The sequence below is a fragment of the Cryptomeria japonica genome, chromosome 5 (genome assembly GCF_030272615.1).
Source record: "Cryptomeria japonica chromosome 5, Sugi_1.0, whole genome shotgun sequence".
In the NCBI taxonomy this organism is placed as follows: domain Eukaryota; kingdom Viridiplantae; phylum Streptophyta; class Pinopsida; order Cupressales; family Cupressaceae; genus Cryptomeria; species Cryptomeria japonica.
In genome coordinates, this window is record NC_081409.1 from 677,565,826 (window position 1) to 677,637,914 (window position 72,089).

Here is a 72,089-nt window from a genome sequence, read left to right on the forward strand (position 1 = left end):
GAGTTTCCTTCTTCTTCTTGTATCTGCTCCTTCTCAACTCTTTCTCATCTACGATCCTCCATAGCTTCATTTCCCATTCACATATGTCATCCTCATTACTTCATGTCACATCCTTTCTAGTTTATTTTTTCAAACTCTTCTCTTCCACAAAATCATTCAAAGATTCAAACATAACAACATTGTTTAAGGACTAAAATATTACCTCTTTATCTTCTACATTTTTGACAACCCGTGTCTTAGCTGCAACCTTTTCCACCAAATCTGCATTGTCATTTACATTTTCACCTTTGTGATTTTTTCCATCCACAATACCTCCACAAGTTCTTGTAATTCCCCCAAACTCTACAACTGCTGCTATCTCACACTTTACTTCTTCATTTGTCCTTTCATTCCCTTTGTTAAACAAGTTCTTGTTGTGAATCCTTTCTCTTGTACACCCACAAACTCATTCTTCTCTTAACATCCTCTATTCATTTGAAGTGTTTTTCCACCATCATCTCCCGCAACACCACTGCCAACTATCACATGCTTGTCCACCCATACTTTGTTTTCCTTAGCTTTGGGCTGATGTCTTTCTATTTCTCCACTTGTTCTCCATAACCCATGGTTTAACTTCTACCTTGTAGCATCTTCTCTATGTTTTCTTTCTTCACAACTTCCCTTATGTTATCACTATCCCTTAAACTTAATCATTCCCTTCCTCTTATGGTTTTGGTTGCTGCCAAAAAATCCAACATAACCACCCATGTCTCTGCACTTCAATTGCTGCCTCTCACCAATTGGTTTCATTTTCCAATGTGGTATCCTATAACCATGATCCCAAATAAGATTTGTAAACTCCTTTCTTCTTTTCTCCGCATTATCTAGCATATATACACACTTTGTCCCATCTCTATGATCAAAATCAACACTTTCATTACTACTTACCTTTGCACTAGACTGTTGTCTTGAGTCTCTTTCATTCTCGTCTTCACTTCTTATGAATTTCTCCACTCTGAGGATTTCTTCTCCTTCATCTGTAACATCTTCTGAAGCATCATAAAACTTTAGGGCCTCTTTGAATCCATCATTATAATACTGAAAACTATCAACATCATCTTTATTTTTAGAGTCTTTACAATGACCCTTTGTTGCAAACTGTTGCTTTGTATCTTCCTGACATACTGCTGCAACTTGTCTTCTCTCTTTTTCACCTTCAATTCATTCTTCAGGTGCTACTCTTTCCCTATCTCTCATCATCTTCCAGGTCTCATTCTTGACCTTCTTTTTCAGGTTTCTCACACCTACAACCACATACTTAAACACAGCATTAGTAAAACAAGAGACCAACATGTTTCCCAAAGTGTCTCCTTCATGGACACCATCCTTTATTGGTTGCTTCCTCTTTTGAGTGCTTCTTCCTTCATTGTTTTCATTCTTTCTTACTTTCTTTGATGTTCTCCTCAATGAGAACTTCTTCCACTTCTTCCCTGACTTGATTCTTACTCAACAATTTTTTGGTGTCCAAACCTTTTCTATCTTCTCTCTTCATGGCAGCCATCTTATGCCTTCTTCTTTTCTTGACAATCTCCTTTATAGGCTAGTTTACCTTCTTTCGCATTGGCCAAACCTAGACATATTCTCAGCTTCTCCCCTCAAGCTGCTCCATATACTTCTCAATATCTCTTCTCAAATCTGCCATTTCCTTTTCAAACTCTGCATCTTTCTTTTTCACATTTTCTTTCTTCATGTCTCTCTTCTTGAGACCCTCTCTTGCAGAATATTGCTACATCTTACAATTTTCCTTCTTGTCTTTTCTTTTGAGACTTTCTTGCTTCATATGATGCTTCATATTTCTTCCTCTTTCTTGACTTTTAGATAGCTCACCTAGGGCTTCCCACATTTCCTCTTGCCTAGTCTTTTGGCAACCATGTTCTTGTTGGCATGGTTGGCATAATCGATGATGCAGATGGAGAATGTTGGTTGAATCGGTATAGGACTGTTGGTGATGATATAGTTGAGTTGTGATGAAGAGATTGAGATTGATTGGCTTGATGACTTTGATCAATTATTTATGTTGTCATTGATGCCAACTAATGTTTACTATGTTGTATTTTATCATCTTAGTCTTTTTGGTCTACTGAAAAGAGCTAACTAGTAAAGAAACAAGAAACTAGGAATTAGGACCTTAACTGGTAAATGATGAATGTTTTGATTAGATATGGCAATTGGTGATGAATGAAGTGTTGCAGTTTGGAATGTGAGTTTGTATCATTGTAATATGTATTTGACCTGAACCGCATCTGTTTTGGTTACAGGAAGTCATGTTTATGATTTATGTTATATTTTTGCTAGGGTTTAGGGACCAGTAAATAATTCACTTAACCGGTAATGATTTTTGGTTTGGCAGTGATCTACATCAAGTTCAAATGTTGGAGGTGACATGGCACAGCCTGTGTTGATGGATGAATTGATGTTTTGGCGCGTTTGAAGATGGAATTTCTTGGGAATCAGTGAAGCGCTTAGTAGAGTGTTCTAAGGGTTTGACTTTGTATCAGATCAAGTTGCTATGATGAGTTGTGCGATCACTCAACGGTTGATATTGTCTTCTAAAATATTGTAACATGATATGTGCAATGATTTGATATGATTTGTATTATAAATTCTTGATGTATCTAGGGTTTTGTAATTGACCTAGTTGTACTAGTTATTTATGTTGGTTTAGTTGATGTTTGTTGTGTCGGTGGTTTGAGAAGAGTGTGAAGCCAAACTAGAGTGTGAGAAATCTGTCAGAGTGTTGTAGAATTAGAGTAAAATTGGATCTGATCAAGCAAGGAGCTAAGTTCTATACGCAAATCATTCATTGTTGTTCCCTAATAGTTGCAATAGTCAAAATCCCTTAACCAGGTAGGTGCTAACAGGCCTTACATTGTAAATCCCCTAACAGGGTGGCTCAACATCTAAGTTTTAAATCCTCTTGCGAGGTTGATCCTAACAAGTCAAATCTCCTAGCAAGGCTCATCATATTAAATCCCTTAATCGGGTGACTCCTAATAGGTTTTGCTCCTAATAGGGCATCATTGTAAGCTTCTAACTGGGCTAAGCTCCTAATAGGGCACATTTCGAAAGAGTGCACAATTTTAGTGGGTACCAATTCCCACCATGGTTTTTCCCTATTTGGGTTTCCATGTGAAAAACATGGTGTTCATATGGTGAATGTTTTTATGTGCTATTATGTTTTATTTTCAGTTAATGCATGGTTAATGAACACTTAATGTGCAGACTTGATAAATTAGTTTAGAAAATGATTATCAGCAGATACTGGTACTGGTAAATGACTTTGTTGTTGGTTATTGTTTAATTTGGTGAAAGTTTTATAAGGTTGAGTTTTAGATTTGAATTTGTTGTTAATACTGATTCACCCCCCTGTCTCAGTATTAACCAGATCCTCTAAGATTAACAGTTCTTCCTCCTAACCTGACAATCTGTAATGCACAAGTCTACAAACCAAAATCTATGAACATCAAATTACAATTTACACAATCAATGAATATAATGAATTTTACCTGCCCAAATCTTTTGGGCTATGATACCAATAGATGGGGACACTGAGTTGATTTCCAAATACACATTCAACACTCAAGAAATAATGGTAGGAAGTTCAGGAAAATAACCAATATCTATAGGCTTCATGTTAGAAATGTGATAGGAACATAATAGAGAGTAACAAAATTCAATAACATAAATGTATAGGAAATAGGAACTATGAAAATGTAAACTAGTCAAATAACACTATGCTTGCATAAAGACCAGGAGACAACATTAACAATCAACAAAACATAGATTGAACACCAAAACCTTAACTTTATTACTGCTCAACATATTATGATGATTACATGCAATGATAGATGTCTACAAACAGACTTTTGGCCATACAACTATTTGGTCGGCTTCCTCTCTGCATCCTGCTATGCCTTTTTAACTCACCAACGATCCATAGTTCTTTTTTGTCTCTACATGCCTCCTCATCTACTCTTCATTCTTACAACTCTAATTCTTATGAGCTTGATTATTTTCTTTTATTCTCCTCAATAAATCCTTCTATGTTCTCCCTTCCTCCTTACCTACCGTGGGTCATGGTTGGTTTGTAATCACCCACCAATTTCCTTTCTTCTACATGGCCTCTTATCTTCTATTATGGGCTCGTGAACCATGCTTTCATTTCTTTTCTTCAACTCCTTCATATTTGACCCATCTTGGCCTCTTCCACTTCCATTTGAATCAACTTCCTTCTGATTAGCCTATCAGCCTCTTTCCCTTTCGGTGCCCACACTCACTAATCAATGAAATCCCTCTTCTTCCTTTGTTTGCCCAGTTTAACTCTCAGTTCAGTTTCTCCCAAACCGCTTGACTTCTCCTGGCTGTTTCATTACCCTTCGCAACTAATTCTTTTCACCACTCATTAATCAAGCAACTCCATTTTGCTAAAGGTAACTAATTTATTCTATTCAACTTCTTGGTGATGTGGCGACATGATTTGTGTATACAAAACTAAAGTTGGCTATAAGACTAAAATAGTTAATTAGAGAAAATAGCTTGATGCCCCTGCATCAATTAAACACCATGTTTATTGATTTTTATCAAAGGCAGGGTGTCATTTTTATTTGCCCCTCAATTGGGGTCCCATGCACCCTATTTTAGCTTCCATTTGGGTACCCAAATCTACTAAAATGACCACTCTCTTGGCTACTCAATTTTTTAAATGAATTATTCTTTAGGATTTATGTGTTTAATAGTAAACCTTCCTTTAGGAACCCATGCATTTTCATAAAGACCCTTTTACCTAGATGCTCATATCTGTAAGAATAATACCTCCCAAAAAATACCATAATCATAATTTTCTCCTCACTTTTGGATTCCACACCTATTACAAGCTTCTTTTCTCACATAGAACCAAATTCATTGAATTTTTCCCTTTATGTATACAAGATATGGACTAAATTATTCTTTTTCTCAAACCATGAAGGGATATTTTAAAGAGTTTTTGGTGTGTTCTTGGAGCTTGTCCAAGATGTTGGTGCTTCCAACTAATTGCACAAAAGTTCCTAATATTTAGCCATGATCTATCCATAGACTTTTGGATCAAAGGCCAACTAACAAGAATCAATCAAATTCTGACTAAATTCTTTTGCACTTAAAGCTTTGCTAGACCTAGATGTCTAAACCTTCGCAATATCAACACATTAGGACTCAACAATACAATATTGTGATATAGCACATATTTCTCAATCAAATGTAACCATGGATTGGATATTTAACTCAATATTGGTTGCATCCATAGTTGTTTTTCAGTATTTAGCTAGATTGAGAATGAGTTTTAATCTAATCCTACTCAAAACATACAATGGGAAATGATTGTTGATAAAGGATGGTTATTGAAATGAAACAAACTTTAGTAAATATCAATGCCTAAATCCTAGGGTAAAAAGAGTTAATTAATATAATACATGTATATGAAGCCAAACTCAGATCCCACCATATGATCTCAACATTTAGGCATGACATAAATATTTATCAGTAATACACCCAAAATCCTACCTACAAATCACTTATTTGCATTTTCATATCAAAGTAACATGATTAGAAAATTTAATTCTTTCCTTAAAAGACACCTAGAAACACATCACACATTCACATTTAGACTACAAAGACAAATTGAAACATTCTTAACATTCCAATTCTCATGACATAAAAACACAATTAAGGAGACAATTCAAGAGTATTTTTTCATCAAATGTCAAAATGGCTAGTACAATTTCATGAGTTCAAAATTTTGCAATAGACTTTCTATTACCTGAACCTTAGACACTTCTATTGTACCTACCCAATACAAAATTCATATTAGAACCCCCTATAAATGATCTTGAATTCCCTTTTATAGAATGTAAGGGAGTAAAAAAGCTTTAGATCATTAATACACTTGTCAAAATTTGATTCATTATAATAAGTATATACCCAAATGCATCCTTACTTGTGCATAAGACAAAACATATTTGCACCTTTGAGTGGGAAATACAAATATAACTGAATTATTTTTTGAGGAAGCCGACGTGAGTGATTCCCTTGATGTGGCTCATCCTGAACTACTCTGTTGATGTTGACATTGCTGAACTAGAACTTGAAAAGGAAGATTGAATTGATAAAACAAAGTGTCATACTAAGACACTACAATTTGATGATTTGTAGTTTTGGATTTCAATATACACTTAATTTATTTCAAACAATGTAAGGTACCCATGATCTACTGATGTGGCAAGGTCCTTATATAGATAAATGAAATGTAATTGATGATGTAGTGATTCCCTCCCTCCATGTTGCTTCTCCTCTAATTTTTGCATGTACAATACTCTTGGTAGTAGTTCACTATTGCAATCTCTAATGGCCACTAGAGCTGTTGTAGATGTTGTACCCTTGTAGGACACTCTCTAGGTTTTCCATCCAAAACTACCTTAGTATCATTTAAAATCTTTGTATACCTAGCATCAATAGTGATGATTCTATCCAAGGTTGAATGGCAAGATTTCCATTTGCAACTTGTTTCAATCATGAATTACTGTTAGAATATATGTCACACACATTTCAAACTCATTCCTTCAATCCTCAAAACAATTTCAACTCACCCTCTTCATTCAATTTTTTTGGATGTGGTCAGTGAGTTAGGGTGCAAAGGATTTCTATCTTCTCCTTTATTTCTTGCTCCTTCCTCTCTACAAATGTCATCTCTTCAACCAACATCCTAATCATATTATCCACTGGTTTGATTTGTGGGGGAGCACTTGGTAAAAATTGTGTGGCCAAAAATAGCCTTTCAAAAATGTGAGATTTAGGGTGCCATTGTTTAAACATTGTCATCAAAATGGGAAATACCTCTTTACACAACTTATTTTCTTGCAATATTGCTTGGTAGCCCTTATGTACTTCCTCAATCTTCTTCATTATTTTTTGAATAATATGCTTTAAAATGATTTGCATAACTTCAATAGCCTTATCTTCTACAATTTCCCTTGCTTGTACTAATAATTCCTCCATGGATTCAAGCTTACCTTCTCAGTCCTTCACCCTCTCTTCCAATCTTGCAATTTCTTGAGCTGAAGAGTCACCCTTTGAGGTAGAGGTAGGGGCTTGTCTGATAACCAACATTCCTCTTGGAGCAGAAGAGTGCTCATCTCGACCCAAGACTTTCTTTAGCCTTATGTTTTCCATGTATAAAATTGTTAAATGATTCATTCAAAGCAACATGTCTTTTCTTCAATTAATCCATAAATTATTTCTATTGTTCCTTAATTGTAGCCTTGACAAACATTGTTGAGTGCAAAGAGACTATGGGAGCTTATAAGGCAGTAGTATCTTTCAATGTTCTTGCCACAACATTGCCTATTATTTCTTAAACTTCATGTAGAAATTTTAGCTTATTTTTCCTTGGAGTTTTGATCCATTGGGATAGAGATTTGGCATTTGGATTTTACCTTGAGCCTCTTGCCCCTCAAAAAATTTCAAATTTAGCAGCAAACATTGGATCTTCTTGCCTTCTAAATTGATATAATATAAATATATCTTCAAGATTCCAATTTGGTATCAAGAGCATTCCACTCTCTTTCACCATTCTTTGGGCCTCATCAGGAGTTATGTCAATGCCATCTTTTTTGAGGTATGAAACCTCTTTCTCTAGTGCCTCCTTCATCTTCATCTGTAACTAGAAGCTCTTGAACTCTAGTATCTTGATGAGGTCATCATCAACAATAAACTAAGTTGCAGCACTTACTCTTTCATCATCCACTTGGTCAATAGGGATAATGTTAGGGATAATTTCTCTAACTTATTGTTTTTGTTCCTCTTGACCTCCAATGTCTTCCCTAGGTGGATATGTAAATGGTATATCTACTTCTTGCTAAAATATCATCTGTAACATTGCATTTACAACTTCCATTATTCCACCTCTTATTTCTTCTTCTTCTTCCTCAGTTTTTTCTTGTGGTGACTCCTCATGTGAGAGGTGAGGAGCAACTTGGGATGTCTAAACATCCAAATCACTAACTTGTTTTCCTTTACCCTTTGTTTTCTCCACCCTAGGTGGCACTTATCCTTGTATTCTGTGTACTATGGGTGGTGGAGCTACAAGTGATTGATCATATATTTACTCAGTTTTCAAGAGTAACAACCGTCCTCTATACATCATTCCAAATTTTTGAATAAAACCCTTGAAAACTAGGGTCCCAATTTCTTCTCCCAGTCTTAAGCCTCAACAAAATGACCCACTTCTTCTTGTTCTACAATACCTCTAAATCACTTGAGCAATTTCTTACTATATATTAATCATAAAAGGTTTCGTGTAAATAAGGTTTCATTTTCAACTTTGGAGACACACATGATTCATGTGTCCCTTGGGATCAAATCATCTTAACTTTCCACTTTATAAATTGTACATGTTTTTCAAATGATCTTGGATATTCTCCAATGTATCACATGTTGAGAACACAGTTATACTGAGAGGTGGGGGGGGGGGGGGGGGGGGTGGTGAAGCAGTATAACAAAATTTTACCTTTTTAACTTAGTATTATAAGCAAATAACTTTATCTAAAACCATATTCATTACATACTAACATTCACATGAGATCTAACTATTATGAACACAAATAGAACATAAGATATCTACATGGAAACCCTTATAGGAGAAAACCATGACAAAATAGCTTACTTATATACATTTAACTCTTTTACAAATTCATAGGTATCAACCCAGTAGAGGAACCTACCCCTCATTCTATTTGTGAGAACCTTTCCCACAAGAGGCACCAACCCCTTATTAAATTAGAGGCACCAACCCCTCATTCAAATTCCACCTTTTAATGGATAATTGATGATCCTATTCTTCACAAGTTCTCTGTGGCTCACTTCTTCAAATTGCCATAATATCCTTCTCAGTTTTTTTATAATTTTATCATAAATTTGCCTCAAAAATCTGATCACAAATTCCTTATTGATCTGCCATAAAAACTATTCACAATGCTTCTCTTGAATCCTCTTTCAAATTTGTATATGTTTCCTCTTTCAATTTTTCATCCAAGGTTGCTTGAATTTGAATAGCACATCCTTTTACATCACTCACATGTACCCTTCTCATTCCACAAACTTTAATTTATATCTTCATAATTCTACTTATATTATTCTTCATGATCATACATATACTCCCTTGTTCAAATCTGCCTACAACATATTTTTGTATTTGTTGTTACTCTTAAAAAATTGCTCTTTTTGTGGATTGATTTTTCTTTAACTGCATCTCTTTACCCACCTTCACTCCACACCCAACACACATTACACTCACTACCTTTTCTATTTTAATCTCTATTTATATTTGCATAATCTCTAAGGTCATATCCTTCATTTAAGAGACGTGTTCTTTTATTTATTAATTGTTGCTTTTAGTTATGATAGTACTTACATTCCTTCAAATAGTACCTCTTCTCTTTTTAATATTTTTTAACATTGATTTGTTATCATATTATCACTGTTGTATGGGATTTGATGTCTGATAGAGTCTTTAATTAAATCACTTGGAAGAATTTGTCCTTGCAAAACATAAGCACCCATTCATTAACAATCTCTTATTAGAATCACACCTTTTGGATTTTATTTTTCTTAGCAAAAATACTCAAGCCAAATGACACCTTTTAGATCCTTTAGTAATCACATCTTTTTATAAGGCATAAATATCTCTGTCTATGTCTACCTCTTTAAAGAAATGCTACCTTTTGTTAATTACTTCTTTTTAAAGAAATCACCATCTTAGCATATAATTGCTTCTTATAAACAAATTGATGCTTTTGGTAACATACTAATAAATGCCTTAATGATAATCGTTGCTTCTAATCCTCTTTTATTGTTGTCTTATGAAGTGCTCTTTATAATATAGAATCCCTACATTTTTTAGAATACAGATCACACATCTCCTTTATGAAAATTATTGTCTAATAAAGTAATCGAAGTGTTGCCATATATTAGTTGGCCTTTTAAAAAAAATCTTATTTTATTATTAAACTCAAATTTGGGTGCCCATTGTTTGTTTGGTACACTGAGTAATAATCACTACTTTTGTATAAGAATTATAGCCTTTACTTTGCTTGATAATAGTTGTTGCTTCTAAAGTCTATAATTTTTGTGTCTTCAATGTGATTGGCCTTTATAAATTTTTGTCTTATTAATATTGTTGTGTATTGTTGAGGAAGTTGACCAATATGTATGGTATATATTTCACTTTGATACATATTAACAAATAGTAAAATGACCAAATGGGAAGCCCAAGGTCCCTTATGGCACAAATTAAACTTTCATGGGGTGGTCCACAATACTTGGAAAGTTGGAGGTGGTGTTATAAGAGACCATCAAGAAAATATTATCGTTGCCTACACTGGAAGCTTGAGGAACCATATTGTCAACCAAGTTGAGGGAATGGTCCTTTTATGGGGAATGAAGTTCTCCATTGCTATAGGTATCAAACAAATTGACATTGAAGGTGATTCTAAACTAATTGTGGAGGTTGTCTGTGGAAGAAGTGTCACATGAAGGAAAGTGGAAGTGATATTGAGGGATGTTAGAATGCTCTTAGCTAACCTTGATTGTTTCACTCTTTGCCATATTTATAGAGATAGAAATGCGGTTGTTGACTCCATGGTTGCTTTCAGCATGCTGCAAGATGGCTTACGATGTTGGAGGAATGTTCATCCACTACCAATGGCTACCAAGGAAATCCTTGAGAGGGAATATTTAAGTGCTAATAATGTTTAATCTTCCTTTGTTTTATTTCTTATTCATTTGTAATCTGATGACGATTATAAATTTTCAAATTTTGAACTTGAATTCAGAGCTTGACAATTGCTGGGTGGACATCCCACGTGGCGGCATATGGGCTAGTCATTATTCCCAAAATAACCCAAGGTTGATGGATATTGATTTTATTTCCTTGTAGAGTGCCGATATCAGGTTAGGTAATATTTTTTGAATCATCTAGACGAATGACATTGGTGTTCATGAAGGCAACAACCTATCCCGCCTAATCAATACTGGGCAGATTGAAGGCTCACACGAGTGGAATAGATATCGGGCTTGGGGGGTTTTTTGAAACATGACTTGCAATAATTACGACAATTATTGCACTACCTTCTTATGGAGTTTGATGGGTCTGTTTCCGGACCCTTCTTTTTGTCTTGAGTGGCTCTACAATTCTAATTCCATGTTTCTTGCTGCTACTATTAAGCTGGAGGAAGCGGATATGGGGGGTGACAGACTGAGAATTGAGCCGGATAAGACAAATGAATTCAAAGCCAAGTCGACGCTATGGTTTGTGTGTACGAAAGGAGGGATAGATAAATTCATGGAGAATATGAAGGGCAACTATGAGAGATTGTCTAAATAGTTTGTGGCTTCTTGGGTTGATAGAAGGGTCATTGTGGGTGGCATTTCATTTGAAATGACTGAGGAGGTTATAGCACAGGCTACGGGTCTTTCTATGGAGGGCCAAAAATTAAAAATGAAAAGTTGTATCTCAAACATCACTAGCCTAAATCAATTCTTTTGTGATGGTGAGAATCCTGTGAAGCAGACCGGTGGGTTTAATCATGAGGAGCTTCTGCCATCGTGGGACGAGGTGTGCTACATCATCATGAGATATTTCACCCTCAAAGGGCGGTATGGGGTTTTCTACTACTACCATCTTCCATTTCTTAACCATCTTAGAAATAGGGATCTTATTTCTATTCCATTCTTTTTTATTGCATTCTATGACTGCTAATGTAAAAGATGTTGCTGAAGTGAAGAAAAAAGGTAAGGATGATTATACTATTCTCCATCAAGGTCTCATCCTTCATCTGTATAATTTCCACCTGGCTCTTTGCCCTCCCTGCACGATCTCTGTTCAAAATGTGCCTAAAAGTAAGTCCCTATCCTTGGCCACTGCTAATCTTGATAAAAACCCTACTCTTATGTTTGAACCTGGCCCCTCCAATGCCTACCCTCTGCAGGTCTCTACTATCAACAAGAAAAACAAAAAACTTTCGTGCCTCTCAGAGGACTCTAAACCCTTTGAGCCCAAGAAGGTGAAGATTCAACAAATTGACTTCGATGTGGAGATCACTAATGGAGCTAACACCCCCTGTCGCTCTGTGAGATTGGCATCCAAACCCCTTGAAAAAGATAAATCCCTAAAGGACCCCTTGTCATCCCATGACACAGGTGATTTTGAGAATGCTGGAGATGATATCAACCCCCCAACAAAGCGGCCCTGTCCCAATCCACCTCAAATCCCCCACCTGAAAGCTCTACCCATGTCTCTGAAAGCCCCAACAACTCTGTGAGCCCGACCATTGACTCCAATTCTCAGGCCAATTCTCCATCCCCTACCATTAGGATTAAGAAAATGGTTATTGTTGAGGAAGCGGACAACAAGTTGCTGGAAATGGAAAAGAAAGTGGACATCATGAATGAGAAAATGTAGGAAACTATTAGCAGAGTGGAGGTCACTAAAAAAAGGCTCTAGGAGGTCACCAAGTTTGCACTAAAGGTCATGCACATCTCTGTGACCACACTTTGTCTCTTGCAGGAGAACACCCATAAAGGAAAATGGAAGGAGGAAGATGACTACAAAGACCTCTTTAAATTTCTTACCAAAGAGTGGGCTGGGATGCTCCTATTGAAGCTCAATCATGGCAAAAAGAAATAAGGATGGTTTTTGCATGGTGGTTTTTTAATTTTTTTGATGGCCATTGTGGCCTTATTTTATTTTGTTATGATCATAGTTATACTCTCTGCTGGTTCATCTTTGATTTGTTTATCTTTAGCCCTGTGTGGCATATCTTACTATTTATTATGATTCTGATAAACTTTGTTAATATGGCTAGTATGTTTAAGGTTTTTGATAGAGGAAAATTTTAGGAGGTGTTTTTGCTATCTATGTTGTAACTCTACTAACAGTCATTTTTCTATTGTTACCGTGCTTGTAATTGGGCCAACCCCCTAGTTTTGGCTTCTTTTAATATAAAAAACAAATAGTTTTCTAAATACTAATCCTTGATCTCTACATATTAGTTGCTACAAATCCAAAACTCCTTCAATTTCTACATATTTGATCTCTATCTTGTATTACTACATTTAATCTTGAATGCTTGTTTATTAAATCTCTTATTCTTAGGTACTCCAAATATCCATCTAGAAAAGTAACATCTCCTTTGGTAAACTGCAACAATTGTGACAAGATTGTGGTCCCTTGTTCAACAATTGCATGTTGTATGAATGCAAATCTATAGTTGTAGGATTCCTTACCTTTGTGATTTCATCAAATAGTTTCTTCAAATTCAATATCTCTTTAGACATTAATGACAATATTAATAACATTATTTTGACAATATTGCTCATACACTTGACATCAATTACAATAATTCCAACAATCTCCCCCTTTGTCATTTATATCAACATAAATTTTCAAATTCTTCCCTAATCTATTTCTCTCCTTGTTTGAAATCAATGGCAATGGGATCTCCATCAATTTATTCATGAATGTATCATTAGAAACATCTAAATGGAAACTCACATTAAATGTATATGTATATACTTCTCCCCCTGTCAAGGATTATTTCATGCTCCCACTTTCTCTAATACTAGTCCTTCTCCATTTCTTGATTATTTGTTTCTTGATTTTCTTAGGTGACATATTTCCTCCATCTTCTTGAGTTTCACAATTTAGGAACTTCGTTATCCTATCACTTCCTTATGTATCTTCTTTATCCATTGCTAGTATATGAAGATCATATTTTGATATCTTTGTTAGAGTCTTCATATGTTAAAGGTTTTTTTATTTCCACGTCAAAATTAAATTGTCCTTTTTTCTCTTTGCTATTCTCTTGTACGGGAGTTTCTTCTTTTGTCACTTGCTCTCAAATGACAACTCCTTATCCTTGGTGCTTCAGATTATTCAATTTCTTTATTGCATGGTCAAGAGCATGCATTCTTTTATCATATAGGATCTTGCATATGCATGTACCAATTCATTACTTGCCTTGTTGATAATGTAATGTTGAAGTGGAATATTCCTTGCATTATTATTTTGACATTCATGCAACCATTCTACCTTTGTTTTAATCACCCTTAATGACATTTATGATGAAAGTATTCTCATTATATATCCATGTCTTCTAGGGTATCAATGCATTAATAGGAACTCCTTTAATGCGAAGTTGAACACAAGCACAATCATCCAACTTTCCACTATCAATTTCTTTTGCCCAATATAGATACCAATTCATTATTCTTCCTTGATAAAATAAGTAGATTCCTCTTTTCAATTTTTCTTGTTTATGTCTTCAAGACATCAACTTGTCTTAATCATCTCATTTTTCTCTCCATGGGGGTAAAAGATACTATCGTACTTAACTCCCCCTAAAATTATGTTTGTCCTAATGAACTAGGGGATATGACTTGTGCATGGAGTGCATAGTGCATAATCCTAGATTCATCCTCTTTACTCTTCTTATTATATTGGTTTGATTTATTTCTCCATACCAAATTAGGTCTTCCTTTTTGTTTGATCGTGTTGTTATTTATCTTAAACTCAATATATAATTTCACAAAACCATATCTACAATGTCTTGTTATGTGCTCATAGTTATTGCATCTATAGAATTCAACATTGTACAATAACGGAGTAAAGGAGTCATAATTCCTATCAACAATCCTGGTGATATTCCTATCCTCATTTCATGTAGAATTTATTAAGCAATTTATACAATTTAAAAATAGTAACCAAAGTAGTTACTCTTGTTCCTATTCATGTGAATATTTCTTGGATTGAATGCCTTTTTGACCCTATCCTTTGAGGGATTGCTTGAGCTTTGTGGAACTTGACTCTTCTCAGTTTCTTTATTCTTGATTTGGTTTATCATGACTTCAATGAACTTTCTACTTTCTTTTCTATTTTTTTAGATGATTCTCTCATTTTGCTACTTTCTCTTTATATGGGACATTTGAGTGCATAAACATAGATCTTTGACTTCTTTCCATAACCTAGCCCTATATTTGTTAGATGTTGATCTTTGGTTAATAATATCTTCCAAAATATTGGAGTTTTTCTCAAATTTATTCATTTTATGGCTATTTCCTCTAATTCATTTCTTAGAAAAGCTACTTCATATTCAAGTTGTTCACAAGTTTCCTCTTTTACCTTTAATTGAGATCTAATTTCTTCCTCAATTATTTTTCCCTCAATTTGATTTTTTAAATTGATCATTTCCTTTTTTATTTATTCAAGTGATTTGTTCTTCTTGATATAGGTATCCATACTTTGATTCCTTTTCTCAAAGCCTCTCAATTTCATCAATAATGCAATACAACTCTTCTTCAAAACTCTCCTCATCATCGTCTTCGTTACTCATGTCAATGTTCTCATGAAATTATTTTGACTCCTCTTCTTTACTCATAAGGTGGCATTCATCTTCTATTTCTTCAACAATTGTACAAGGTGCTTTGTTAACAATACCTTTCATGAATTTTTTTCCTTTCCTATAGTATTCTCTTGATCTACCTTCAAGTGGTTGAAATTATTCAAATGAACATGACTCTAATACCAATTGTTGAGAACACAATTATACTAAGATTCTTTTTTTTTTGGGGGGGGGGGGATGGTAATCAATATAAAAAATTTTTAGTTTTTCAACTTAATATTATAAGGAAATAACTTTATCTCAACATATTCATTGGATACTAACATTCACACAAGATATAACTATTATGAACACAAATAGAACACAAGATATATGTGGAAACCCTTATAGGAGAAAATCACGACAAAATAGCTTCTTTATATATAAAAAACTCTTTTACAAATTCATTTGTATCAACCCACTAGAGGCACCAACCCCTTATTCAAATTCACCTTTTAACGGATGATGGATGATCCTATTCTTCACAAGTTCGCTATGGCTAACTTCTTCAAACTTTCATAATCTTCTTCTTAAATTTTCTATAACTTGATCATAAATCTACCACAAAAAGATGATAAGAATTTCCATATAAATCTACCATAAAAACTATTCACAACACTACTCTTGAATCCTCTTTCAAATATGTGTATATTTCTCCTTTCAATTCTTCATCCAAGGCTTCTTGAAGTTGAATAACATATCCTTTTACATCACTCACATGTATCCTTCACATTTCATAAACATTAATTTATATCTTCATAATTTTTCTTATTTTATTCTTCATGATCGCAAATACACTCCCTTGTTCAAATCTGCCTACAACATAATTATGTATTTGTTGTTACTCTTGAAAATCTACTCTTTTTACAAATTGATTTTTCTTTCATTGCATATCATTTCACAACTTCAATCTGCACCCAACACACATTACACTCACTACCTTTTTTATTTGAATCTCTATTTATATCTCCATAATCTTTAAGGTCATATCCTTTATTTAAGAGACATCTCCCTTAAATTATTATTATTATTATTTTTTGATTAAGGTAAAAACAAGTTTTGAAGGGGCCTGGAAACCCTTTTACAAAAGATCCTTATGAGAGAAAAGAATTAAGAAACCAAAAGGAACATACATAGGAAAAACCAACAAAAAAGCCCCAAAAAACCAGCGACAGCTAGCCAAACAAGACAAAGCACAGAAAAGGAACTATTTTATGTTTTTCAGGGCATTAGCCAAGTTACTACTAATCCCATATAGTTCTTTGATATTATCCCCAAGATTATGGATTTCCTTAGCAGACGCCACAACTCCTTTCTTCAAGCTCGCCCTAGTTCTCTTAGCCACTCCACCAGGAGTAGACTCCCCTATCCCATTCTCGATAGAATCTTCATCAATGTCGAGGTCCACCACTGGTTTGGGAGGGCTTGAGCTTTCAAGGACCTTAGAGATTTCCTCTAGGTTATTAGTAACAGCAGTCAAGATGTTTAGAATCATTCCCAACAGGTTTTTCATTGCTGCTTTAACTTCTTCCAGATTGTCTATCTGAGCTTCCTTTTTCCTAGCGTTTTCCTCCATATCCTGCTTCCATTGCTTCTAGTTCATATCATCTTCCTTCCTTTTCTCATCCATCTACTTACCATTTTTTTCTATATTCTTCAAAAATTTGTAATTCCACCTATTGAAACCCAATCTAGCCTTGGTAAGGTTTTTGAGGTTATCCAGGAATAACCCTTCTCCAACACCCTCCTTATCCTTACTCAGACTATCCTTAGCCATTTCCTTCTTGGGGTTCCTTATTCTTATCCTTCTCAGATTCTGTTTCTTTTTCCTCATTACCCTTTTCATCCTTCTCCACCATAGGTTGGTTGTTGACATTGCCAAGGCTAGCACTGTGAGTTGGGCTATCTTGGTCTGACACGTCCTCAGCTTCATCTTCATCGGATCCCACATCCTCATCATTCCAGCTTTCCTCACCTCCAGACTTGTCCGTATCCATTTCACTACCATCTTTTCTAGTTTCATCTGTGTCCTTCTTGTCCTCTTGGGTTTTCATGCTAGTAGCACTCTTGCTCTTTTTGTTCTGAGTCGACTCTTCCTTGCTGGGTCCACCTTCCTCTAGCTTTCTCTTGCCTTTCCCTGGAGAAGAAAACAGTATCTTGTTTTCTTGAATGGCAAGGATTTTGTAGTGCTCATAAATGAGTAGATTGAGGCCACAATGAAGCACCGGGTTCAAAGGATTCTTGTTGTGTTTGTTGAGAGACCTCCACAAAGACTTGAAGAGGTAGTAGGGTAGGGAAACCCTTTTCTCATGCCTAAAGTGGTTTAATAGCACAAAATGGTAAGTATGGGCCCTATTAAAATGACCCTCCACTGTTATGAATTCCATGATAGCATTCAACACACAACCCCAAATTTTTTTGATGTTGGAGGCATCATTATAACCCACCTGTGGCTTTGCCTATTTTAGCCCTCTCCTTCTCCTTATGTGGAAAAAGTTTAACTGCCTTATTGGAAACTTTAAGAACTCTAAAAAAATTGAGACCTGAGTGGGGCATACCTTTTATAGTCGCTATGAGGCCCACGTCCAATTTGAACCTCACACCATGGATTTTAAAAGACCCATTACTCCAATTTTCAGTTATTTTGGAGACAGCAAGATTAACCTTGCCTTTATTGTAATCAACTAGCTTCTCCATAAAATTCGTCAGGGACCCTTTTTCCAGCTTCGTCTATACTTTTGGCATTTCCTTCCATCTGGATATGTTATCTGGTTCCTCCCTCCTAAGATCACCTCCCATATTCAAATTCAAAATGCTACCTCTGTTCTTCTACAAACTTGGAGCTTCTTTCCCATTGTCTCTCAAAAGTTTGAAAATGATAACCCACAAAGTGTGCGGAGGGTTAATATCTTTGATTACGATCCTGCCACTTTTCCAAGTAATCATTACCTTTCTATAAATGCATAAATTACTCATTTCAACTATCATAATTATGCGGTTCTTCTTTCCCTATGAATCTATCCTTTCTTAGGAGATCTTTAGTACTAAAATTGATATTATCTTCTCCATGCCAAATGGTTTGAGCTTTGGAATTAACGCCTAGGTTCACCAGGCCATCTGCAACCAAATTTTTTTCTCTAAAGGCTTGTTCAATTATTATAACTTTGAAGATAGCGATAATTTCTCTAGCTTTAAAAATTATGTTTTCTATAGACCATGAGGGCTTAGTTTCCCCCTTCAAGCACTTGATAATATTTAATGAGTCTCCCTCCAGCCATAAGTTGTCATGATTTAGGTTCTTAGCAATTATCAAGGTATTCAGAGCTGCTGAAGCTTCAACATAATGACTGGTTTGACTACCCAGAGGACCAACGACCACCACTAGGCAACTTCCAGCAAAATTCCTAACAATGCCCCCATTACCAGCTTTACCCGGATTCCCCTTCGACGCCCCATCAAAGTTGGCCTTTATCCATCCCTGAAGAGGAAAGCACCACACCATACCTTCCTTACCCTTCTCCTCATTAGATTTGGTGATAGATAGATTCCATCTATCATTAAAGTCTTCTTTAGCTGCTGAACCATGATCAGTACCATTGAGACATTCAAATATACCTGTATATATTTTATCCACCACAACTTCAGGGTTAGCACTTTTATCCCTAAAGATCCTATTATTGCGCTCCTTCCAGATGTTCCAAATAACATTAGGGAAAGTAAGTTTCCAAAGTTCCACAATCTTAGGGTTGGAATTAGGACAATACCATTGTTGTCAGGACTCTCCTAGAGAGTTCGGGAAAACCCAGCTCAATTTCCACCTACTAAAAATAATTTTCCAAATTTCCTGGTTGAAAGTACACTGGTGGAGAATGTGGCAAGCAGACTCTTCTTCCCTGCAACAAAGAGAACAACTGTTAGGAAAAACAAATCCCCTCTTTTGAAGGTCATCCAAAGTCAGCACCTTATTTTGGATAAAGATCGAAAAAAATATATTAGCTTTAGGAGTTAATTTCTTATTCCACACTTTAGCCCAAATTGGAATCTCTTCCATAATTTTGTTGTGGATAGCCACAACCGATGACACAAAGTAATTTCCATCCGAGGTCTCCCTCCAAATCAAACTATCCTCTTTGTTGTCTCTCAAAATTTTAGAAGAAAACAAAATCTCAAGAATCTTTAAACCTAGACAATGCTGGCTAAATTCAATCCAATTCCCATTTCTCCAGTAGTCTCTAACCAAACCCCCATACTTGGTTTTGAACCAATCTTTCGAAACATTAAGGATTGGAATTTCCTCCAAAGGTTTATCCATAAGCCATCTGTCTTCCCAAAATCTTATACCTCTTCCATTCTTGAATTTCCACATTCTACCAATAGCAACCCAACTTTTAGCCGATTGAATTGCATTCCAAATTGTAGAACCTTCAACCATAAAAGATTTATCCATAAATTCTTCCTCTGAAGGTTGCATGTAAAGATATTTCTTTTTCCATATTAAATTCCACTCTCTTTCCTCCCCTTTCATTCTCCAGATTTGTTTTGCTAATAAGGCATTATTCATAGAGCTGATATTCCTTAAACCCAACCCCCTAGAGGCCTTGGGAGAACAGATTTTATTCCAAGCTATAAGGGGAATTCTATTCTTGTCTTCCACTCCTAACCAAAGAAATTTTTTTTGGATTCTTTCAATTGCCTCCGCAAACTTTTAAGGGATTCTAAACAAACTAAGGGCATAAATAGGCAAGTTTTGAAGAGTAGCTTTAAGTAGTGTCTTTCCAACCTACCAATTTAGAGTTGAATATGTCAACCAGCTTAATCCAAAAATTATCCACAAGCTTAGAACAGAGGGGAAGCCCCAAGTAAGTAGAGGGAAACTCAACAATTTTACATCCAAGAATTCTTTCAATCCTTAATTGTCTTTGAACAGGGGTGTTGATGAAGAACAAAGAGCTCTTATCCCAATTAATTTTTTGGCCAGAAGCAGATTCATAAATATCCATCACATTCTTCATATTTCTTGCTTCCCTAATAGTAGCTTCCCCCATGGTAATCGAATCATCAACAAACTGTTCATGGGTACAAGTAATATTGGATGAAGAAGGTTTCAATTCTTTGAGATTCCCTTCTTCCACATTTTTAAAAATAAATCTGCCCAAACTTTTAGCTAAAATAGTAAATAGGATTCGGGAGCTAGGATCCCCCTATCTTAGACCTCTAGTGCTTTTGAAGAAACTAGAAGGAGATCCATTGACAATAACAGCAGATGAGGAAGTTTCCATCAATTGAGAGAAGAGCTGAATAACTTTTTCTCTAAAACCAAAGGCTTTCATAATTTTGAAAAGGAAATTCCAGTTCACTCTATCATAGGCTTTAGACATATCTAACTTAAGAAAAAAGCCCTAATTTTTAGTAGCCGTTAGAGAATGAATATTTTCATGAACTGAAATAATGGAATCCAGAATCTGTCTACTAGGGACAAAACCATTTTGTCGAGCATAAATAATTCTGGGAAGAATATCCAGCATTCTAGAAGTGAGAACCTTAGATAAAATCTTGTAAACAGAGTTACAAAGTCTAATAGGTCTAAATTTATTGAGAGAATCAACTCCTGAAATCTTCGGAATAAGAACAATGAAGGTCACATTCAATTCTTTTAGAAGCCTTCTAGAACCAAAGAATTCTTTAACTCCTTTACAGATATCAGTCTCCACAATGTGCTAAAAGGACTGGAAAAAGAACATTGGAAAACCATCTGGACCAAGAGACTTATCTCCCTGAAAAGAAAACACCGCCTTTTTTATTTCCTGACTAGAAGGTATCCGAGAGAGAAATTTGTTGTCTTCCTCATTCACGGTAGAAGGGATAGCCTATAAAAAGAGGTTTTGATTACTGACGTCAAGATCATCCACTTCTCCCAAGAGGTTGCTCAAATAATCCAGAGTTTCCTTTCTTATATCATTATCATCAGTTAAAATCCCCCTATTACTGGATAACCTGGAAATCATGTTTACCTCCCTGTGCTTAAAGCAGTTAAGTGAAAAAACTGGGTATTTTTATCACCTTCCTTCAAATACAAGGCTCTAGATCTTTGTCTCCAAAATGTCTCTTCATTATAAATAATAGTGTGGTATTTAGACAACAAACCATTTTCAACAGATCTCAAATCTTCTGAAAGCCCATCCTCTTGGATTTTATCTTGGACTTCTTTTATTTCAGCCTTAATTAAGGATTTACTTTTGAAGATATCCCCAAAAGTCTCTTTGTTCCAAATTTTGATTTTGGCCTTAATAAAATTGAGCTTTTTGACTATTCTAAATAAATCCGTTCCCTCAACCTCAGAGATCCACCAATCAGCAACATAGCTTCCAGAGACAGATGGGATAACCAAGCTTTTTCAAATCTAAAGGGAAATTTCTCTTAGCAGAAAAAGAATTGGTAGTAAAAGAAATAGGGAAATGATCAGAGCCAATCTTAATAATAGAAGCCAAAGAACAACTATACTTAGATAGCCACTCAAGGGAAATCAAGGTTCTATCTAATCTTACTTGGATAAGACCAGCTCCAGTTCTTCTATTAGTCCAGGTATAGTTGATCCCTTGGAGATCCACATCCATAAGAGCTTGATCATTGATAAAATCCATAAGATCTTGTTTACCATCAAGCTACAAGGGGAGGCCTCCCATTTTCTCATCTTCTTTAAGCGAAGTATTAAAATCTCCCATAATAATCCATCTTTTATCCACAAAATTTAATCTGTCTTCTGCAAGGCTTCTCCAATATTTAAATCTTCCAGCTTTGGTATTAGGCACATAGACATTAGTAATAACCCAAACAAAGTTATCCTTAATATGCTCGAGAAACATAGAAGTCCTATTGATTTCTGAAATGATTTCCTTACCTTTAATAGGTTTTTGGTTCCAAAAAATCATTGTTCCTCTAGAGGCACCCTCCAAACTAGTTCCTATAACTCCATTATTTTTAAATATTCTAATCCTTTCCACTTTATCCTTACACATCTTAGTTTCCTGAACAAGGACCACATTCGGTTTATGATCTCTTATAATATTACATAACACATCTTTCTTATGAGGGGCATTCAACCCTCTTATATTCCAAGAAATTATCTTCATACTTTAACTGGAGATAGAGCTGACTCAATGGAGCTCTGTGTTCCATCAACATTGTTCTTCCAACTTTCCTGTTCCCTTTGATTTTTTAGAGAAGGTCTCCCCTGCTTTTTGTTGTGGCTTCCAACATCTGCATTTTTCTTAGTCTTGCTTCTAGTTGAGATACCTCCATTAGGTCCTTCCTTCTTCAATTTTCCCTCTTTAGTACTGAGAATCCTAAGATTTCCCTCCAAGGCCAGCATTTCCACACTATTAGATGGGGTTTTGCATTGAAGCGACTCAAGGCTTCCATTGTTTAATAACAAAAAAGGCTCAAAATAAGAGATGTTGAAGTCTTGTGGTTCATTGAAGTCTTCCTCATTAGCTTTTGTATAAGATGAAGCATAAGCATCACCATTGGAACTCTCCTCTACTTTATCCTAACTAACAAGCCCTACCTTCTAGTTCTCTGGATCATGTTTATGCATATTTGCCTCTATCCTTTGCTCTTCTTCTTTGGTGCTTTCTATTTGATTATTAGAACATGCACAAACAGGTGTATCATTCTTATTATTCGCATCCTTCTTCTCCTCATTTTCCAACTCAATCACTTCCTTATCAGGAACACACTCTACTAGTGGGTCTTCTCTCTTATCTTTCGTTTGCCATTTCTGCTTCAGACTACTATCACTCTTGCTATTCTTACTCATCTTAAGTGGACAAGATTTTGCCAAATGACTCAACCTTTTGCAAAGAATACAGGCAAATGGGAGCAATTCATATTCAATCACTTTGGTCCATTTCCCCAATTTAGATATAATCTCAATAGATTGGGGCATATCTGTCATTTGATTAATATTAACACAGATATGGGCAAAAACCAACCTTGATTTAGCATCAGTCATTGGATCGATCGAGAGAAGCTCTCCAAAAGAACTCTCTATCCCCTTGAATACTTCCTCATTCCAAAACTCCAATGGGAGGCCCGAGAGTCGCATCCACACAGGCACTGACACAAAAAAGGACTCATCAAGAGAAAGGTTTGGAACCCATTTTTGTAAAGCCAAAGTTTACTTGTCGAACATCCATGGTCCTTCACATAGAGCTTTATTCATATGTTCTTTAGAATTAAAAACAAAGGAAAAAAAACCCCTAGGCAAAGCCACCACATCCACTTGACCCTTGAGAACCCATTTTTTCCTTATAAAATTCCTAACAACATCAATGTTAGGCCTAAAACCATCAAAACTTCCAACTAAGGTCATAGCTAATCCAGAGACAGTGATATCAACCAGCTTATCCATAACAGAAATTGCAATAACCCCTATCACAGGATCGGATATATTTTTAACTTCTGGTAGCCTTGATTTAACCAACGACTTCACTCCAAAAAGCGAAGATCATTTTTTTTCCTTACCTCTATCATGTGGGTCCTTGATTTTGGAATCTTTATCTTCCACTGATTTGATTGTTTCCTTGTCCCCTTCAGTACCCTGAGATGCTTGGAAACCAGTTTGATTACTAGTTCCACCCATAGGAAGACCACCATCCCCAAGAATTCGCCATTCCCAGATTTGAAATTTGAAATTCCCGCTCACCGCTCTCCTTGCTGCTCTGCTACCATTGCTATCTCCATCTCCCTTAAATTATTAATTGCTACTTTTAGTTATAATAATAATTGCATTCCTTCAAATCACATCTCTTCTCTTTTTAATGTTTTTTAACATTGATTTTTATCTTATTAATCATTGTTGTATGAGAGTCAATTTCTAATAGAGTCTTTAATTAAGTCACTTGGAATAAGTTGTCCTTGAAAAATATAAGCACCCATTCATTATAAATCTCTAATTAGAATTTGATCTTTTGGATGTTATTTCTCTTACCAAAAATATTCAAGTCAAATCACACCTTTTAGATCCTTTAATAATTGCATATTTTTCTAAGATATTTGTCTTATTTGCATTTTTGTCTTTTGTGTCTTTTGTCTTGTTCTATTATGTCTTATTCTCGGACTTTTTGTCTTTATCTACCTCTTTAATGAAACATTGCCTTTTGGTAATTACTTCTTTTTAAACATATCACCATCTTAGCAAATAATTGCTTCTTATAAAAAATTATGCTTTGGGTAATATATTAATATATGCCTTGATGATAATTGTTGTTTCTAATCCTCTTTTATTGTTGTCTTATGAAGCACTCCTTATAATATAGAGTCTTTAAATACAAATCACACACCTCCTTTATGTAAACCATTGTCTAATAAACTAATAAAAGTTCTACCATGGATTAATTGACCTCATTAGTAGTTTCCTTATTTAATTATTAAAATCAAATCTAGGTGTCCATTGTTTGTTTGCTGCTTTGAATAATAATCATTGCTTTTGTATAATAATTTTTACCTTTATTTTCCTTGATAATAGTCACTACTTGTTGAAATGTGGTGACTGATCAGCAAAGTACTGTATACTCAACACATATCCTTGTCAGGGTCTGGGGTTGGATTGGGCCCCGGGTAGGGGTTCGGGGGCGGCAGCCCTCGAGAAAAGTGAGGGTTCATGGGAGGGAGCCCCCGAGAAATTTTTTTTTGCCATTTTTCGTTGATGAAAACCGACATTGTAATAAAACCCTCAAAAGGCCGACTTTGTTTATTGCCCTAAAAACGCATGTTATAAGCGGCTGGGATACTTAAGGCATTGTAAGGTTGATGTACTATTTTTTGTTAGATAATAAGAAAGATTCGACGACTGTGTATGGTGGATGTAACCCATTCTGGGTGAATCACATTAAATCTCTGTGTTATTCGTGTCCTATTTTATTTCTTTATCTTTTGTATTTAAATCTGCATATAATTGTTAGTTCATATTTGCTTCGGATCTACTTGAAACCCTAACAATTGGTATCAGAGCGAGGTTTTCTGTAAATTGGCAGGACTTTCATATTTGAGTGGGAGCAATGGAGGATTCCAAATTCAAGGTCAAAAAGTTTAACGACCAGAATTATCAGTTATGGAAAATGCAGATGGAGGATTACCTGTATCAAAAGGATTTGTCACAGCTATTGGAAGGAAAGGCAAAGAAAGCGACCACAATGTTAGATGAAGAGTGGGACATTTTAGATAGAAAGGCACTAGGATCCATTTGATTGTGCCTTGCACCGTCTGTAGAATTCAATATAACAGAAGCAAAAACGGCTGTAGATTTGATGGCAACATTGGCTAAGTTGTATGAGAAACCCTCGGCTTCGAATAAGGTATTTCTTATGAAGCGTTTGTTTAATTTGAAAATGAGTGAGGGAGGATCTGTAGCGGAGCACTTAAATGAAATTAATACAATTACCAGTCAATTGTCTTCGGTAAAAATTACCTTTGCAGAAGAGGTTAGGGCTCTCTTGATTTTATGTTCTTTAGTAGAAAGCTGGAATAGCTTGGTTATGGCTGTAAGTAACTCTGTCTCTAGTAAAAATACTTTGGTATTTGATGATATTGTTGGTGTTATCCTAAGCGAGGAAATGCGAAGGAAAAGAACAGGTGAGACTTCAACATCATCAGGTAGTGTTTTGAATGTGGAGAACGGAGGAAGATCAAAGGAAAGAGGAAAAGGCCCTAGGAATGAGAAGTCACGAGGGAAGTCAAAGAAAGGACACTCTCAATCTAGAGGAAAGAAAGATTGCTGGTACTGTGGAAAGCCTGGTCATCTAAAGAAAGACTGTTGGTCTTAGAAAAACAAAGGAGATAAAAATGAAAATGACAGTAAGGAAGCTAATATTGCAAGTAATACTTTACAAGATGCTTTAATCTTATGTTTGGATAATGTTAATGATTCCTGGGTAATAGATTTTGGGGCTTCATTTCATGCTACACCCCATAGAAAATATTTTCTAGATTATGTTCAAAGTGATTTTGGACAGGTATATTTGGGTGATGATGAGCCCTATCAAATTGTTAGAAAAGGAAAGATAAAGATCAAGTTGCAGAATGGTGATGACTAGTTTCTACAGGAGGTAAGACATGTTCCTAATTTAAGAAGAAATTTAATTTCTGTAGGGCAACTAGGTAGTGAAGGTTGTATAGTTACCTTCTCAGACAGTATGTGGAAGGTCACTAAAGGATCATTAGTAGTAGCTAAAGGTGTGAAGGTAGGCACATTATATCTGTGTACTCGTAACACTTACTCTACCTTAGCTGCTACAAAAAAAGTTATTGCAGGGACAACAACAATAAATGTTGCAAGAACAGATTCAATAATGTGGCACCATAGGCTTAGGCACATAAGTGAGAAAGGGATGAAAATCCTTCACTCCAAAAATCTATTGCCAGGACTAAAGAAGATTGATTTAGAGTTCTGTGAAAACTTTGTTTATGGTAAATAGAAAAGAGTCAGATTTCTCAAGGTTGGGAAAGAGAAGAAGAGTGAGAAGTTAGAGCTTGTACATTCAGATGTATGGGGACCGGCTCAGGTATCATCTCTTGGTGGCTCTTGTTATTATGTTATTTTTATTGATGACTCAACCAGAAAAACATGGGTATATTTCCTTAAACAAAAATCAGATGTTTTTGAAACTTTTAAGAAATAGAAAGCTTTGGTTGAGAATGAGACAGGAAAAAAGTTGAAGTGTCTCAGATTGGATAATGGAGGTGAGTATTGCAGCAAAGTATTTGAAGATTACTGCTCCTTAAATGGGATTCAAAAGCAGAAGACAATTCCAGGAACTCCACAGGAAAATGGTGTGTCAGAGAGAATGAATAGGACTATCATGGAACGCGCGAGGAGCATGAGATTGCATGCTGGATTGCCCTTACATTTTTGGGCAGATGCTATACATACTACTGTCTATTTAATAAATAGAGGACCTTCAACCCCTTTGGATGGTGGTATTCTAGAGGAGGCATGGAATGGTAAAAAGGTAAATTATTCTTTTCTAAAAACTTTTGGTTGTGAAGCTTTTGTCCATGTTGATAAAGAAAACAGAACCAAGCTTGATGCTAAATCTCAAGAATGTACCTTCTTTGGATATGGGATAGATGAATATGGCTATCGGTTATGAGATTTTGAAAATAAGAAAATAATTAGAAGTAGAGATGTTATATTCAATGAGAAGGTTATGTATAAAGAATAGATGCAGGAAAAGAAGCATGAACAGGACAAACAAGAATATGTGGTGTTGGATGAGATTCCTGAAAATGAAATGCCACAGGTACCTGATGCTTAGCAACAACAGATTGTCCCACAAACTCCTACAATTGTTAGATGTTCTACAAGGACAAGTAGACCCCCTAAAAGATTTTCTCCTTCTTTGTATTCTATTTTATTAACAGATTCTAGTGAACCAGAAGAATATGAAGAAGCAATGCAGGTGGATGCCAAACAACAGTGGCAGCTAGGCATGAAAGAGGAGATGGACTCCTTGATGAAAAATAAGACTTGGGACTTAGTCCCTTTACCTGTAGAAAAAAGAGCCTTGCCTAACAAATGGTTTTATCGGTTGAAGGAGGAGGAAGGAGGTCAGAAAAGATATAAGGCTAGACTTGTGGTAAAAGGTTTTGCACAGAAAAAGGGCATATATTATGATGAAATATTTTCTCTAGTTGTAAAAATGACTTCAATTAGAACTGTACTTAGTCTTGTGGCTGTAGATTATTTACATCTTGAACAATTATATGTCAAAACAACTTTTCTCCATGGAGATTTAGAGGAGGAAATTTACATGTTGCAACCACAGGGATATGAGGTCAAAGGTAAGGAGAACTTGGTGTGCAGGTTGAAGAAAAGTTTGTATGGCCTAAAGCAAGCACCTCGACAATGGTATTTAAAATTTGATAGTTTCATGGCTGAACACGGTTATCATAGATGTCATTCTGATCATTGTGTATATTTTAAGAGATTTGATAATGGCAGTTATATTATCATGTTGCTTTATGTTGATGACATGCTTGTTGCTAGGTCTAACATGCAACATATAAATGATCTTAAACAGAAATTAGCCAGGTCATTTGCTATGAAGGATTTGGGTGCAGCTAAGCAAATTCTTGGTATGAGGATTACACAGGACAAGAAAAATAGAACCTTGAATTTGTCCCAAATTGAGTATATAAAGAAGGTGTTGAAAAGATTTAACATGCAGGATGCAAAAGCAGTTAGTACACCTTTGGCTAGTCATTTCAAATTGACTAAGGAGATGTGCCCAAAGGCACAGGAAGAGGTTAATAAAATATTTAACATCCCGTATTCATCAGTTGTTAGCAGTCAGATGTATGCAATGGTATGCACAAGGCCATATATTGCACATGCAGTGGGAGTTGTGAGTAGGTTTATGAGTAATCCAGGTATGGAACATTGGAATGCTATGAAATGGATTCTTCGATATTTGAAAGGAACTACTATGAAGGCATTATGTTTCAAAGGATCTAATGTTGCTCTAAGTGGATTTGTTGACTCTGATCTGGCAGGTGATATTGATTCATGGAGGAGTACTACAGGGTATGTTTTTACTATAGGGAGAACTGCAGTTAGTTGGATTTCTAGGTTGCAAAAGGTTGTTGCACTTTCAACCACTAAAGATGAGTATGTTGTTGCTACAGAAGCCAACAAGGACATGATTTGGTTGCAATGTTTTCTGGAGGAATTGGGTCAGACACAAGAGGATAGCCCATTGTATACTGATAGCCGGAGTGCCATTCATCTTGTGAAGAACTCTTCTTTTCATTCAAGGACAAAGCACATTCAGCTCAGGTACCACTTCATCCGGACTGTTTTGGAGGAGGGTCAGTTACGGCTTGAGAAGATTCACACAAGTGAGAATCTTGCCAATATGTTCACGAAGGCAGTTCCATAGGAGAAGCTGATTTCTTCATCAGTTTCTATTGGTCTTCTTGATTGATAATTGTGGAATTTATACTAGTTGAGTCCTAGTGTTTTATCTAGCGGATGTTGCATGTACAGTGGTGTCGTCTAGTATCAGTCTCCAAGTAGGAGATTGTTCGGTGTGGACCCTGATCAGTCTCCAAGTGGGAGATTGTTGAAATGTGGCGACTGATCAGCAAAGTACTGTACACTCAACACGTATCCTCACTGGGGTCTGGGGCTGGGCCGGGCCCTGGGTTGGGGTTCAAGGGTGGCAGCCCCCAAGAAAAGCAGGGATTCAGGGGCGGGAGCCCCCAAGAAATTTTTTTTTGCCATTTTTCATTGATGAAAACCTATATTTTAATAAAACCCTAAAAAGGCCGACTTTGTTTGTTGCCCTAAAAATGCATGTTATAAGCGGCTAGGATGCTTAAGGCATTGTAAGGTTTATGTACTATTTTTTGCTGGATAATAAGAAAGATTGGACGACTGTGTATGGTGGATGTAACCCATTCTGGGTGAACCACGTTAAATCTCTGTGTTATTCGTGTCCTATTTTATTTCTTTATCTTTTGTATTTAAATCTGCATATAATTGTCAGTTCATATTTGCTTCGGATCTGCTTGAAACCCTAACACTTCTAAAGTCTATAATTTTCATGGCTTCAACATGATTGGACTTTATATCTTTTTGACTTATTAATATTGTTGTGTGTTATTGAGGAAATTTACCAACATGTATGGTATGTATTTCACTTTGATACATATTAACAAACAATTTGTTAATTATTTATCCTTGATCTTCACATATTACTTTCTACACATCCAAAACTCCTTCAATTTTTGCCTCTTTGATCTCTATCATGTATTATTGTATTTAATTTTTAATCGCTATTTATTAAATCTCTTATTCTTAGGTACTCCAAATATTCAAATAGAAAAATAACATCTTGTCTAGTACACTGTAGTAACTATGACAAGACTGTGGTTCCCTGTTCAATAGTTGTATGTTGTATTAATGCAAATCTATAGTTGTAGGATCACTTCCATCTATGATTTCACCAAATAATTTCTTCAAATTCAATCTCTCTTTAGGTATTAATGACAATATTAGTGACATTATTCGGATAATCTTCCTCATACACTTGACATCAGTGACAATAATTCCAACAATCTCCCCCTTTATCATTGATATCAACATAAAATTTCTAATTCTTACCCATTCTATTTCTCTCCCCCTTTGACATCAATGGAAAAACAACTTCCATCAATTTGTCCATGTGTATTTTAATATCGTAAATTGAATCTCATGCAATTTCGTGTCACATAAGAATCTTTGCTCCAAGTCGGCGAAGATCATACATCGCTATATTTGTCCTTTTGCCCATATGGGTTGCTTGATCAACCCGAAACTTGGCTTCTAGTGACCATGTTGACCAATTGAGCATGGGACTAGTGCTGCAAAGATGTCCATGCACCACACTCACGTCCCACAAATCTGTCAACTTGCAAGTGGCCATTTGAGCATTACGCCTTCATCTGAAAGAGTTTGTAATGCCTTTGTCCGCAACCACCAACATCATGATTTATTTAAGAGCTCTCACATTTTTGGTCTTTCTTGGGACTTCTTGATCATTCATATATATTTAGAGCTCTTGGAATCCATTCTCTTAATCATATACAAAGTTTTCTAGCATCTTGAAGAACCCACGGTGTTGTCTTCACAAGTATTGGAGGGATTTTACTCACTTTTCTTTGTCTATTTGTACATTCATAATATCTCATTTCAATTCATCTATTATCTTAATCATGCCTCTTTTCTCTCTATCATTTTATCTTTCACTATTGCCATTATCTGGGTTGTCCATGGAGGTGGACATTGAAACGGGGGTCCAACTGAGGCAGACCTCTAAACACAACCCCCAAAAAAATTCTTCTTACTTGTGTGCAAGTTTATAGCAATGGGAAGGCAACCATCTTGTAGGAGGCTTCAATCATGGACTGGTTGTAGGCTTCCCTTATCTTTTCCCACTTTATTTTAGTACTTTGTATTATGTATTGTTTATTTAGTTTGTTATTATATCACTCGTATAGTAATTTTATCATTCATGTCACTTTCATACAACTTCTATGTTTTGTTGGTATAGGACAACAACATGTCGCTCTGGCATCCCAGTCCCATGCACCCATCCTAAGGACAGAGACTTGACAAAGTCATCCATGGGTCTCATTTGTAGTCTGTTAGCTTAGTTTTGCATTTTCATTCCCTAGCTTACCTTTAGCATCAGTTTCAGTCAGGTAGAGTGAAGGTAGGTTTTCCTCTTGAGGTTCATCACCTTGAGGGTGACAAAACCTATCCTCTACATTTTGGTGAACCTAGCATGAACCAATTGCATCATCTTTCTATTTCTAGTCTTCATTTTATAGATTCATTTAAAATTTTAAAATCGAAAAACAAAAACAAAAAAAAGACAAACATAATCGCATTCCAACTTTGAAACAAACCTCAAAACAACTTTCTTTATCACTGAGTGTCATAGGCTTGTGACATCCTCATAGTGTGGTTGAAGTATTTTAGAGCTTGAACATGAGCTTTTTGACCCAAACTACCATAGGAGTTGTTGTAAGAAGGACTTCTAGGAAGAGTGTTCCTACAAATCGTTACAGTACTCCTAGGCTAGGTTCGATGTTTAACGATCAACTTCCTAATTTTAATGACTTTTTGGCCTCTCACCCTATTAGAACCATCTTGATAGGGGGGACCCTCTTCACCTAATTCACAATCCAATTATTTGAGAAAAACTTTGAGGAATTCTCTTCCACCTTCCCCTCCTATTGTTGATCATGATTTTGTTGTTACTATTGAATTTGAACAAATTAACATGCTAGAGCAAAATCTGAGAGACTTTGAGGGTTTAATGAATTGGGAGAATATCCTCCCCCATGATGGAAATGTTGTAAGCACTCTAAGAGACATGTTGATCACAAATAGAAGAGGCCTGGAGATGTTAAGGACATTATCTATGATTGTCAATAGTGATATGCCTTTGGCTGATACCTCTCCCTAGGATAGCTAGTCTGACACTTGTGGTTCTCAGCTTGGTGTTGAAATACCTGGTTTGATAGTACATATGGTTGATCCTAGACCCACCATCCCCAACATCAATGCTTCTACCATCCCCTAGGTTATATTGGTATGGCTGGTAGTTCCACTACCACCTTCGTAACTGAGCACACTACCTCTGTTAGTACTATTCTAGGTGTTGGTGCTTTCCCTAGTGGTATTACCGATCCTCATGTTAGTATTGGTGGAGGTGGTGGTGCACATGGTGCTCCTTCTCCTCCTCCACCTGCTAATCCTATCTTGAATACCATTCTACTAAACATGGGAGAGTTGCAGTTGCAGCTCACAAACCTAACATCTGCCTTTGGTCATTCTTCAATGTTTGCCTATTATTGTAAGAGGCCACTTGACATCACCATCCTTAATACCATCCTTCCCTAAAGGGCCAAGTCACTAAAGTTTGATCAGTTCAATGGTGATGAAGATCCCAATGTGGATATCAATTAGTTTAGGACCATGTGTAGTGACTACCATAGTCTGGATTTTGTCTTGCTTAAACTATTCTCATGTTCTCTTAAGGGGACCACATTAAAATGGTATAGTTCATTACCCAGACACTCTATCTAGACATTTGATCAGCTTATGGATCTCTTCCTTAGTTAGTTCCAAGCTAACATTAGTAGCAAGGTCACCATTGTTGACCTTGTTCATTATAAGCAAAAGTTGAATGAGAAGATTACAATTTTTATCTCACGATACCAATCTATCTCTACCAGGATCACCTTTGTCCTACCAGATAGTGATTTGCAAAGGATGTTCATTGGAAATATACAATAGGCATTGATAGAGAAGTTATCTCTTAATTGGTATAAAAAATTTGCCAATCTGTGTTCTACGCTCACTAACTACTAGCATAAGTTGACTTAGTTTGGAGAGTCCTCTTCAAACCCTCATATTGGTACTTTTGTAGACATTTCCTCAGAAGGATCTTGAAGGAAAAAATCCATGGCTAAGATTGTAGCTACCCCTTCGATAGCTACTGCACAGGAACCAAAACGTAATAGGGTCTTCATTAAATTGAATGACACTTATCTAAGCATAATTCAAAGATTGTTGAAAAATAATCTCATCACCTTTCCTAAGATTAGACCTCTGCCAGAAAACAAACCATGCCCTTGTTGGTATGATGGATCTAAAATCTTCCAATATTGTTGTGTGCCTAGTCACGACACTGAGAGATGATATTGTCTTAGACGCATAGTCCAAGACCACACTAAAAGTGGAGCTATAAAGGTTGGTGATAAAAATCATAAATCTAACAAGTCTGTTGATAAAACAAACAGTAGGTTGCAGATATACACAGAACTATTTCCTCCACATTTGTCTAATTTTATCTCTACATAAAATTTAGTGTCGAATGATGGTCCTTATGTTAATATGGTTACTATCACTCCGATCTTTCCTCCTAGTTGGAAGGTGAAAGTATTTGATATATCATTCACCCTTTTGGATGCCTCATATTATGGAGAACCTTCTCCTTTGTACATCCATGCGAAGCTCAATGGTCAAATTGTTATAGGTGTGATGGTTGACCCTTCGTGCAGAGTCAATGCCATCTAAGAGAAAACCTTGTTCCTCAATGAATGGCATAGGCTGAGATATGACAAGTGTCATGCAACTTTAAGAACACATAATGGGTTGAATCTTTCTCCTTTGGGTAGTATCACCTTGATGTTTCTGGTGGGACCCAAGGTTATTTTGTCTACATTTGTGATCATTCCTTAATCAAACCCGTTTTGAGTTAAACTAGGTATTCCCTAGTTGATTTCTATGGATGTGGTCCCTTTAGTGATTCATAAGTGCCTAAAGTTCCCTCATTAGGTTTCAGTGCATGTCGTCTAGGATACTGGATATCGACCCCTAGTAGTCCATGGGGATTTTTCACTAGATCATTTTTGGCCTACTTTGGTGGGGCCCATGCTTCCCCATGGTGACTTGATGTACTTCACATAGTATTAGTATAAGACGGGGGAGTTGGCCCCTAAATTGGTTCAACCTAGTTATTTGTTGCCTCTTTGTGCATCAACCTATGCTCCATCTATTCCTATATTAGAGCTGGTAGTGCTTTATGCCCCTTCATCATCAAGGGCTAATGCTAATCCCGTTCCTCTGAATAGACCTCCTTGTCTGCCCAAGATTGCACAACCTCTGGTCGTGTCTTTTGTTCCTACGACACACCTAGTACAAACAAAGAAAAGATACCCACATTATCAAATTTTGTGGCATACCCTCCCTTCGAGCTCCCAATCATGATTGATATCCCTTGACCTTCTCGATATGAGAAGGGGAATCATTCTTCTCATGTTATTTGGTCACCACTTGTTCTTGCTTTATAGCCCATTTGGGCACCCTATATTCCTCCAACTGCTCCTCAAGCAAATCAAGGTAGGGCACTTGCTACTGGGAATGTTGTGCCTCTCTCAGATGTAGCTCTTGTTCCATCAGTTGGGCCATCTCTTATCCACAACAAGGTTTCAGAGGCCTCTCCTATGGAGCATGATGCTCACGGTTCTTCCTAAACTTCATCTCTTAGTCCTCATCTTCATCATAATCGGTGTGCACATGAGCATAAGCGCTATCGACGGTCCATGGCTCAGGATCTTGATGTTGCCTAGCAGTCTAGTGGTGCACCTTTGGCACTCATTCCTATCACATCATCTCCTATATCTTTAGAAGTTATAGCTTCTCCATCACCTTTCCTCTTGCTTCCGGTTATTTCAGGACCTATCGATGAACCTCCCCCTAAATGGGTGAAGGTTTTCATTGCTCCTTCCTTGGAGCTTCCCCTTATCACCTCATTCCCGGATGTCCCTCTGTTGTCCCAGGATTTGGATATATTGCACACATAGGTGGTGTCTAGCACAGTTTTGTCTAACACTCCTATTTCACAACCACTTCTTCATCCAATATTTCCCAAGGTTCTTCAACCTGCTACAAGTGATAGGCTATTTGTGTCTCCTGCCCAACCTAAGTAGAAGTTTGAGCAAGGTCTCTTTCTGGAGTTTTGTTGACAAAAATTAGCTCAGGTATGCTGCTCACCTATCTCTTTGTTTGCTTCAATGCCTATTTTTGTGCTTGTCTTTGCTTGTATTTTTTAGAAGGCCCTGCCTTCTCCCGAGTTCATCATTGTCCCTCTCGTCGAGTTTGGCAATCCAGCGCCCATTTCATCTCCTCACACTAAGTCACCTTCTTCCTCTACAGAGGCATTCTTGTTTGGCTCTCTCTCAAGGATATCCCATCATTGTCTATGATCTTCACACAACCATTGACCCTTTCCTCTTCTGAATTTGTGGACGCGGATGTTATCACCACCTCATTCCTTGTCCTCAATACTGGTGAGGCATCAGGTGCTACCCTTGCCATTGTCCCACTTCAATCTCACCCTCCTTCCCCATATGATCTAGATTGGGAGGATGATGACTTGATGGTCGGGGACTCTAGGACACTATCTCTCCTTATCTTGTAGCATAGCATGTGTCCATGATTGTGTTCCCCTGTAATTTCTTTACATGTTTTTTCCCTCTTGAAGGACCTAAGCTACTCCGCAAGTGCTTGGAAATAGGAAGTTGATTATCTTTATCTGTCGTGCTCTCCTAGATGACCCAAGTTACTTCGTAGGTGCCTGGATACAAGGAATTTTCTATTGTAAAACTTCTTCTATCTATCGTATCTTGCTTTTCAACATTTGGGGATAGTGCAAAGCATTGGGGGCATTCAGGCCTTCTTCCATGTTGACCCAAAATTTTTATTTTCTCTTTGTCTTCATGCACTCATCTTCAGATCCAAGAACTTTGGCATTATGATGAAACAATTGGATATTGTTGCTGCTAGGATTTGTTATTGTCATTGATGTCAACATATTCCATTGGTGATTTGGTGTTTGTAGTGAGTTGATCTGGTTGGTTTATCTATTTGCTATGCTAAATCAACTATTGATTTCATGATGCTATGTGATGATTTGCTCAAGTTGAGGATTCTGGTATGGATATTGGTTTTCTATGTTCAAGTGTTGCAGTGTTATGGTGTTTGACTCATTGTGCTTCGGTATGATCATATCTTGTGTTGTAGATTTGGGAGTGTTTGGGATGCTTGTGTCTATCTTCATTTCAGATGGATCATTATTTGATGCTCTACAAGATATCTTTCTTGTCCGAGTTGTTGTTGTTAAGTGTTCTTGAGTGCTAGCATGTTGATCGATGAATATTTGAATAAGTGGTGTTGGTGCAACTATTGCGGATGGTTATAATGTGCTTGTTGGTGTTTCATAATCACATCCTATTTGTTTTGATGGTTTGCATAGATTGTTGTGCATGTTATTGATGATCTTATGGGTCCATTGATATTCTTCATGTTATGGAGTATTGTTTGATGGTGTAACGTGTTGCGATTGATCTTGGCAAAGATTTTTGATGGTGGTGCATGTTCGAGGAGTTGATTTAGGTCCATGTTATGTTGTCTATGACATTGTATTGGTTCGGTGGTTGATTCATGTATCGTGTGATGTAATTTTGTAATTAGGTGTTGAGTTTAACCGACCTTGCAATCAAGGCTGATGGTTTGTATAAATGGGTGTAATATTCATGTAATTTGGGTGTGGGCATTGAGTCTACATTATTAGAGAGTAGTGTATGTGCAAACAAGTGAATTCGTATTTTGGTGTGGTGTATTGAGCATAGAGTGTTGTAGGGAAAACATATGAGCTTAACTGGTACTGTCATTAGGAATTAGCAGATGCTAACTTTGTACTTCATCTTTCCCAGATTGTAGTTTGAATATCTTTGTAAGGTAGTGAACCTTTCCTGAGGGTTATAGCCTTTTGGGTCATTGTATTTTGAGCAGTGAGCTCTAGGCAGTGTGCTTGAATGCATGCACATTCCTCATTGTAATATTTACATATACTATTGCATAGTATAATATTGTTGTGGGTAGGTTCCCACTATGGTTTTTCCCTTGACTGGGTTTTCCACATCAAAAATATTGGTGTTATGTGTGTTGTTGTTATTGTTGTTATCCTTCTTTTTGTTGTAGTTGATCAGATATGAGATTGTGCTTAATCTATTTAATCTAGTGAAAACTGATTCACACCCCCTCTTAGTTTTCCTTCCTTGTTATTGCCAATGAAAGCACCCATCTACAGTACTATTACATATTGTCTCTCTGCTATGAGTTTTGATGACAATTAATGAGATCCCCATGTGCTCTTGCATCCTTGTCGATATTGTGGGTCTTATGTGTCATCCACCAAAGATGACATCCCAAGAAAACATCTCACTATGTTGACGTGCCACAACATTTCTTCTCCTTAGAATGACATGCCTTTCATGCATACCATTCTAGGGGGGGCTATCATATCTACATCATCTACATTTGGAATTTGTGTCTATTTATCTTAGCATTATTGTGTGCCTTGGTTGGGGCCAAACCACTTGATTTATTTTATTTATCTTGTCATCTTTTGTGGGGGCCAATCGACTTATCAAATCAATCTATGATCGCCCCATTGCAGGACTATCTATCATTTTTCTATTCATGTCGACACAATCTTGCACAATCACATGACTCTCTAGCATTTTGTTATTCATGTTAGTGAAGTCTTGCCCTATCATGTTGCTATCAAGAATAACACAACTTGCTACCCATACCGACAAAATATTACAAATCATTGCCTTATTGTATGGCTACCTAGCATAACAAAACTTGCTACCCATGCTGGCACTATCTCTTTTATCATGGTAGCTATTATTCCTTATCTTTCATAATATGGGTTTTCCTCCATTAAGTAGGGTTTATTTCTATTATGCTATCTTATCTATTCAATGTCTGATTAGTTTTTCATCTAACACATGGGACTACAACCAATGTGTTTGTCATGAAATAGCTTGGCAAAATCTAACTCTATCTCAAGTGTATCTAGCTGGGGGCAACTTCATCTGATCAATGATGTTGATTCCTCTTTGTGAATCTTGATATCATCATTCTCTACTTTAGCTTCACATTTCTTGACAAAGACATGTTCATTAAAGTGGGGGGAAAATTTAATATCATAATTTGCATCTCGTGCAATTCCATGTCACATAAGCATCTTTGCTCCAAGTTTATGAAGATCATATCACTATATTTGTCTTTTTGTCCACATAGGTCGCTTGGTCAACCCAAAACTTTGCTTCTAGCAACAATGTTGGCCAATTGAGCATGGGAACCTAGTGCACATGGAGACATCCATGCACCACGCTCATGTCCCATGAATCTGTAAGCCCATAGGTGATCATTTGAGCATTATGCCTACATTTGGAAGAGTTTGTAACACCTTTGTTTGTGGCCACTGACATCATGATTTGTTTAAGAGGTTATATCTCTCACATTTTTGGTCTTTCTTAGGACTTCTTGATCATTTGAAGATATTTTAAGCTCGCAGAATCCATTCTCTTAATCATATATAAGTTTTCCAACATCTTAAAGATCACCATTGTTGTAGCCTCTTGAAGAACTCATGGTGTTTCCTTCACCAGTGTTGGAGGGATTTTACTCACTCTTCTTTGTTGATTTGCACATTCATAATCACTCATTTCATTTCATCTATTATCTTAATCATGCCTCTTTATCTTTATCATTTTATCTTTCACTATTGCCATTATCTAGGCTATCTGTGGAGGTAGAAACACTGAAATGGGGGTATGAATGAGGCAAACCTCTAAACACAACCCCCAAAATTTTCCTTCTTGCTTGTGTGAAGTTTTATAGCCATGGGAAGGAAATCATCTTGCAGGAGGCTTCAATCATGAACTCGTCGTAAGCTTCTCTCATATTTTCCCACTTTATTAAAATACTTCGTATTCTATATTGTTGATTTAGTTTGTTATTATATCATGTGTGTAGTAATTTTTTGATACCTATCACTTTTGTATGGATTTTGTGTGCATTGAGCTAGTGTCTTAGTACCGCGCACTCGTCCCGAGGACAAAGACTTAACAAAGTCATCCGAGGGTCTCATTTGTAGTCTATTAGCTTAGTTTTGCATTTTCATCCCTTGGGTCACCTTTGGCACCAATTTAAGTGAGGTAGAGAAAAGGTAGGTTTGTCCCTTGAGGTTCATCACCTTGAGGTTGACAACTCTCATCCTCTACATGTATCATTAGAAACATCTAAATGTAAACTCATATCAAATGCATAGGAATAAACTTCTCCCCCTATTGAAGATTCTCTAGTGCTTCCCCTGATAAGGATTGTTTCATTCTCCCCCTTTCTCTAATATTCATCCTTTTCCATTTCTTGATGCTTTGTGTCTTGATTTTCTTAGGTGACATACTTCCTCTATCTTCTTGAGTTTCACAAGTTAGGAACTTAGCTATCCCACCACTTCCTTATGTATCTTCTTTATCTATGGCTAGTAGATGAAGATCATGTTTTAATATCAAAATGTTACCATCAACAAAAACACAAAGAAAGGGCAGCCAACCAACAACAAAAAACCAAAAGCGACCAACTAACAACAAGAGAATGAATAAAGAATCTTTAAGGCCTCGATAGCTTCAACTTCAAGCTAGGGCATATTCAAAGCTATTTTCTTCATATGTTGAATGTCCTAGACTACTTGGTCAACAACTCTCTTCAAATCACCATGAGTGCATTTGCAAGGACTCTTCTCCTCATCAAGCAACCATTGTCCTTTGTCATCAAAATCCATGTTGACCACCTGCATCTTGTTCTGGTAAATTTTATCAAATTTGTCCATCATGGTGTTTATGCTATCTGCACTACTCTTATGATATCTTTGTTAGATTATTCATATGTTCAAGATTTCTAGTTTCCACATCAAAATGATTGTCCTTTTGGTCTTTTCTATTCTCTTGTATGGGTGTTTCTTCTTTTTTCACTTTCTCTCAAATGATAACTACTTATCCTTGGTTATTCAAAGTCTTCAATTTATTTATTGCATGGTCAAGAGCATACATTATTTTATCATTTAAGATCTTGTATATGCATATACCAATTCATTACTTCCCTTGTTTCTAATGTAATGCTACAGTGGAATATTCCTTCCATGTTCTTTTGACATCAATGCAATCATTTTACCTTTGTTGTAATTATCCTCCTCAACATTTATGATGAAGGGATGCTCATCATATATCAATATCTTCTAAGATATCAATTTGTTAACATGAACTATTGACCATTTTTGTGTCAACCTTAGCCATGTAGACAACCGATTTGAGATATCTTCACTGGCTAAAAACCTTGTTAAAACCCCTAAGGCCTAAACCCTTAAGGATTTTTCGTTAACCATTTTTAGTCATGTTATTTTCCCTAGTTGACCAACATGGGTGGTAATTTCACTTAAGATTAATGGTTGGAGGGTCCCTTCTTCATGGCAGGACTAGCACCTTTCACCTGCTACTGGTTGGAAAATGTTATTTTGGTTATCGTTGTCTCACGTTGGTCAAGAAATTAAACTTTTGTTCCCTACTGTGACTATTCTACTTGCATGCAATATGGTGATGAGGAATGCTGGTAAGACTTATAAGTTGTTATCGCTTGGTAGGTGGCTAGCACTCTTTCCCCACAAACATGAACAATGCTACATTCAAGTAATGCGACCAAGAGGAGGTTAGTGATCATTGTTTCAAATTGGACAAGAACATCATTACTTCACAAAAAACATGAATAGAGTGCTATCATTTTTTCGTAGCGATTAGGAACTAGGTCCCACCCTTGGTTGTGATGCTATTATGAGAAATATGAGGGAATGAAGTGTTATTGTTGTTTCATAGTGATCTGGGTACTACCCTTGGCTGAGACATTGTGATAGGTTGTTTGGCTAGTGGGACCAGTTCATTTTCATGGTGCAATCATGACCTTCCACCTTCCCTCAAGGATGCTGATCGAGGGGCTCGATTTGAAACTTGAGATGATCATTGGAATTCAAACAATTTCCTAGTAGTGGTTGTCGACTTAATGGGTTGAAAGTTAGTTTCTAACCCCGTCGGCTAACCAAATCAAATCCAATCTATCTCAACCACTTTCAGAGGGTCAAGGGATGGTTTCCATTACTCTGTCATGCTCCTAAAAATATTTCCCTTGGCCACCCACCCTCATTTATTTAAAATTGAAGACTTTTTGGGCCTAGAAGAGGACATTCAAACTCTATTCATGTAGGGATTCTCCCTTTTTTCAGGGTTTGTTGCTTTTTCCCAGTTCTGGGTGGCATTTTCAAACACGCAACCGTCAGATTAATCTATCTGAATTGATTCTCCTTCTTTTGTAACCTAACCCTACTTGGCTAGGGTTTATGAGTTATGCCTGATCTATAAAGGAAAATTTTGTAGCTCTTTCAAAGGGTTCTTCTCCCTTTTCTCTTGCTGAATTTGTATATTTTTTGCAATTGAAAATTGCCATGCCTTCTGTAGCGTCCTAAAATTGTGACACTTGCAATTTTGACTACATTTCGGTCTTCACGATGGCGACGCAACACGCAACTTGAATGGAGACCCCGAAACCTGATTATGACACCAAAAACTGCATTTTTCAAGCACCTTGGCTTGAACCTCCTTGCACCCTGCTGTCCCGGGAGGTGGGACCAGAGCGCCCAGTGCCCTAGTCCTTCAGGACCAGGGCGCCCAGCGCCCTGGTCCCCCAGGACCATGGCGCCCATCGCCCTGGTCCCCCAGGACCATGGCGCCTAGCGCCCTGGTCCCTGGGTCCTATTTTGGGCCCGGTCTCCTATGGGGTCTCGGGTCTTTTTGTTTGCAATTTGGAAATTAACTTTCCTGGTCGGCCTAAGGTCGGGAAAATCAGTCTATCAGCCCTAATTGACAAGTATATAAACTACATTTTCCTCTCTCATTTGGATGGATGGAAAGTAGATGGAAAAAAAGGCGATTCAAGATTCAAGATTCAAGCATTCAAGCATTCAAGCATTCAAGCATTCAAGCATTCAAGCATTCCTTCTAAGTCTCCATTCAAGGCTAAGTGTTGCATTCAAGACAAGGATTCAACCATTGAAGAGGAGATCACATATTACTACTACAACATACAACAATACAACAAACAACAACATCTATACCTTCACACATAAGGATACAAACATCCTTACAACAAGGTATTAATACTTGTTTTACATTACAGACATTTACATTTACAGCACTTGCTCATTTCTTGGTTAATTCCAAAACCGGGGTTTGACCTAAAGGCAAACCCCTAATCCCTAACCCCCCAATCGTCTTCGCTTTTCTGTGTGTAGGTTGCAGGTACGCGGCTGAAATTGAAGATCTGGAATCCTTGTGCAGAGACGAACAGATCCCCCTTCGTTTCGCGGATTTTTTAGAGGACCGTGGCGCCGGGCGCCATCGTCCTGACAACTTTTGCTCAAATTTGGAGGACAGCGCCGTATCGACATTTTACTGCTAATTCCAGGTCCGCAACTTCATACTATATCCCTATCTCAGTTTATAAGCGAATCTTTCTCACTTTCTATGCATTCCTAGCTTAATTCTTCTATCAACATTCTTTATAAAAGAGGGTAGCCTTGCTTTCTTAATCCTTGAAACTCATTTAGAATCCAATCTTGCATTGTGTGGGATTGGATCTTGTGGGTTTCAACCCCTCTTTTGAATGTAAAGTCTCTCCCCTAAGTGAAAACCATCAACCCTAGCAACCTCCCTTCTCTCTCCTTGGAGTTGGAAGAGGGGAGAGCAACTAGGGTTCGATCGCGATTTTCCGCTTTATACCTTCATGTTAATAAATCATTTATCTTACCTTCTCTCAATTTTTGAATACATTGTGTGTTTTTCTCAACTCTTATTTGGCAATCTTTCTTTATTTTGTCTTTAGATTTCAGTTTCTTAATCACTGTTTGCGTATGTTGTTGGTGGATATCTCTCAGTCCCTCTCAAAAATTCATTAGCTTCTAACCTTCTTGTTTTCTCTAAAGATACTTGTTAAGATTGAGATTTGTGTATATCTTTGGGTGGTTTATTGATGTCTTGTGCATTCACAAGCAGGGCAAGAAACATATTTCAATCTAGGTACATCACCTCTTTTCCCTTTCTAGGGGAAGATCTATTTGCCCCTTTAAGAATCATGTTTAAAAATATCCATTTAATTCAAATTCTTTAAAATGAGTTCATACCATGGGTGCACCTTCTATTCACCCCATTCTATGAGAATGCAAGCCATTCTTTCCCTACTTACCAATAGGCCCAAAGTAGGACTTCTCCTAGTTTTAACCCCAACAACTTTGCTCCAGTAGTAGGTGGGTATTCTCCTAATGCTTACCACCCACCCACCCCTGCTCAACCTTCTTGGAAGCCTAATCAACCTCAAAATGATGAAAATGCACAAATTGAAAAGATAAAAAATATGATGCTAGGGTGCGTGAAGCAAATAATGGAGAAGGTAAATAAGATCAAGGAGGGGTTGGCCTATCAAGCTCAACTTCAACAACAAGATGAGTTACTTTATTAGGCTCAACAACTATAATAAGAGTTGGATCCACCAAGATAGTAACAATAGTGGGATTTGAAGTAGGGAGATTTCAAGCTTGTCTTCAAGATCAGTAGTGTGAAATGCAAAAGAGACAGATTGAGGAGAGTCTAAAAAAAAATCACTACAAAAGAGGATAAGATGAATTTTTCGCTTGCAATGCAAGAGAGCCCCGAAGTTTTACACAAGGTGGGTCTCGTGCATCTCCCGGTCTAAAATTCCAAGTTTTAGGAGTCCTCTCCCATTTCAAGAGCTTGTTCTTGAGAAAGTACATCCTTATGAGGAGGTCATTCAAGAGGCCCAACCAGGTCCTTATATTCTTGATGAGCTATAAATGAGGAAGTTCGTCAATATGCCTTCCCAAGTTTTAGAAGATACCTGCCTTTGCATGATTATATGACTGCACAAGTTGTAATTTCTCAAGGCCATCAAGTTAGAGAATAGAAAGAAGAGATCCTTGAAGAGACAAAGGTATATATTTCACATGTTGTTATGACTATGCAGAAGGTTGAAAATGATAAATCAGATCTAGAACATGAGGTAGAGGTGGTGGACAATGAGGAACATTAGGTTCTAGATCAGGAGGTGTTTGAAGCTGTAGAAGTATAAATCTGACCACTTTCCCAAGTGAATATTTAATATTCATTTTAACCTCATTCCTCTATTTAATTAAATTATTCTCATTCATCTATTTGATTAAATAAGTTACTCAATTTATTAATTAAGTTCACCTAAGCCTTTTCTAACCTTTAATTAAATAAATCACTTTATTTAATTAATTTCCCTTTCTCCCCTTTTAATTAAATTGATCCTTGCAAGTAAATAAATCTAATTTATTTATTTAAAAATCCTCCACTTGCATTCTCCTACATCTCCCACATGCCTCCTTAACCCCCTTCTAGATTCTTATAATCAATTCCAATTTAGCCTAATCCATCTCCTAAATATTGTCACAATCCTAAGCAAAGAGAAGTCACTTCTCAAAGCTTTCAAAGTCTTGAAAACCATTAAAGGCTTTATGTCCTCAACAAGTTAACCCTCAAAGTCTTTCAAACCATTAAAGGCTCTTACATAACCATAATGGTTAACTCAATCTTCTTGCATGATTAGAGACTTTCTCTCGAACTCAACCCTCATCTAACCCAAGGGTCTCATCAAGCATTCATGGCTTTAACCTTGGTTATCCCTTTAACCCTTGCACAAGATTTTATCCCTTGGGTAAAAGCTTTGTCCATTGGATAAACCTAACCGAAATTTAACCCTTACATCCTAAGGTAACCTTCATGTCTTCTCAAGCATTTAATGCTTCCTGCATCTCCTCTCAAGCAACTTTTTGTTGACAATTGTCACCATTTCATTGGTGAGAATTATAAGCATGGATTGATAACTTTCAATCCTGGCCCTTGTTAATATCATCCAATCTCGACCATCCATTGCCCTATTTTCCCTATAAATAGAGCTCGCATTCTCTCATTTTGAGATATCCAAGTTTCATGCATCTAATTTATAGTCATTTTACTAAGCATCTAGCCTCTCTTTGATAAATCATCTTAATATCATTTAGAAGCATTTTTAATATGATAACATATCCATGTTAGACAAGTATATCTTGTTAGGATATGATTACTAATCTTTATCATAGCATCATATTCATACTAGTTTAAATCATTCGAGTTTCAATATTATACATGTTGTAGGAATGCATTCATACTTATAAGCAAACATCACTCATTCTTGGAGTTGTCATTCCTAAGTCACTTTGCTCAGTGATCTGAGAGAAAAGGCATTGACTTTGGGGATCCTGTGAGATAGAGAACAATGGAACACCCCTTGGGAAGTTGAGCTATTCAATATAGCTCCTATAACTTGCACCAAGAGTCCCATTGGTGTGTGGACACTTTGGAATTAGACTTTTACATTTTTGTCACCCACATTTCTTGCACACATTTATGGCGCCCACCGTGGGGCTAAACCCCATTAATCACGTTATTTTTGATGCAGGATCAAGATTGCAAGAATGTGGAAAAGTTGTATTAGCACATTGGACCCTTTCATTAGCACGTAGGAACTTTTTGTTAGCACTTCTGGTACACTATTTAGCACGTCAAACCCATCTCTTAGCACATATAGCCTTTTTGTTAGCGCATGGTATTCTATTTTTTATTCTGGGCATTGGAAAAATAATGTAGTGCATACAGTAATCAGTATAGCGCATAGGAGTTGTAGTCACATAAATCTGTCCATTTTAATTAAATGAATATTTCGTATTTATTTGATTAAAAATCCACTAGCCATCAGTTAATTAAATTAATATTTAATTAATTTATCCCCAAACATTCTTCTATTAATTAAATAAATTATTCAATTTATTTTAATTAATTCATTAAATCCAATTCAAATCAATTAAATAAATAAAATCAATTTATTTAATTAAATCCCCCTTTTCCTCGTTTAAATAAATTAAATAAAACATTTATTTAAATCATTATCCCCACCCCACTTGCATTTTCCTACAAATACAACTTGCACACATTTATTGAAATAAATGAATTTTTATTTTAATAAAATCCTATTTTCCCTCACCCACCAAATCCACTTGCAAAATCTAAACCCCTTCTAGATTCTTCTAACCCCTTCCTAATTAGCCTAATCCATCCCCTAAATATTGTCACATTCATAAGCAAAATGGAGTCACTTCTCAAATGGCCCAAAGTCTTGGATAACCATTGAAGGTTTTCAACCTTCAACCACCAAAAACCCCAAAGTCTTTGAAAACCATTAAAGGCTTCCAACTTTCAACCACTTAATCCCCAAAGTCTCCAATAACCATTAATGGTTAACCCAAACCCTTCCACATGGTTAAAACATTTGTTTTGACTCAACCTCTACCCAACCCAAGGGTCTCATCAGGTCATTAATGCTTTGACCATGATTATCTCTTAATCATTTGCACAAAGGTTTATCCTTGGATTAACTCCTAATCCAGTGGGTAATCCTAATTTAGGCTCGACCCTTAGTCTTTAGATAACCATGAGGTCTTCTCAGGGCTTTAATGCCTCCAACCTCTTCTTTCAACCCAACCCTATGTTGACATTTGTCACCATTTCATTGGTGCCAATTGTGCACATGGATCCCCAACTTTCAAGCTTGACCCTTGATTAAACCTCTCAATCTCAACCATCCATTGCTCCATTTTTTCTATAAATAGAGCCCATTCCTTCATAATCCAGATCCTGAAAACTTGTATGCATTTAGACTATAGCCATTTTAGAGAGCATTTAAGCATAGCATAACTAAAATCTTGTCTTTTTGGTAAAATCAATCATTTTAGCATCAATAGCATAGTAATAGCTTTTCATTTCATGTTTGGAGCTATACTACAATCTCAATCCTCCATAAGCATCCATAGTGCAAAAAGCTGCTGAGAGCTACACTATTTTGGAACTTGGAGAGGAGAGGAACAAGGGAGAAGGAGCTAATATCATGCTATGGGATAGTTGGAGATATCTCATTGTTTTACTTCTTTAGTTAGATTCATTAGCATGTGTTTTTAGTATCTCTCTTGGTATGCCTTCATTTGTTTTGGTTTTTGATTGACTAACTCTAACATCTTGTGTGTTTTGTGTTGTTTGATCTTGAACTAACAATTGTGTCATTTAGGAGGGCATCAAGAGTCATTTTGTAGTGCATTTGTAACTTTCTGTAGCGTATCTGTGCATAAGTCCAATGCATGATTCTGGTAGAAGCAAAAACATAATTTGTAACCGAAACAAAAAGTTAGGCTTGTATAAGCTCATCTCAGATTTAAATTTTTCACTAACTGTTATTTTTGTTGCAGGTTACTAATCTTTGTTTGTAGATTGGAGGAGTTTTTATTTTAGGCATTTAATTATTTTTGTTTCTAACTTTTTCAAGTTAGTTTTAAAAATAGTTCATTTTCCTGTTAGTTAAAAAGAACAATAAACTCATTTCATTTTGCAAAGGATTAAAACGGACTACAAACAAACTTTCAAAGTTTTGCAAAGGTTAAAAAGAATCCCATTTCCTTTGGTACTGGTTTAAAAGGAACTCCATTTTCCTTTGGTGCATAAAACAAACTCACTTCCATTTTTGCAAAGGATTAAAAAGAACAACAAACAAACTTTCAAAGTTTTGCAAAGGTTAAAAAGAATCTCATTTCCTTTGGTGTTGCTTAAAAAGAATCTCATTTCCTTTGGTGCTGGTTTAAAAAGAACTTCATCATTCCTTTGATGCATAAAACAAACTCAATTTCATTTTTGCAAAGGATAAAAGAAATCTCACTTTTTTTTAAGCAAAGCAAAAGAGTTTTTTTAATTAAGGGTTGATTTTGCAATTTTCCTTTTGTTGACCAAAATCATGATTTATTTTGTTGACCAAGTTTGTTTTTCAAGAGTTTTGGAAATAAGCACCTTGCTATGAAAGGTTAAAAAGAGCACCATGCTTGTTGGAGCAACATCTCCAAATAGAAGTTAGAAAATCATTGTCTTGAAGGATAAAAAGAATATTGTTTGCTTTGTCTCGAAAGTGGAAGGTATATGCCCTCCCCTTAATTGGGTGACCAAAAAGCCAAACCACTCTTATGATTTCTTTACTTCAAGCATTTAAAACCTTTAGCAGGCCCGCCCTCCTGAGTTGCTCTTAGAGCGCCATTAATTGTCGGTGAGAGGGGAACGACCTAAGTAGGAAACAAATTTATCGCCAAGTGTTCCAACCCACTATAATAAAATGTGGAGGTTGATCGAAGTCCCCTTCAACGGGTTTTCTTAGTGATTAGCCTTCTCCCAGTATCTTTAAGATACATAAAGCCTTTGTTCTAAAGGTTGGGAAGCCTCCCGAGGGAGTTTATCACTGGAGACTGAATGGAAGCCTGATTAAGAACCTTAGCACTAGAAACCTTGAACTGAGTCAGTATCCAAACATTTTCAACATCATAGTGCAAGGGTGGGGAAAAATCTGCCCCCAAGATCACTCACCATATATCTCCCAAGATAACTACTCAATTGTGAAGCAATTCACTTTGAGTTCATTTCTGGCCAAAGACAAAAAAACGGGTTGTTTAAGTTGACAGAGTATTGAGACTAGTGGGATATGATGTTGTTAATCACCCTTGAATAAAGAGTCTTTTTGATCTGTATTACTTGTTATCTAATCCAATGAAAACATCAGGGATTTGAACACATCCTCACAGAACATACACTAATTGTCTAGCATAGGCAAAATTTGTTCTCTTTTTTTGTTGTGTTTGCAATTTATTTTTCAGAAAATCATCCATCCAAAATAGTAGTTAAAAATACCCAAAAACAACAAAAGCAAAGAAATCAGGGCAGCTTAGCGTGTAGGAGCAACTTCATAGCGTGTTTCAACCATTCTGTAGCGCATTTCAACCAAAACATAGCACTTTAAGCAGTCACATTAGCACATAACCAACATCACACTGGCAAAAATTTCAGTGGCACTTTTCGGCACCAATCTAGCGCATTTAAACATCATCTTAGCACATAGGAGGCATATCTTAGCACTTTTATCTTAAACAATAGCGCGTATCAAGGACATATTAGTGTGTGACTCTTCCAACCAAGTCAATTTCAAACAATCTGGGTCACTGCGTAGGAAAGGCAGCTTAGCACATAGAGAACCTTTTGTGGTGCATCTGGAACATTCATTAGCGCATCCAGTCTCTATCTTAGCACATAGAGAACCTTCTGTGGTGCATCTAGAACATTCATTAGCGCATCTAGTCTCTGTCTTAGCGCATATTAAAAAACCCAGAAAAATAAAGAGCTAATCAGACCTTTTAGAAAATTTCATCCACAGTCTCAAATACCCTTTTTGGTCTTTTATCAAACTCAACAGTCAAAATCCGAATCAAAATTATCAGAGAAAACAATTCCAAAATCAACAAGGCATCCTTAGAACACATTTTTTGAATCCTAAACTAGCTTGAGATAAGACTTCATCCAACAAAATTAGGCAGTATTATAACATTAATCAAAGTTCCACCATCTAATGGATTCTATCAAAACAACATAACTAGTTTGAATCTTAAGTCATCAAATCAAGTTTCCATATCGAGAGACTTTTTATCCATATCATTTGATGCACTTTTTCATAGAGGCAAATCTAACTAAACCTCTACTTGATAAAGTAAGCTTGAGTATTCAAACAAAGTATCCAAATCCAACACCAATGACAACCATTGATCATTCGTGTATGACCACTCATATTTTGAGAAGAACAAGTCTTCATCACAAAAATAAGTTGAAGAAGAGACAACCTAGTTCTAAGGCACTTTCAAGAAGGAATAAGTTTCTCTATATCAATCACCAACTCTTTAAATCACATCGTGCATTCTTGCGTCACATGCGATTGTATATCCAAGGAAAAACAAATGAGTTTGACAAAGAACCTTTGATAAGTAGAGCTTATATTTAGAAAGCGACATTCAACCAATGCTTAAATCATGGAGGAAGGATCAACCCCGCTTTGTTCCCACAATTCTGTATCACTTATAACGAAGCTCGACCTAGAACACCAACACCACCCAGGACTCCCATAGAAGACGAAGAATTCATCATGGTAGAAATTTACTAAATGTCCATTGTCACTTGCTCTCAGAGAAATAAACAAAGCGAATCAAATATGGGTTGTAGATTATCTAACCCTTTTGATGAGTATGCCAATATGGGTGATATAGAGATCACCGAGGAACTTCTCCAAGAGTGTCAAGAAAACCCATCATTCCAAAGGCTCATGGAAAGACTTATTGACTTAGACAAGCTAACTAGCAAAGGAGTCAGACTTCTAGAAGATTTTGATACCAAAAACTTGAGGAATGTAGATGAAAGAATTTTTAGAAGAAAGTCTAGAAATTACGCCTATCAAGACCAACAAAGAGAAGAAGAAACACATGACCCAAAAATCATACATGAACAAAATAACACCCCTGAACACAACCATACCCGAAATTGGGACAATCTTAATGAAATGGAGGAAGCCCTCCCTCCATGTACAAATGCGCCCATGGTTGCTCTTACACAACAAATCCAAATGCTGCAAAGACAAATGCAATGCATGCAACAAGGAACCTCGGTACGGTACTCCTTGGATGAAATCTTCCCTTATCCTTTTGACAAGAGATTGAACATGGTACCTTTTCCCCCAAATTCAGATATACCAAAGTATGACAAGTACGATGGTAAAAGTGATCCCCGTGATCATGTTCGGGAATTTTGTACCATAAGCCTAGAGTTTTCTCACAATGACACTTAATGAGACTATTCCCAAGAAGTTTGGGAGGGCAAACAATGGAGTGGTTGTCTAAACTTACACCTCCCATCAAAACATTTGATGAGTTGGTAAACAAATTTATCACACAATACTCCTATAATATTCAACATGCAATCACCATGCTGGATGTGTGTAACACCAAACAAAAGAACAATGAAACATTCATGGTGTTTCTTCAGCATTGGAGACACATGGTTTCGAGATATCCTTGAGACATTCTTGAAAAGGAAAAGATGGAGATCTTTATCAATAATCTAAATAGTGAGATGAGTTATCAACTAAAGTTCCAATGCATACCATCTTTTGCCAAGTTGATAGAAAATAGAATCCAAGTGGAGGAAGCCTGCATCAAGAAAGGAACATTAAAGGTCTTTAAGGAAGGAGCTAACTCATGAAACACTCACCCCTTTAACAATCAAAACAACAACAACACTTTAGATAAATCCAGATTTTGGACAAGGAACAAAAACATTGTTAACAATGGAGTAGTTGATGCTAATGATGTGAAGTCCAAACAACCAGTTGTTGTAACATGGATTTGCACCCGATGTAAGCTTGAAGTTCCTACAATCCAGTGACACATTGGAATTCTCCCAGGCTGTCAGTATCCTATTATGAGAGCAGACCTCCAGATTATAGGTCGGCTTCCTATTTGATCACCTAAAAACTTAATTGAATTTCTAAGAAAGGGGAAGAAGGATATGCATAAAATGAAACTATAGATAAAAAGGTGATCCACCAATGACTGAAACTGACTTGCAAATGCTTACAAACCTCACAAAATACTTAGATAATGAAGCTTTGTAATCTCACAACTCAAATATGCATGCTTGCAAAAATGATTCATATGAAAGGTTTAAAGTTTTATATGTTTGCAGGAGGAAAACACTGATATTTTCACAACTTCAAACATTAAAAATAACAACACATTCACTAAATTGCACTATAACATGTTGCATATGATCATAACACCAAGGCAATAAGATGAAAAGAAGGATTCTATAAAAATCACAAAAATTCACTCTAAGAACTCACACACAATGCTTGAACAACACAAATCTGAGAAGGAAAATGGACTTCTTTATTAATCAATAGGAGGTATCTGCATTACAAATCCCAAAAACTCATAAGAAATGAGTTACAGGAGCATGAGTATCTTCTGCTACATAATCTCCAAGAGAAAAAAGAGTGAAAAAAAATTACTTATACAAAAGCTTGCAAAAATTCAAAATTTGAATTTTTTGGCTCCAAGATAGATCAGTTGTCATCAATTCTAAGCCTTTTCCTCAAAATCAGGGGCTTAACTAAGAGAGAAACTCCTCCAAAACTGCAAAAAGAGTAGCTAGACTGACACAACTTCACGTCATTTAGCATTGAGTTCACCTGGACGGACAATTTACAACTCACGCACCTTCTTATCTGGTTATCGGCATAGCGTCAAAACACTCCTGCTGATATCTGATGGTGCGCTACCAATAGTGTGATACCTGATGGTGCAATCCCAATAGTATGATATCCAATGGCATGCTCCCAATTCATTGGCGACCTCATCGGGATATCGGGGTAGGTGGAAAATGCTTCCACCGATATCTGATAGCTCCTTTTCAGCCTTATGTAAACTCATCAGGCATTGGGGTAGGGTGAAACTGATTGTTTTGATAGCCGATGGTAGCACTCCATATAATTCTTTATCGGGATCCACCATTTGGTTCGTTCTTGTATCCGGTTAGACACCATCTAACTTGCCATGTGTCTGCCATCTCACCTTAGGTTGGACCCACCACTGGACTTCTCCTTTCTTTGTCGCTGATCCACGATAGATAACTATCGATCATCTTCACATTGCAAAACAATGATAGCCATTGGATCAGATCCAACCTGCTTGCTCCTTATCTCCTTATCCATTCGTGCCATGTGTCAACCTTTGTTTCACCTCGCAGATCCACCTAATCGCCACTTGGACTTGCCACTGGACTTGGGCCCACCCTGGTTCTTCTTCTACGCTCTACCATGTGGCACATCCTGATTCATTCTGATCCCACTTGGATGACCACGCTAACCACCATGTCATCGGTCACTAAGTCGCAAGGAATAACTATCAAGCATCTTCATCTCGCGGTATAGTGATGGCTGTTGGATCTTCTCAAACTTGCTCAGCCCTTATCTCACCTGGGCACTCACCTTTTTGGCACGTTCTTTGTCACCAAGTCACAGGGGATATTCGAAAATCATCTTCCCATCGTGACAACCAATGGATCTTTCTTGATCACCATTGATCTTTCTGATTTGCTCAGCCTTTACCTCTTTGTCCATCTATGCCACGTGTCAATCTCTAGTTTGCCATTTGATCCACCTGAGTACGACCTCATCTGCCACTTCAGCTCCACCAAACCCACCGTTTTGCTTTGGTTTGTTCGACATCAGTCTTTCGGCCAAACTACCTCCCTCGGCAAACAATTTTCATGTCTCATTGAAATTGCAGTTTCATCGATACCTCTTATTTTTATGAAACTGATGCATTCGGTGAAACTATTTAGAGATCCATCATGGCCAAGGTTTGTTTGACATTCACTTTGATGACATGCCACCTATTCTACCATGTGTCACCATGTGTCACCTTGTGATTTGCTCAGAGTCCACCTTGACACCACTTGACCTGCCACCTGTCGCGAGGGTATTTGTTCCGGGCACTTCATAACCGCGGTACAGTGACAGTCATGGATAGCCCCAAAATGTCACTCCACCATCTGATCTCCCTTGATCTTTAGTTGGATCTCAGCGATCTGCTCGATCTTTAACTTGCCCCTTTTCTGCATGTGCTTTGTTACCAAGTTGCGGGGGATATTTGAGGATCATCTTCTCATTGCGACATAGTGACAACCATCGAATCATCTTGATCACCGTTGATCTATCTCAAACCTACATGAACTTTAGCCTCTCTAAGCGACTCTCTCTTATGCCATGGTGTCACCATGTGTCAGCCACTATTTTGCTACATGATCCACTTAGGTGCCACCTGATCCACTTGGATGCCACCTCACTAGTCGCTAAGTCATAGAGATTAACAGTTGAGCACTTTTGCATAGTAGTATAGAGATGGCCATTAGATCCTTTGCAACTTGCTCGCCTATTAATTTGCCCTTTTACTGCAAAATTTGGCCGCTTTGAGACATGCGTGCATGTGGGGGGCCCACCAATGCTGAACTGCTCCTTGTCAAAAGCCCGTAAGCTTTGACATTAAGGATATATGCGGCCTTGCATATAAATTCGATAAATTTCCTCTGCATGGCCAATGTGGGATAAATGGTCTACAGCTGGGCTTTTCCATCGAGTCATCGGGATAAAATGAAAACACTCCTTCTGATAGCTGATGGCATCATTCCGTGCTCCGCACTACTCATCGGGTCATCGGGGCAAGTCTTGCCGATCGGGGTAGGTCTTACCAATAGGGCAAAAAATTCAAAAAACACTACAAAGAAACACCCATCTCCATCAGCATGCTGAGCTTAACCCTTGTGAAAGCCACATTTTACCCCACATGCTATAATTCAATGAATAAAAAGCTATTTTCCCTATGTCTGCACATGAAACAAACAAGTTAGACAAAAACATGTATTCTTTTCATACTTAGCACTTGTTTGTTCTTATGAGGCATAGTGAGCTTGTAGCAAAAATATGTAACATTTTTTGTGACATTTGCCATATGTTTGCTTGCTAAACATTTTGACCAGCTGCCTTATGCATTCCATTGGGCATAGAGTCACTGAGACTGATAGAAAACTGAAACAACACATCACACTTGACTACAAAAACTCTTTTTTTTCTCTCAAAAACCTATCATAATCTATTGCGTGCAGGTCTGTGGTTTATGGTAGTGAGCTTAACACCTTACTGTCATAAATTAGGCATGTGCATTGACACATTAGGACAGGACAAAACAACAAAACACTTTTGAAACACTACAACAATTTATTGCAGCTATATGAGGGAGATGTCTTTTGTGTGTGAGAGGGGATAAACATATTCCTTGTTTCATATGATGGTCACCTCTCTTTTATAGCTTCGATGGATTGTAGCAGTATGACTCTTATTACTCCTTCTGAACTGTGCACTAGGCACTTAGGGAAAACAAAACTACAAACTGACCTACTATGCAAAGCACTTATTACCACTAGAAAAATTGAAATATGTACAAAGTTTAGGCATACCTCAAAAGAAATGCTTGAGGTGAATCCCATTGACTGGGATTTGTTCAACTTCACCATCCAACTTAAACAACTGGAAGGCATTGTGTTGCTTACACTCAGAAATCATATAAGGCCTACTCCAAAAAGCATCAAACTTTGTATTCTTGTTTGGCCCGCTCTTGAATTCATCCCATTTTAGGACAATGTCACCTTACTTGAACACTCTAGGAGAAGCCCTCTTATCAAAAGATCTTTTCATTTGAGCTTGGTGATGCTCAATTTGCCTCATTGTCTTATTTCTAACTTCCTCTAGCAATCTTGCTGACATAGGCTCTTCTTTAATCATATCTAGCTGGTTAGATAGATCAAGGGCTGGAAACTCAAGTGAAATAGGCAACCTTTCTTCTTTCCCATACACAAGCATGTATGGAGACATTCCAGTGGACCTCTTTGGTGTGATTCTATCAGCCCATAAGGCTGATTTGAACTTGTATGCCAAGCTCACTGATTTCCTTCCATGGTCCTTTTGATGATTCTGAGCAGATTCTTATTTGTGGACTCAGCTTGTCCATTGCCCCGAGGGTAATAGTTAGATGAGGTGTTGAGATAAACATCATTCTTTATTGCCCAATCAGATATTCGGCTCCCTACAAAAGCAAGAGCATTATCTGAAACTATAGATTCAGGGACACCAAATCTAGTTATCAACTCATCATAAAAATTCAAAACAATTATTTCATTTGCTACCTTTAGTGCAATAGCCTCAGTCCACTTAGTAAAATAATCAATCGCTGTGAGCACCCACTTGTGGCCAACACTTGAAGGTGGATTTATGACTCCAATGAAATCCAAACCCCTCTTCATAAAGGGTTGTTCTACCTGAATAGGATACAATGGCAACGTTGCCAACCTCTCTTTTCTTGCAAACATGGAACATTCTTTACACTTTCTAACCCAAGAATGTGCATCTCTAAAACAATTAGGCCAATAATAGCCTCCTTTCACAACTTTCAGAGTTGTAGCTCTTGCTGAAAAGTGTCCTCCTGTTGATCCTTCATGAAACTCATGCAATACCATATCAACTTAATCAGCATCTATGCACCTCAATAATACACCATGGAAATCCTTTCTAAATAGAAAACCATTCAAGAATACATAGGGAATGGACTGAAGTCTATAATACCTTCTTCTTGACTTACTCAATCCATGAGGACACTCACTGGTCAGCAAGAAATGAGTCATTTCTTGTACCCAACCAGTAGGAGGAACGTGAACAACTACTTGTTCTTCATCTTGGAGGGATAAAACAACCTTCTCCTCATCCTCTTCACTGCTGTTTGTATGATCAACTAGCTTCTCACACAGTCCCTTACCTCTAACTAGCTTGGTGACCTTAATATCAACATCAAATTCCATCACCTTAGTCACCCAACTATCCCTCTTATCATTTAAGTCTTTACTAAGCAAAAACTCTTTAACTAAGGGGTGAGAAACCATCAACTTAATCCTATTGTTAGACAACATATACTTCAACTTTTTCAAACTCCTAACAACAACAAGAACATGTTTTTCAACAAAAGAATATTTCTCCTCATAATCCTTAAGGCCTTGACTGAAAAAGGCCAAAGGCTGCTCCAAGACATGCTCATTTTATTGAAGCAACATAGCTGAGATGCTGTCAATACTGCCACAAGCATACAAATGAAAGTCTTTTGAGAAATTTGGGTTTAGCAAAGTTGGAGCAGCTACAAGTGCCACTTTTATAAGCTCAAAACTCCTCCTCCCATCCTTAGACTAGCTGAAAGGAATATCCTTTTTCAACATAGAAGTTAGAGGTTTTAATAATTCTACAATATCTGGAATAAACCTCCTAACAAAATTAATCCTACCCAAGAAGCTGTTGCAAGCCCTTCTTGTGTGCTGGTAGAGGTAAGGAAAGAATAGCACTTATCCTCTCTGGATCAATAGTAATACCCTCTTTTGACACCACATAGCCCAGAAGCTTATCCTCATGAACAAAAAACACACATTTCTTTGGGTTAAGAGATATACCATACTCTCTGCACCTCTCAAAAATTTTCTTTAGGTGAGCTAGGTGTTCAACTGAATTTCTGGAATAAAAAGTGATATCATCCAAATAAACAAGTACAAATTTATACATCAAATCATGAAATGCCATATCCATAGCAAATTGAAAAGTGGCACCAGCATTTGACAAACCAAATGGCATCTTTTTATATGCCATAGTGCCCCATTTAGTTGTAAATGCTATTTTAAATTGATGTTCCTCCTTCACTAAAACTTGGTTATAACCTGAAAAACCATCTAGCAAGGAGAATCTCTCAGAACCTGCAACAACTTGCAAAATCTTCTCTATAGAGGGCAACAAATATCTATCCTTTAATGAGGCTCTATTGAGATCTCGAAAATCAACACAAATTTTGATTTCACCATTCTTTTTCCTAACTGGGACAAGGTTTGACACCCAAGAGGTGTGTTTAATAGGAAAAATGATGCTGCTCTCAATGAGTTTATTAAGTTCTTTGACCATAAGGGGCTCAAGCTTTGGATTAAGAGGCCTCTATTTTTTCCTCATAGGTTTAACATTTGGCTCAAGCTCTATGGTATGTTGGGCAATACTCAGGTCAAAGCCTTTTAAATCAGAATATTGCCAAGCAAATATGTCACTAAACTCTTGGCATAGTAAACCAAATGCATGCCTTTCCTCTAAAGTACACACCTTGCCAAGCTTTAAAATCTTATCCTTGAAAATCTCAACATTTTCATAATGTTCCTCCTTGATCTGCAAGATGGATTTTTCTTTTCTCACTTGATCATCGTCATTGAAAATTGAATCCAATGTGACCAAACCCTTAGGTAGCTTGTTTGTTTTCAGCTGTATGACCCGATCATCATACTTTTGCTTAAGCTTCTCTTGGTTGGTATTTGAAAACTCTACCTCTTCCCTCAAAAAGTTAATAATTTGCTGATCACTATCAAAAACTTGCCAATGATCAACATTGTTAGGAATGGAAGACCTAACAATCACTTTTACATATTGATGTTTATTAATATTGCTGATATCATTTGGAATATCATAGAAAGTCTATCAACATGCTTATTAAGATTTCTAGGAATAGACAGAAGATTGAAAGCTTGGAAATCTTCAATAAGATCCCATACCCTATGTTTATAAGACTTTAAAAGATCATTCTTAGTGGCATGGAGACCTATTACTTGGTTGACAACCAGTTCACTATCACCATAAACTTGCAAATAGTTGATTCCTCTCTTCTTTACCCATTGTAGACCATGAATCAAGGCCTCATACTCAGTTGTATTATTGGTGCAGCTAAAAGAAAACCCGAAAGCTACATAATACTTATCATCAATAGGGGAAATCAACATGCAACCACCACCAACACCATTCTTACTTCTTGACCCATCAAAATAGAGCTTCCAAAGCTCATTTTTGATGTTGATTATCTTGTTGTCCAACATCCTTCATCAAATTTGGGATAACAGAAACTTGTTCATGAAACATATAGACTCCAAGGTTTACCTCATCCAAATTTTTAAAAGGATCTTCTTCAAGATTCTTAGCTGCCCATTCATCTAGAATAATGTTAGGAATGTCATCAATAGGGGTGTTTGGATCACGTGGAATTGGTTGGTCATCTTGCTCATGAATGGTCAAATTAGCATTGACAACACTAGGGACATAGGGTTCTATGTGATCATTAGCTAAAGCTTTTAATTTAATAGTAACTTTAGTTCCATACCTAGTCCTAAAAAAAATATGTGACTAGTCAGATGAAAAATAACCCTCTAATTTGGTTGTAAAGTTTCTTGATAAGCAAATTGCAAAGTAGGGTGGCAAGTCTATCACATATACATCTTGTGGAATAGAAAAATTAGGGCAAGCATGGAGTGTTAGACTCAAATTTTTAATGACTCCTACACTATTTATAGAAGTCTCATCTAGCTGAACTACACCCTTATTCAATGGCTCATAAGTCAATCCTAATGGGTCAACCAACTGCTTGGGCATGACTGAGCTACTTGCACCTAAATCTATCATGCAGTTATGCACTAGGTGCTGGCCAATGATTAGAGTCACATAAAAGGGAGGTGGTTTGTTTACCTTGGACTGCTGAGACTGTTATTCACTCTTCTGTTGAGGCTTATTGGTAAGAACAACCTTTGAAGCTTATTGATTAGATGGTTGGGTAGTCAAGGAAAGGTTAGACAAAGCATCATGTAACAAATCTTTTTGCCCAGGTAGAGCTAGTGAATCCCACATCGACACGCTAACATGAGTTTTCTTCAACTGATCCAAAATATTAAAATCAGTCATACTAAACTTCTGTTGTCCCTTAGTAACAACAATGTCCTTTTGCACTTGTGCTGGCTGAGGTTGGCTTTTTGGCTAATCTTTGGTCACCGCAAGCTATGATTTCTGAAGAATCTATGTGTTTTGAGCAGAGAAAGACCCTACCTAAGCTTGGGTACTTGAGAAAGGTTGATTATTACTCTTATCAGTCTGCTGCCCCATGTCAACAACCCTTTTCTTTGATCTTGTGTTGGCTTCTACAGGGATATATGACTAATTTTGAGGCTGATTAAACCCACAAAACTCCTCACCTTACCAATTCATCAAAGTAACATCAGGACTACCTTGTTCCATGGGTGCATATTGTTGTTCATTAACTTCCTGAGATGGATTTCTTAGAACAACAACACTGTTTTGCACCATCAATGCTTGATTTAACATGCCATTGGAGCATGTAGATTGGTTATGTGGCTGGTTGCAAGGAAAACACCACTCATAGTCAGCTACCAAGTTGTTTTGGACTAAAACAATATCCCTTGAGGAACTGTATGTATTAGGATTATACTGCTGAAAGGGCCTTTGGTAAAATTTCTTCTTTGACCTTGAGAGTTTGGCTAGTATGGGGCCTGATAGGGAGCTTGAAAAGGAATTTGGTAAGGTGGTTGAGTTTGGGCTTTCTTGATATTAACCAACTCATTACCAAAATTTTGCAAAGTCTTATGTAGGTTAGCATTTTGCTCCTTAATACTTATTATCTCCTCCAAATCACTAGGGACAACATGCTCTTGAACTACAACTTGAGCATTATGTGCTAGAAATGAAGGTACAACAACTATAACAAGTGGAACTACAGGGATAATGGGTTGTATATCAACAAAATTGGCATGGGAGGCCTAGGTGCTATCTTCCCTGCTTGAATAAGACTATTCTCAGCCCTAACAACAACACCAAATGCTTTTGGTAAATTATTTCCCCCCATAGACTATATCATGAGTGCAATATCACTATTCAAAGCCTTTAGGTAAAACAAAAAAGAATAGCCATTAGAAGGTTTTACCGATGATGGAATCCGATTCCAAGTCGTTGAAATCCATCATATGCTCATGTGGAGCTCTTTTGATGGTAGTGAGCTGCTCTACCAATGAAAGATGATCTAATTTATCTTCAAAATGCCAATTTAAAAGTTGTCCCAGCTCATCCCATGTAGATATTGAGTTCATAGGAAGGCCCCTGAACCACTGAAGGGCTTTCCCTTTGAAAGAGGCTACCAAAAGCCTCAAAGCAACATTTTTTGTAACAATGTGATGCACTCCACAGAAGGAAGCCACATCTCTAATATGTTCAATAACTGTTGTTTGATCCTCTCTAGTGAAAAATGGCAAACACTTAAGTACTGCAGCTGGTATGTCATCATGTTGAACCAAATTTAAAGGACTACCTTGATTAAAAGGCACAAATGGATGAACCCTAGGGAGCTGATTAAGAGCCATATTGTTGTTAGAATAAGAAGCACTATTAGAACTAGTGGTATTTGGTGTATTTTGATTGGAAGAACTTGCAAATAGTGGATTATTATAAGTTGAAACAACAGGGTAAGAATTAGAATTAACAGGGAGCACACCAACTGTTGGATTTGGAACTTTGTTAACTACCCTAGCTCTCCTTTTTGGGGGTGATAGCTGGGTATGATTGACTGATGCTGCACTTTGCCTAGTCTAGTATTTTCTCATAATCTAGGAAGGTTGGACTACTAAAATACCAAAGATTTGAGTCGCCAGGTGTGAAAAATAATTTGTTGCTTCACACACCAAGACAACATACGATGGCCTTCTATGAACTATAAAGTCCAACCGTCCCACCAGGTGTGCCAAAAATTGTTGTCACATGCATTTGCACCTGATGCAAGCTTGAAGTTCCTGCAATCTAGTGACACATTGGACTGCTCTCAGGCTGTGGGTATCCTATTATGAGAGGAGACCTTCGGATTATAGGCCGACTTCCTATTTGATCACCTAAAAACTTAATTGAATTTCTGAGAAAAGGGAAGAAGGATATGCATACAATGAAACTATAGATAAAAAGGTGATCCACCAATGATTGAAACTAACTTGCAAATGCTTACAAACCTCACAAAATACTCAGATAATGAAGCTTTATAATCTCACAACTCAAATATGCATGCTTGCAAAAATGATTCATATGAAAGGTTTAAAATTTTATATGTTTGCGGGAGGAAAACACTGATATTTTCACAACTTCAAACATTAAGAATAACAACACATTCACTGACCTGCACTATAACATGCTGCATATGATCATAACACCGAGGCAATAAGATGAAAAGAAAGATTCTATAAAAATCACAAAAATTCACTCTAAGAACTCACACACAATGCTTGAACAACACAAATCTAAGAAGGAAAATGGACTTCTTTATTGATCAATAGGAGGTATCTGGATTACAATCCTGAATACTCATAAGAAATGAGTTACATGAGCATGAGTATCTTCTGCTACACAATCTCCAAACTCCAGAACTAGAGAAAAAAGAGTGAAAAACAATTACTTATACAAAAGCTTGCAAAAATTCAAAATTTGAATTTTTTGGCTCGAAGATGGATCACCTGTCATCAATTCTAAGCCTTTTCCTCAAAATTAGGGGCTTAACTGAGAGAGAAACTCCTCCAAAACTACAAAAAGAGTAGCCAAACTGAACACAACTTCATGTCATTTCACGTTGAGTTCACCTGGATGAACAATTTACAACTCGCACACCTTCATATCGGGTTATCGGCGTAGCATCAAAACACTCCCGCCGATATCCGATGGCACACTCCCAACAGTGTGATATTCGATGGCGTGCTCCCAATAGTGTGATATCTGATGGCATGCTCCCAATAGTATGATATCTGATGGCGCGCTCCCAATCTACTAGCGACCTCATCAGGATATCGGGGTAGGTGGAAAACGCTTCCACCGATATCTGATAGCGCCTTTTTGGCCTTATGTAAACTCATCAGGCATCGGGGTAGGGTGAAACCAATTGTTCAGATTGCCGATGGCAGCACTCCACAAAATTCTTTGTCGGGCTCCACCATTTGGTTCGTTCTCGTATTCAGCCATCCACTGTCTGACTTGCCACGTGTATGCCATCTCACCTCAGGCCAGACCCACCACTGGACTTCTCCTTTTTTGCCGCTGATCCATGATAGATAACTATCGATCATCTTCACATTGCGAAACAACATCGGTCGTTGGATTGGCTCCAACTTGCTCACTCCTTATCTCCTTATCCATCTATGCCATGTGTCAACCTCTATTTCACCTCGCGGATCCACCTAATCACCATTGGACTTGGGCCCACCCTAGTTCTTCTTCTACGCTCTGCCATGTGGCACATCTTGATTCATTCTGATCCCACCTGGACGGCCACCTTAACTACCATGTCACCAGTCACTAAGTCACAAGGAATAACTATCGAGCATCTTCATCTCGTGGTATCGCCACGACCGTTAGATCTTCTCAAACTTGCTCAACCCTTATCTCACCTAGGAACTCACCTTTTATGCACGTTCTTTATCGCCAAGTCGCGGGGGATATTTGGTGATCATCTTCCCATCACGACAACCATTGGATCTTTCTTGATCACCATTGATCTTTTCAATTTTCTTTGCCTTTACCTCTTCATCCATCCGTGCCACATGTCAATCTCTGATTTGCCACCTGATCCACCTGAGCACTGCCTGATTTGCCACCTCAGTGCCACCAGACCCACCATTTTACTTTGGTTTGTTCAACATCAATCTTTCGGCCAAACTACCTCCCTCAGCGAACAATTTTCATGTCTCATCGAAACTGCAGTTTCATCGATACCTCTTGTTTTGATGAAACCGATGCATTTGGTGAAACCATTTAGAGATCCATCGTGGCCAAGGTTTGTTTGACATTCACTTTGATGAAATGCCACCTATTCTTCCACGTGTCACCACGTGTCACCTTGTGATTTGCTCAGAGTCCACCTTGACACCACTTAACCTGCCACATGTCGTGAGGGTATTCATTTCAGGCACTTCACAACCGTGGTTAGCAACAATCATGGATAGCCCTAGAATGTCACTCCACTGTCCGATCTCCCTTGATCTATTGTTGGATCTCAGCGATCTGCTCGATCTTTAACTTGCCCCTTTTCTGCACGTGCTTTGTCACCAAGTCGCAGGGGATATTCGATGATCATCTTCCCATTGCAACATAGAGACAACTGTCTGATTATCTTGATCACTGTTGATCTATCTTGAACCTGCATGACCTTTAGCCTCTCTGAGAGACTCTCTCTTTTGCCATGGTGTCACCATGTGTTCACCTCTATTTTGCTACATGATCCACCTGGGCACCACCTGATCCACCTGGGCACCACCTGATCCACCTGAACGCCACCTCACCAGTCGCTAAGTCACGGAGATTAACAGTTGAGCACTTTCGCATAGCAGTATAGCGATGGCCATCAGATCCTTTGCAACCTAATCACCTGTTAATTTAGCCTTTTACTGCAAAATTTGGCCACTTTGAGACACACGTGCACACGAGGGGCCCACCAACACTGAACTTCTCCTTCTCAAAAGCTTGTAAGCTTTGACACTAAGGATATATGCAGCCTTGCATATAAATATGATAAATTTCCTCTATGCGACCAATGTGGGATAAATGATCTACGTCTAGGCCTTTCCATCGGGTCATTGGGATAACATGAAAACACTCCTTCTGATAGTCGATGACAACATTTCGCACTCCACACTACTCATTGGGTCATCGGGGTAAGTCTTGCCGATCAAGGTAGGTTTTACCGATAAGGTAAAAATTCAAAAAAAACTGCAAAGAAACACCCATCTCCATCAGCATGTTGAGCTCAACCCTCATGGGAGCCACATTTTACCCCACATGCTATAATTCAATGAACAAAAAGCTATTTTCCCTATGTCTGCACATGAAGCAAACAAGTTAGACAAAAATATGTATTCTTTTGATACTTAGCACTTGTTTCTCCTTCTGAGGCATATTGAGCTTGTAGTGAAAATAGGTAACACTAGTATTAGCTTTATCAGGTAACCCACAATCTAACAAAACTCAAAAAAATGTTAATCAAGGCACTAACACTTATCCTCAAAATACTAATCAAGGACCTTAAATTTCAAACACCAACAACAATACCCAAGGCAACACCAATAACCAAAGCAACACCACTAACCAAGGGAATAATACAAACTAGAGAGGCAACACCAACACTTTCCCAAATAGACGCATCTACACACCATTGGGGCAAACCTTAGAATTAGTGTTTTGAGAACTCCTGGTAAACAAAATTATCACATTGCCAGCCATAAACAACTTTGAACCCCAGGTCAAACCACCTTGGTGGAATGGCTCGCATTTTTGTGATTTTCATCGAAATAAAGGACATCACACAAATGATTGCATGAGGCTTAAGAACATTGTTCAAGACATGATCGATAGAGGTGATTTGACAATTGATGGTCTCAAAACATATAATGACCATCATGCCTTTAAAAATCCTCTTCCAAATTACAACAAGGGAGGAGCTTCATCATCAAATGATATCGGAGGAGCCCGTATAAATCACCTGTACAATAACACCATCAATCACATATCGACAGATGAAAATCAAGGATAAACAAGAACATGCATCGATCAATATAACCACTAGAGCTCAAACATACGTCTTGAAAGGGCATACATCAACATCTACCACTATCCCCAAAACTCAATATAATTTGGTTGATCAACTACGGAGAAATCCTGCTCAAATATCCATACTCAAGTTACTCAAACTCTCACCAAAACATAAGGACATCTTAGAGAAAGAACTTGTCGAAACTAATGTTCCTAAAGATCTAGACACTGATAGATTCCAAGCCATGGAGGCTCATATGACAGGGCCTCATAACCTTAAATTTTCTGAACACGATGATGTCTACTTGAGTCATCCCCATAACACTCATCTCCATATTGAAGTCTTAGTCTATAAACGTCAAGTTAAAAGAGTGTTAATAGATGGAGGAGTTGGTCTCAATATCTATACTTTAAAGCTTATCCATTTATTGGGATTCTTTGAGTAGTTTATTGATCCAAACAAGAAGATCACCATCAAGGCCTATGATGATGAAGAAATATCATCCAAAGGAACAGTGATACTACCTATTTAGGTAGGACCAATACTAAAGGACGCTATGTGTGAAGTCTTAGACATAGACTTAAAATACAATATTCTATTGGGTCGTCCTTGGATACATAAAATGCAAGCAGTGCCTTTGACATACCATCATTGTATCAAGTTCCCGTATAATGGATAGGAAATTTCTATATCTGCCGATAATAACCCTTTTTAGCATTGCAATGCTATGGGGGCAGCTCAAGACAGTCTGGTTCCACACAACAAGGAGGCTCAAGCTTCCTCAACATTCGATCATCATCAAGAAAAGCTCAATTCTTTATCCATAGACTTCAAACAAAAGATGAAAATCAAAGATCAAGGCATGGGGGGATACTTTTTTGAATCCATGTGTCTATCAAAATTGCCAACATCACCAAAATCTTATGGACAACCTTCAACATCAACACATCAAGCAATACAACCCATCACCAAGTTTGATGGCAAATTTATCCAATTGGGCACACTTGCAAATAAATCAGAAGAGAAAGACATCGTTAGTTGGCTATACAAGGATGAGGAAGAGGTTAGAGTTGCTACTCTAGAGGTGGCCATACCAACACAACAATATGGAAAAGGATTATAAATCATTCAAAGGATGGGATACAATGGCAAATGACCTATAGGCAAGTGTTAGGAAGGCATTACAGAACTACTAGAACCTCCTTCACAACCGAGTAGTAACAAAATGCATTGAATGAATAAAAGCATTATTTAATGAAGGAAGCTGATGAGCTAGAACTGATTAAATGATTGGTATTCCATGAATGAAGTTTGTTAAAGAATCTATGGTAAAGGAAAATCGGCAGGAAGATCTACAGCTCAGATTGAATCGCAATACCCTAGCACAAGTTCCAAGAAATGTATGCAAGTTCCAAGGTGGGGCAAAACATTTTTCAGGTCAAAGGATACATTGAACCTGGTCAAGATTGAAGATCCGATGGCTATGATTGATCATGGGAAACGTGATCAAGGAGATTAAGCGGTTGGAAAATTGTTTATAAATAAGGAACTATTGATAAACAATGTATGCGGGCAAGTGTATGCACAGGCATGCTACATAGTGATTACCGAGCACTGAAGCTTGAAGACCTGTTCGAATAACATAGTATAGAGCCCAGCAGATGGACAAGATAAAGTTCTATGTCTAGATTGTATTGAGTAAATAAGAATCTACTTTAGCATTTTAGATAGGAAGTTGAAGATAGATTTTTATTACTGTTATTTTGTGAAGTGATAGAAAATCTCTTAACCAAATGGACTTCACAGTCTTATTTGTAAAACCCTCTAGCAAGGTGACATTCTGATTGAGTGTTTGAAATCCTTTAACAAGGTCACTTCTAACAAGGTGAAGATCCTAACAGATCTGAGGGAAATCCCTTAACCGGGTCACATCTAGCCATGTGTTTGTAATCTTTAACAGGATTTGCTTTTAACCGAGCATACTCTAGAAGAGTATATTTCTTAGTGGGTCCGAAATCCCACAGTGGTTTTTCCCTATTTGGGTTTCCATGTTAAATCTGGTGTTATGAGTTTTATGATGTTTATATGCTTTTGAGTTTGCATGTTTAGCAGTTTTGGTTATATTACTAAAGTATATGTTACCAAGGTTGAATCTGTTGTTTTTATAGAAGATTAAGATTGTATGATTCACCCCCCCTCTCATCTTATTAGATTGGCATCTGTACTTAACATTAAGTATTAGAACTATCAATTGGTATCAGAGCTTTGGACTCTGGAAGAAAAGTTTAAAGGTACTTGAGGCAAAGATCCAAAGACGTATAAGAGGGATGCACCGAAGTTGAACATGTCAAGTTTCTCTACATGGTAGAAAAGGATGAAGTTGCACCTATCAGGAGTTGGAGAATATGTTGTATATTATCTGGAGAATGATTTCATTACACCGAGCACCTATCCATTGACAATAGAAGAGATAAAAGTAAAGCAAGAACATATTCAAGCAATGATTGAAATAACATCTGCATTGACCGACTCAGAGTTTAATGATCTAGAAGGCTGCAATGATGCAAAGGCAATGTGGGCCAAGCTCATATCTGTGTATGGTGGAGATGAACATGTTCAAAGAGAAAAAGTGGATAGTCCAAGATGACAACTTGAATCTATAAGGATGAATGAAGGTGAGAACATAACCCAGTACAGTACAAGACTAAAGGAGATTGTCAATCAAATCAAAGGAGCAGGTGGAACTATTGAAGAAAAGGATATAAAAAGTAAGTTGTTAAGAACCCTTCTACCAGCTTATGCAATCCGAGTCTCTGCAATCAATGAATTAAGGTCTGTACCCAATATGCCAATTTCTTTAGATGCTACTATTGGTAAGCTACATGCATTTGTGTTAAGCAATTTTGATAACAGTGGGTCATCAGTAAATAAAGTTGAATCTACATTTAGTTCTTTTCATATTGGTGAATCTGATGATTACAATGATAGAATGAGTAAGTACACTAAAGGGGATCATAGTGGAGCAAGTGAAAGATTTCTCAAGAACATGTAGGAAGTACACAAATTCTATGAGGAAATCAGAAAGCAAGAAGAGTTTGAAGCACTATTATCTAGAAGGTTACTGAGAGGTAAAGGTAAGTATAAAGGAAAACTACCTTTGAAATGTTTCAATTGTGAGAAGATAGGACATATGGCTTCTAACTATCCTGACAAAGATTCTACTGAAAAGAGAGATTACCGAGATAATAGACAGAAAAATAATCATTACAGAGGACACCAAGACTCCAGAAGAAGAGATAGAAAGTCATGCTTAATAGCCGATGAGGAATCCAATGATGATAAATCAGATGAAACTGATATAGAGGAAGTAGTTTATGGGGCAATCAAAGATGGATCAGATGAAGAAAGGTATGAAGAAAAATCCCTAATATCTCACATAAATACTAATGATTCTTGGATCATAGATAGTGGATGCTCACATCATATGACAGGTGATAAACACAAGTTTGTTATGTTAGAAGATTATGATGGAGGTTATGTAAGATTTGGTAATGATGCACCATGTCCAGTAATAGGTAAAGGATCTATAACACTTCTTGACAATGCAAGATGCAATGATGTTTATTGGGTTGAAGGATTGAAATACAATTTGTTGAGTGTAGCATAGCTAAACAATACTAGTTACCGAATAGAATTTCAGAAAGGAATTGTCAAAGTTCATGAAAAGCATGGAAAGATAGCTGCTACCAAGATACAAACAAAAGGTAACACATTTCACCTTGACTCAACTCGGAACAAGTGTCTATATGCAAAGATAAATGATACTTGGTTATGGCATAGAAGGTTTTGTCATGCAAATTTTGATAATCTAATCAAAATAAGCAAGAAGCACTGAGTAAGAGGTCTACTGAGTCTTGAGAAATTGGAGAATGCTATCTGCTGAGGATTCCAAATGGGTAAAATGACAAGATCAAGCTTTACAAGTAAGTCCTACACTTCTAAGAGAATTATAGATCTTGTGCACACTGATCTGTGTGGTCCTATGAAAGTTCAAAGTTATTATGGTGATAAATTTTTCATATTATTTGTGGATGATTACTCAAGGACGATGTCAGCTATGTTTTTAAAAGAAAAATCAAAAGCTTTTCAAATGTTTAAATGGTACAAGGCAACAGTTGAAAATGAAACAGGAAGACAACTGAAATGTCTTAGATCAAATAGAGGAGGAGAGTTCACATCTGATGAGTTCAACTTATTTTGCAATGATCATGGTATAAGAAGACAAGTCTCTGCACCGAGAACTCCATAGAAAAATGGGATAGCTGAGAGGAGAAATAGATCTATTGTGGATTGTGCCAGAACCTTGATGATTGAAAAGAAAGTGCCACAAACATTTTGGAGAGAAGCAATAAGCACAACAGTTTACACCTTGAACCGAGTACAACTGAAGAAAGGAACTTTGAAGACACCATATAAAATCTGGTATGACAAGAAACCTGATGTAAGTTACTTCAAAATCTTTGGAAGTAGATGCTATGTTCACAAAGATGATAGAAATGGAAACTTTGATCAAAAAAGTGAAGAAGGAACATTTCTTGGTTCTTCTTCTAGAAGTAAAGAATTTAAATGTCCGATCAAATCATCTAACAAAATAGTAGAAAGTGCAAATGTGAAAATTGATGAAGATGCAAAAAGAAATGATGAAGGAAACTCCAAAGAACCAGAAGATTATGATGAATTTGTCTATGTTCAACCGACAAGTCTTACCGAGAGAACTGTCAAAGAAAATGAAGAGAATATCCAGTTACCAAGTGATGAAGAAGATCATACAGAGCCTACTGAGCCTATATTAGCCAAGTATGTCAGAAGACATTATGCATCAAGTCAGATTATAGGAGATAAGGATGATCCAATGATGACAAGGAACAAACTGAGACAGAACACATGTCTGATATCTAAATTTGAACCGAGGATAGTGAAAGAGGCATTTAACAATGAAGATTGGATAAATGATATGATAGAAGAGATTGATCAAATAAAGAAGAATGACACATGGACACTAGTCCCAAGACCGAAGGACAAAAATGTAATCGGTACAAAGTGGATTTTCAGAAACAAGCCAAATGAAAAAGGTGAGGTCATTCGAAATAAAGGAAGACTAGTTTGCAAAGGTTATGCCCAAGAAGAAGGAATTGATTATGGTGAGACTTTTGCACCTGTGGCTAGACTTGAAGGAGTAAAAACATTGTTGGCATATGCTGCTTACAAGAATTTCAAGGTATATCAAATGGATGTCAAATCTGCATTTCTGAATGGTATATTAGAAGAAGAAGTTTTTATTGAACAACCTGAAGGATTTGTTGAAGACAAGAATAAAGATTAGGTATGTAAATTGAACAAAGCTTTATATGGTCTGAAACAAGCACCTAGAGCATGGTATGAAACATTGCACTCTTATTTAATAAGGATTGGTTTTATAAGAACAAGTGAAAACAATAATATGTACATGAAGAATGATGAAAATGGAATACTGATCTCAGCCATATTTGTTGATGATATTATATTTTGTGGTAATAAATCTCTACACAAGAACTTTGGAAATGAAATGAGAAAAGAATTTGAGATGTCATTAATCGGTGAGATAAAGTATTTTATAGGTTTACAAATACTGCAAATGAAAAATGAGATTTTTATTACTCAATCCAAGTACATAAAGGAAATCTTGAAGAAATTTGGAATGGAGGATTCAAAACCAGTAAGTACTCCTATGACTACCAACTCTAAACTATCAAAGAATGATGAATCTGCATCTATTGATGAGACAATTTAACGATCCATGATTGGAAAGCTACAATATGTTGTTCACAACATGCCAGACATAGCACATGCAATAGGTATAGTTTCAAGATTCTCTACAGATCCTAAGGAAACACACATGACAACAATCAAGAGAATTTCTAGATACTTGAAAGGCATTGAGGATTATGGCTTAGTATATTAGAAAGGAAATGACTTTGATTTAAAAGTTTATACTGATGCTGATTGGGCAAGCAACATTGATGACAGAAAAAGCACAAGTGGAGGAGCTTTCTTTTTAGGAGAAAGACTAGTGAGTTGGCTTAGCAAGAAACAAGGATGTGTTTCACAGTCAACAGTAGAAGCTAAATATGTTGCTGCAGCATTGAATTGTACCAACATAACATGGATCAAACAACTATTGGAAGGTATAAATGAGAAAGTTACCAAGCCAGTAACTATATTCTGTGACAATACTAGTGCCATTAACATTTCAAAGAATCTTGTTATGCACTCTAAGACAAAGCACATCTTTATCAAATATCATTATCTTAGAGAAGAAGCTCAAGAGAAGAAAGTCGTGTTGGAGTATGTTAGCACAAAGGAAAAAATAGCAGATATCTTTACCAAGCCACTACCAAGGGACACTTTTGAGTATCTCAGAAGTAAGTTAGGGGTCCTACCCCTATCTTCCATTCACTGACCGATTTCGGCGAATGCGTCAATT